The 72,089-nt window shown below is 32.3% G+C and overlaps 4 protein-coding genes across 5 annotated transcripts; 2 read left to right on the top strand and 2 right to left on the bottom strand.

Annotated features, from left to right (window-relative positions):
• Positions 1-14,353: 14,353 nt before the first annotated feature.
• LOC139896262 (lysine histidine transporter 1-like) lies at positions 14,354-33,300 on the top strand. The gene is made up of 10 exons (XM_071878859.1): positions 14,354-14,440; positions 24,517-24,674; positions 25,340-25,726; positions 26,204-26,277; positions 27,661-27,672; positions 31,853-32,160; positions 32,558-32,663; positions 32,737-32,828; positions 33,042-33,110; positions 33,202-33,300. Exons 1-10 carry the CDS (start codon positions 14,381-14,383, stop codon positions 33,298-33,300), a joined length of 1,365 nt encoding a protein of 454 aa, XP_071734960.1. The 5' UTR covers positions 14,354-14,380.
• A 1,348-nt stretch (positions 33,301-34,648) lies between these two features.
• On the top strand, positions 34,649-37,748 carry LOC139896261 (thymidylate kinase-like). 2 transcript variants are annotated; one of them, XM_071878856.1, is made up of 7 exons: positions 34,649-34,758; positions 35,080-35,128; positions 35,709-36,038; positions 36,513-36,624; positions 36,718-36,777; positions 36,876-36,980; positions 37,581-37,748. In XM_071878856.1, exons 2-7 carry the CDS (start codon positions 35,094-35,096, stop codon positions 37,695-37,697), a joined length of 759 nt encoding a protein of 252 aa, XP_071734957.1. In that variant the 5' UTR covers positions 34,649-34,758; positions 35,080-35,093; the 3' UTR covers positions 37,698-37,748. The 2 variants fall into 2 exon arrangements, with proteins under 2 accessions (XP_071734957.1, XP_071734959.1); XM_071878858.1 differs by having other exon boundaries at positions 34,708-34,758; positions 35,077-35,128.
• A 352-nt stretch (positions 37,749-38,100) lies between these two features.
• On the bottom strand, positions 38,101-43,329 carry LOC139896259 (cytochrome c1-2, heme protein, mitochondrial-like). Its single transcript, XM_071878854.1, has 8 exons — positions 43,198-43,329; positions 42,695-42,775; positions 40,835-41,055; positions 39,786-40,065; positions 39,626-39,697; positions 38,700-38,816; positions 38,549-38,614; positions 38,101-38,412 (listed from the first exon to the last, which is right to left on the bottom strand). The coding sequence occupies exons 2-8, from the start codon at positions 42,752-42,754 to the stop codon at positions 38,296-38,298; spliced, it is 933 nt and encodes a 310-aa protein (XP_071734955.1). The 5' UTR covers positions 42,755-42,775; positions 43,198-43,329; the 3' UTR covers positions 38,101-38,295.
• Positions 43,330-45,503: 2,174 nt separating this feature from the next.
• Positions 45,504-49,968, bottom strand: LOC139896260 (COP9 signalosome complex subunit 3-like). The gene is made up of 11 exons (XM_071878855.1): positions 49,638-49,968; positions 48,939-49,054; positions 48,600-48,846; positions 48,339-48,396; positions 48,116-48,205; positions 47,713-47,778; positions 47,479-47,568; positions 46,666-46,824; positions 46,450-46,571; positions 46,168-46,240; positions 45,504-45,843 (listed from the first exon to the last, which is right to left on the bottom strand). The coding sequence occupies exons 1-11, from the start codon at positions 49,832-49,834 to the stop codon at positions 45,775-45,777; spliced, it is 1,287 nt and encodes a 428-aa protein (XP_071734956.1). The 5' UTR covers positions 49,835-49,968; the 3' UTR covers positions 45,504-45,774.
• Positions 49,969-72,089: the final 22,121 nt, after the last annotated feature.

Raw genomic sequence — 72,089 nt, 5'->3', positions numbered from 1 at the left:
TATTAAAAATAATATTTATAATGATAATACTTATAATAATAAAAATGATAATTTTGATAAAAATACTTTTATTAATAATAAAAATTTAAATATGATAATTTTTATGATAATACTAATAATAATATTAATAACAATGATAATAATAGTAATAATAATAATAATAGTAATAATAATAATAATAATAATAATAATAATAATAATAATAATAATAATAATAATAACAATAATACTTTTAATAGTAATAATAATAATAATAATTCTATTTATTCGTGACCTAATCATATTTATATTCCTCTTACTGATAAACGTACTTTTAATTATACTTCTTAGTTGTAATTAACTTAGTCATTTTCATGAACATAATCATAATCATTTTTATCTTAATATATCTTAACATAATTTATATCTATTTTTCTTTTATCATAAATATAATGTTAGTTATTAGTAATAATAATAATAATAATAATAATAATAATAATAATAATAATAATAATAATAATAATAATAATAATAATACTAATAATAATAATAATAATAATAATAATAATAATAATAATAATAATAATAATAATAATAATAATAATAATAATAATGTTCCTAATACTTAGTAATAATAATACTACAATACTAATACTTAACAATAACAATAACAATAATAATAATATCAAACATAATAATAATTAATAAGTAACTACCTCAAAATAGGCCAAAAACCACGACGGGACTCGAACCCCCGACCTCCTGCTCAACCATCAACACTCTTAAGCATTAAACTATTTACGCTTTTCTGATATATGATACCAAATTAAACCATATAACCTATGTATCTATTTGTTTCCTTTTTCTCCCCTCAACATTTTGGCCTAACTACACAATCCATATCCGGCCCAACAGACAATATAAGCTGACTCACAACCCAACAACAAACCGAAGCCCAACAGACAATACTAGTCATGGCCCAAAATTTCTATTGTTAATTAAAAATAATTTCTCCATGGCAGGGGATTGAACCCGCGACCTTTCAATCACACGCAATACCAACAAACCACCGAACCATTTCTATTTTTCTGTAACATAAAAACCTCTAAAATATATAACCCATTTTTCTTCTTCTCATAATCTCATTCGACCAAACTCAACAAACTTCATAATAACCCACATAAATTATTACGGCCCAATGTAAGAAGTTTAATAAAGGATCACGGCCCACAATAGAAAAAAAAAACAGGTTATCTGCCTAAAGTGTAAACTAGTTTACAGTCCACTACATGTTTTAAATCTTGTGTTTTTCTCTTGTTGATAGAACCAGCGACGAAAGGGTAGAGAGTTGAATAATTTAGCCGCCATCTTTACAGCTCAACATCTTTTTATATATTATCATCACATAACACCATAATTATCATGATTCATTATTTTATATTCCCTTTACCTTTTTATAAAATATCAATATCATCATTTCCTTCTTTACTGACATTGTTCTCCTTCTCTAATATATGTTAATTGGGTTTGAAGAGAAAACGGAAACATAAAAATGGTAACAAAAACAATATGAGGATTTTGTTCCAGGGTTAACAGAAAAACACCGTAGTACATGGTTACAAGGGTGGTGGTCTGTAGTAGAAAATACAAAACATAGCAGCGAAAGATGATTTCTTTGTATGGGTTTTAATCGTTCGTATAGCAAACAGGAATATAGAACTAGCAGCGGCAGTAGATTAAGTGAAAACAGAAAGACTTACGCTGCAGATTGATGGTGATTGAAGTGATAGAAGGGGTGACGGTTTTAAGGTTTACAAAGATGGACTAGATAGTGAGGGAGAGAGATGGCGAATATGGTGACCATGGGTCACGGCTTCAGTAGTAGAAATAGTGTTTTGCAATCGGTCTTCGTTGGTGGGTTAAGGTGTTTGGGTTTCGAATAAACACAAGTGGGTTTATGGGTTCTTTGATGAATAGAATAGTGGTTGCATCTATCCAATGTTTCATTGATTTTTGTTAAACGGAAATAGTTGTAGTCGAACTTGTTATGTACATGTATATGTATATATCTATAGAATAGGTGGATGGTGTTTAACCGGTGGTGTTAGTAGTGGTCACGAAGGAGAATTAGTAAATGGTTTTTATGATCGATCGATATGGTGATATAAGGTTGTTGTAAGATGATGGAATGATGGCCGTGAGGTGATGTGAAGGTGGCCGGTGGTTCAATGATTTCAGAGAGTGATTCAGATGAAAGGGTTAGGTGAAGGTGATGGTTGTTCATTGATCCAAGAATAAGAAAAAGAGAAGTGAGTAGCAGTGGGTTTGTGTGTTAGTTCATAAATATGAGATAGAGATATTTGAAATGAAGTGAGGCACTAACAAACACACAGTGAGCACAGTGATCATTCTATCAGTATCTAAAATTAAATCACGGGTGCATGAATCAGGGAAAGTGGAAAAAGACTTGAAACAGAAATTGAAATCTGTCTGTTTGATTTTATGTATTTAATAATAAATAAATATAATCATAATAATAATAATAATACTTTTAATATTATTAATAATAATAAAAGTAATAATACAAATAACAATGATAATGATAATAAATTTAAATAAAAATACTAAGCTTAATAATAATTAATAATATTTAAATTACAATTAATTTATAATTTTACTCATTCTTATAATAGTATTCACAACTATATTAATAATAAGAATAATAATACTAATATCGATATTAGTATTAATAATAATGAAAGTAGTAAAATAATATTAGTGTTAATACAATAACTATACTTTAGCTTGTAAATAAATTTAATTTATAAATTTTATGTGTTATTAATATTTAATAATTTTATAATATATATTTTATAATAGTATATATATTCATATTTATAGTTATATATATATATATACATATTTATTTACTCTTAATTGTTCGTGAATCATCGGTAATGGTCAAAGGGAAATTGAATACATGAACATCGTTTCAAAATTTTCTAGACTCAACATTACATACTTTGCTTATCGTATCGAAATCATATAAAGATTAAGTTTAAATTTGATCAGAAATTTCTGGGTCGTCACAGCAGGGCCGTGGAAGAGTTTTCAATATTAATGCGGCAGAAGCACAGGAAGACCCGGAGCTTGTTACGGGTACGTTTCTTATTGACGATAAATCTGCTTATGTTTTATTTGATTCGGGTGCGGATAGAAGCTATATGAGTAGAGAATTTTGTGCTAAATTAAGTTATCCATTGACGCCTTTGGATAATAAATTTTTACTCGAATTAGCAAATGGTAAATTAATTTCAGCAGATAATATATGTCGGGATAGAGAAATTAAACTGGGTGATGAAACGTTTAAGATTGATTTAATACCAGTCGAGTTAAGGAGTTTTGATGTAATAATTGGCATGGACTGGTTGAAAAAGGTAATAGTAGAGGTCGTTTGTTACAAAAATGCGATTCGCATTATGCGTGAAAAAGGAAAACCTTTAATGGTGTACGGAGAAAAGAACAACGCGAAGTTAAATCTTATTAGTAGTTTGAAGGCGCAAAAACTAATAAGAAAAGGTTGTTACGTCCTTGTAGCACATATCGAGGAAGTTAAACCTGAAGAAAAGAACATCAATGATGTTCCCGTCGCAAAAGAATTTTATGATGTATTTTCGAAAGAATTACCAGGATTACCCCCACATCGATCCGTTGAATTTCAAATAGACCTTGTACCAGGAGCTGCACCAATAGCTCGTGCTCTATACAGACTCGCACCCAGCGAAATGAAAGAATTACAAAGTCAGTTACAGGAACTTTTAGAGCGTGGTTTCATTTGGCCAAGTACATCACCATGGGGAGCTCCTATTCTGTTTGTCAAGAAGAAAGATGGTACATTCAGGTTGTGTATCGACTACCGAGAGTTGAACAAACTTACCATCAAGAACCGTTACCCATTACCGAGAATTGACGACTTATTTGATCAACTACAAGGCTCGTCGGTTTATTCGAAGATCGATTTACGTTCTGGATATCACCAAATGCGGGTGAAAGAGGATGACATTCCGAAGACTGCTTTTAGGATGCGTTACGGTCATTACGAGTTTATGGTTATGCCGTTTGGATTGACTAACGCACCAGCTGTGTTCATGGACCTCATGAACCGAGTGTGTGGGCCATATCTTGACAAGTTTGTCATTGTTTTCATCGATGACATACTTATTTACTCGAAGAATGATCAAGAGCACGAAGAACATTTGAGAAAAGTGCTAGAGTTGCTGAGAAAAGAAAAACTGTACGCTAAGTTTTCAAAGTGTACATTTTGGTTGGAAAAAATTCAATTCCTCGGTCATATAGTGAACAAAGAAGGTATTCAGGTAGATCCAGCAAAGATTGAAACCGTTGAAAAGTGGGAAACCCCGAAAACTTAAAAACACATACGCCAATTTTTAGGGCTAGCTGGTTATTACAGGAGATTCATCCAAGATTTTTCCAAAATAGCAAAACCCTTGACTGCATTAACGCATAAAGGGAGGAAATTTGAATGGAAGGATGAACAAGAAAAAGCGTTTCAATTGTTGAAGAAAAAGTTAACTACGGCACCTATATTGTCATTACCTGAAGGGAATGATGATTTTGTGATATATTGTGACGCCTCAAAGCAAGGTCTCGGTTGTGTATTAATGCAACGAACGAAAGTAATTGCTTATGCGTCTAGACAATTGAAGATTCACGAGCAAAATTATACGACGCATGATTTGGAATTAGGCGCGATTGTTTTTGCTTTAAAGACTTGGAGGCACTACTTATATGGGGTCAAAATTATTATATATACCGACCACAAAAGTCTTCAACACATATTTAATCAGAAACAACTGAACATGAGGCAACGCATATGGATTGAATTGTTGAATGATTATGACTTTGAGATTCGTTATCACCCGGGGAAGGCAAATGTGGTAGCCGACGCCTTGAGCAGAAAGGACAGAGAACCCATTCGAGTAAAAGCTATGAATATAATGATTCACACTAACCTTACTAATCAAATAAAGGAGGCGCAACAAGGAGTTTTAAAAGAGGGAAATTTAAAGGATGAAATACCCAAAGGATCGGAGAAGCATATTAATATTCGGGAAGACGGAACCCGGTATAGGGCTGAAAGGATTTGGGTACCAAAATTTGGAGATATGAGAGAAATGGTACTTAGAGAAGCTCATAAAACCAGATACTCAATACATCCTGGAACGGGGAAGATGTACAAGGATCTCAAGAAATATTTTTGGTGGCCGGGTATGAAAGGCGATGTTGCTAAATACGTAGGAGAATGTTTGACGTGTTCTAAGGTCAAAGCTGAGCATCAGAAACCATCAGGTCTACTTCAACAACCCGAAATCCCAGAATGGAAATGGGAAAACATTACCATGGATTTCATCACTAAATTGCCAAGGACTGCAAGTGGTTTTGATACTATTTGGGTAATAGTTGATCATCTCACCAAATCAGCACACTTCCTGCCAATAAGAGAAGATGACAAGATGGAGAAGTTAGCACGACTGTATTTGAAGGAAGTCGTCTCCAGACATGGAATACCAATCTCTATTATCTCTGATAGGGATGGCAGATTTATTTCAAGATTCTGGCAGACATTACAGCAAGTATTAGGAACTCGTCTAGATATGAGTACTGCCTATCATCCACAAACTGATGGGCAGAGCAAAAGGACGATACAAACGCTTGAAGACATGCTACGAGCATGTGTTATTGATTTCGGAAACAGCTGGGATCGACATCTACCGTTAGCAGAATTTTCCTACAACAACATCTACCATTCAAGCATTGAGATGGCGCCGTTTGAAGCACTTTATGGTAGAAAGTGCAGGTCTCCGATTTTTTGGAGTGAAGTGGGGGATAGACAGATTACGGGTCCGGAGATAATACAAGAAACTACCGAGAAGATCATCCAAATTCAACAACGGTTGAAAACTGCCCAAAGTCGACAAAAGAGCTACGCCAACATTAAAAGAAAAGATATAAAATTTGAAATTGGAGAGATGGTCATGCTTAAGGTTGCACCTTGGAAAGGCGTTGTTTGATTTGGTAAATGAGGGAAATTAAATCCAAGGTATATAGGACCATTCAAGATTATTGATCGTGTCGGACCAGCAGCTTACCGACTTGAATTACCACAACAACTCGCGGCTGTACATAACACTTTTCAAGTCTCAAATTTGAAGAAATGTTTTGCTAAAGAAGATCTCACTATTCCATTAGACGAAATCCAAATCAACGAAAAACTTCAATTCGTCGAAGAACCCGTCGAAATAATGGATTGTGAGGTTAAAAGACTTAAGCAAAACAAGATACCAATTGTTAAAGTTTGATGGAATGCTCGTAGAGGACCCGAGTTCACCTGGGAACGAGATGATCAGATGAAAAAGAAATACCCGCCCTTATTTCCCGAAGATACGTCAACACCTCCAAGTGCTTAAAATTTCGGGACGAAATTTATTTAACGGGTAGGTACTGTAGTGACCCGAACTTTTCCATGTTTATATATATTAAATGAAATTTTTATTTGCATGATTTAGTGTTTTCAACATGTTAAGCAATTAAACTTGTTAAGACTTGATTAATTGAAATAGGTTTCATATAGACAATTGACCACCCAAGTTGACCGGTGATTCACGAACGTTAAAACTTGTAAAAACTATATGATGACATATATATGATTATATATATAGTTAACATAATATTATGATAAGTAAGTATCTCATTAGGTATTTTAACAATGAGTTATATACATAAAATTGAGTTTATTGAATTAAGAAACTCGAAACGATATATATAACGATTATCGTTATAACAACGTCTTACTAAATACATATGAATCATATTAAGATATTGTTACACTATGTTTAATCATGATAAATGATAAGTAAACATGTCATTAAGTGTATTAACAATGAACTACATATGTAAAAACAAGACTACTAACTTAATGATTTCGAAGCGTGACATATATGTAACGATTATCGTTGTAACAACATTTAACTGTATATATATCATACTAAGATATATTAATATATCATAATATCATGATAATGTAATAATTTAACATCTCTTTAGATATAATAAATAATGGGTTAACAACATTTAACAAGATCGTTAACCTAAAGGTTTCAAAACAACATTTACATGTAACGACTAACGATGACTTATCGACTCAGTTAAAATGTATATACATATAGTGTTTTAATATGTATACATACACTTTTGAAAGACTTCAAGACACTTATCAAAATACTTCTACTTAACAAAAATGCTTACAATTACATCCTCATTCAGTTTCATCAACAATTCTACTCGTATGCACCCGTATTCGTACTCGTACAATACACAGCTTTTAGATGTATGTACTATTGGTATATACACTCCAATGATCAGCTCTTAGCAGCCCATGTGAGTCACCTAACACATGTGGGAATCATCATTTGGCAACTAGCATGAAATATCTTATAAAATTACAAAAATATTAGTAATCATTCATGACTTATTTACATGTAAACAAAATTACACATCCTTTATATCTAATCCATATACCAACGACCAAAAACACCTACAAACATTTTCATTCTTCAATTTTCTTCATCTAATTGATCTCTCTTAAGTTCTATCTTCAAGTTCTAAGTGTTCTTCATAAATTCTATAAGTTCTAGTTTCATAAAATCAAGAATACTTCCAAGTTTGCAAGCTTACTTCCAATCTTGTAAAGTGATCATCCAACCTCAAGAAATCTTTCTTATTTACAGTAAGATATCTTTCTAATACAAGGTAATACTCATATTCAAACTTTTATTCAATTTCTATAACTATAACAATCTTATTTTGAGTGGAAATCTTAGTTGAACTTGTTTTCGTGTCATGATTCTGCTTCAAGAACTTTCAAGCCATCCAAGGATCCTTTGAAGCTAGATCTATTTTTCTCATTTCCAGTAGGTTTATTCACAAAACCTGAGGTAGTAATGATGTTCATAACATCATTCGATTCATATATATAAAACTACCTTATTCGAAGGTTTAAACTTGAAATCACTAGAACATAGTTTAGTTAATTCTAAACTTGTTCGCAAACAAAAGTTAATCCTTCTAACTTGACTTTTAAAATCAAATGAACACATGTTCTATATCTATATGATATGCTAACTTAATGATTTAAAACCTGAAAACACGAAAAACACCGTAAAACCGGACATACGCCGTCGTAGTAACACCGCGGGCTGTTTTGGGTTTGATAATTAAAAACTATGATAAACTTTGATTTAAAAGTTGTTCTTATGGGAAAATGATTTTTCTTATGAACATGAAACTATATCCAAAAATCATGGTTAAACTCAAACTGGAAGTATGTTTTTTCAAAATGGTCATCAAGACGTCGTTCTTTTGACTGAAATGACTACCTCTTACAAAAATGACTTGTAACTTATATTTCTGACTATAAACCTATATTTTTTCTGTTTAGATTCATAAAATAGAGTTCAATATGAAACCATAGCAATTTGATTCACTCAAAACGGATTTAAAAAGAAGAAGTTATGGGTAAAACAAGATTGGATATTTTTTTTTATTGTTGTAGCTACGGGAAATATTGTAACAATTCTATACAAATCATATCATATCTAACTTATATTGTATTATACATGTATTCTAATATATTATGTAATCTTGGGATACCATAGACACGTATGCAAATGTTTTGACATATCATATCGACCCATTAATATATATTATTTGGAACAACCATAGACACTCTATATGCAGTAATGTTTGAGTTAGCTATACAGGGTTGAGGTTGATTCTAAAAATATATATACTTTGAGTTGTGATCTAGCCTGAGACGTGTATACACTGGGTCGTGAATTGATTCAAGATAATATATATCAATTTATTTCTGTACATCTAACTATGGACAACTAGTTGTAGGTTACTAATGAGGACAGCTGACTTAGTAAACTTAAAACATCAAAATGTATTAAAAATGTTGTAAATATATTTTGAACATACTTTGATATATATATATATATATATATATATATATATATATATATATATGTATATATATATATATATATATATGTATATATATATATATATATGTATATATATATATATATATATGTATATATATATATATATATATATATGTATATATATATATATATATATGTATATATATATATATATATATATATGTATATATGTATATATTTGTTATAGGTTCGTGAATCGACCAGTGGCCAAGTCTTACTCCCGACGAAGTAAAAATATGTGAAAGTGAGTTATAGTCCCACTTTTAAAATCTAATATTTTGGGATGAGAAACATGCAGTTTTATAAATGTTTTACGAAATAGACACAAGTAAATGAAACTACATTATATAGGTGAATGATCGAAGCCAAATATGCCCCTTTTGCTTGGTAGCCTAAGAATTAGTAAACCGATCTACTAATTGATGCGAATCCTAAAGATAGATCTATTGGGCCTAACGAACCCCATCCAAAGTACCGGATGCTTTAGTACTTCAAATTCTTTTTTATCATGTCCGAAGGATTTCCCAGAATGATAGGGGATATTCTTATATGTATCTTGTTAATGTCGGTTACCAGGTGTTCACCATATGAATGATTTTTATCTCTATATATGGGATGTATATTGAAATATGAAATCTTGTGGTCTATTATTATGATTTGATAATATATAGGTTAAACCTATAACTCACCAACATTTTTGTTGACGTTTTAAGCATGTTTATTCTCAGGTGATTATTAAGAGCTTCCGCTGTTGCATAAAATAAGGACAAGATTTGGAGTCCATGCTTGTATGATATTATGTAAAAACTGCATTCAAGAAACTTATTTTTGATGTAATATATTCTTATTGTAAACCATTATGTAATGGTCGTATGTAAATGGTATATTTTAGATTATCATTATTTGATAATCTACGTAATGCTTTTTAAACCTTTATAGATAAAATAAAGGTTATGGTTGTTTTAAAAATGAATGCAGTCTTTGAAAAACGTCTCATATAGAGGTCAAAACCTCGCGACGAAATCAATTAATATGGAACGTTTATAATCAATATGAACGGGACATTTCATATTGAGCATTAACAGAGATAGTAAATATGGTTTGAACATATATGATGATGGGTTGATAATGGTTTCTTGGTTTGGCTCGATTGAATAGAAAAACAGAAAGTAAATATGGTGTTAGTAGTTAAATGAGTTCCGGTGGTTGCAGGGGTGGTGATTGACATGGTGAGGGTGTTGGAGACAACAGGTGGGGTTTTGGTTTGAATCGAGAAAATCAAAAACATAGCAGCGTGGCAGTGATGTACGGTGGTGGCGGTTATAGGTTGAAGAGAAACAAAAATAAATCGGTAGTAGCAACAGTGCACCGGTCATATGGGTTGGGTTTGGTTTTGGTATTATTTGAGCAAGAAGTATAGCAGTACATTGATGGGGTTACGGTATTGAACAGAACAGTTGTTGATATATAGATGATGATGTATTTAAGATTGATGGTATTCGAATAAGGAGTAACAAGGTTGTAGATAACATTAGATTTGTAGCATAATAATATGCTCAAGTGGTGATGTTTGGCCAAATATGGTGATGGTTTCAAACAAGAAAGGTATTCGGTTGTGGCTGATTAGAGAGGTAGCAGATAATAGAAACCTGATGACGACAGTTCTTCTTATTCAATGGGTTACTCTCGGCTGCATTAATAATAACAAGGAATATGTAGCAGCCCACAAAGTGTTTCAATTGTAATTGAACAACAATTGAACAGGTGGTTTTGTGTTTGTGTTGGTGAACAATAAAACATGATGGTGGTGGTTATGGTGAACTGAAAACTACTAAATTACATGGTTTCCTTTCAAAGTAGAAACAGAATAATCGGCAGCAGTGAACATAATATGGGTCTAAATGATGAAGATTGAAACTGAATAGCAACAATAGTCGTTGCAGGGTGGTAGTCGAGTATACTAAAATAATCAAGGGAGTTTGGTACCCATAAACAAAACTAGTTGGATTATATAGAACTTTATCCATGTGTAAATGTATGGGGAGGTGTGCATGTCTTCAAGTATTCGGGTGTTTGTGCAAAGAAAGAATCAAACACCATTTACTCACTTGCATAAAGTAAAGTAACAATATTAGTTGCATAGTAGTTTTTATCATTATGTAATTATTACTCCGTATAATTCATGATAATTGTATTAAATAATGAAGTTTGGCTTGTTGTTTTTGTAAGTCACAACGTGTGATTGAATAATGAATTTGGTGTTTGTTATTTGTCTGCCACCTCCATCAATCAAGGGAATCCGATGATCTTTGTTTTAAGTGTAACTCAAATATATAAATATGCATATAGTTGAGGTATGATAGCAATAAAGTAATTAATATAATACTAATAACGAATACAGTAATATTTAAGAATCAAAAATTAATTAGTTTAGCAGTCACACATGTGGATTATTCTACCGATAGTTTTACCACGAAGTGCTATATCATGCTCCGTTGAATAATTAATAATGGATAAAAGCTTTAGGAAAAATCCCAAATTTTGCAGTAATTATCTTTATTTCTTTTAGTCATTATGGTATAAAATTTGGTCATTAATTATTAAATAAAATTTAAATCACTGTCCATGCTCGATCTCAGGTAAAATTTAAAAAGTTACAAAATCTAACAAGTAGCTCCTAAATATATTTTTAATAAACCTATAATTTATATAATTCATTTTCGAATCAACGTTTATTTTAAAATCATATAAGTTTGAATTAAACTTCTCTAAATGATAAACAAAACGTCCAACGAGTATTACAATCATTTAATATTTATTTTTAATATACTATATTTATATATGGATATGTTTTAAATAATAATTATTACAATATCCTATTTTTATTTTATTTTACATATTTAGTTTTAATAACAACCACATATAATACTTCAGATTATGTTTCAAATTAATATATATATATATATATATATATATATATATATATATATATATATATATATATATATATACACACACACACAAATATCTATCTACAATTAAAGGTTCGTGAATCGTCGGGAATAATAAAAGTTAAATGAATGTATGTAACTAGTTCAAAAAATTTGAGTCTCAACATTACAAATTTCTCTTATTGTGTCAAAGATATTAGATCGTAATCGAGAGTTTGGTTTAAAATTAGTCGAAATTTTCTGGGTCACTATATTATGTATATATGACCGTTGTAACGTCGTTAGTTGACGTTAATGACTGTTATGTACTCGTTATATTAATAATAATTTCAATAAAAGAATTTTATTAGTATAAATATGATTACTATAAAATATATTTAGTATAAATATGTTTAGTATAAATACGAAGATTAATAGAATAAACATATTATGCATAAATAATAAATTTAAGAATAAACATTAGTATGCATGAAATAAATAATGATTAATTGCATAAATAATCATAAATGTTAGATAACATAAATATAAATGTTAGTGAAGTTAATAAAAGTTAGATTACAGAAATATAATTCAGGCGGTATAACCGACCATATATAACATTAATATAAATGTTAGTTAAGTTAATAAAAGTTAGATTACAGAAATATAATTCAGGCGATATAACCGACCATCTATAACATAAATATAAATGTTAGTGAAGTTAATAATAGTTAGATTACAGAAATATAATTTAGGCGGTATAACCGACCATATATAACATAAATATAAATGTTAGTTAAGTTAATAAAAGTTAGATTACAAAAATATAATTCAGGCGGTATAACCGACCATATATAACATAAATATAGATGTTAGTGAAGTTAATAATAGTTAGATTACAGAAATATAATTTAGGCGGTATAACCGACCATATATAACATAAATATAAATGTTAGTTAAGTTAATAAAAGTTAGATTACAGAAATATAATTCATGCGGTATAACCGACCATATATAACATAAATATAAATGTTAGTGAAGTTAATAATAGTTAGATTACAGAAATATAATTTAGGCGGTATAACCGACCATATATAACATAAATATAAATGTTAGTTATGATGATAATAATATTTACCTTACTAATAAATAATAGAAGATATCATTAAAGAATTTTTTTTTATTATTATTACCTTGATTAGTGACTTGTGCTTGCTTAGATAAACCTTGATTATACGGAGCACTTCGTGTTGATAACGTGTTATAATTCAGTAGGCTTATAACTACCTTTAGTGGTCTGGTTTTTGGCTATAGAATACTAATTAAAGAAAAGAGAGAATATGAAAGAAGTATATGTGAGAATTATATTAAGAATTGTATCTCTGCACCACACACACATATATATACTACATAATTATCACTGTACAATATTTGAATATTAATATATATGTCATCCATATTTGACTATACTGTTCAACAAAATTGTCTATACATTGCATGTAATTTTCATAACAAAAATTAAATATCTTAATATATCAAAATTACTAATAAATTTAAATTAAATATTAAAATCGTAAATTTAGATTCCTAATGACAAACCTAAGATACTGAAATAGTAAAATTTCTATATTTCTTTCTTTTTATTAAGATTTGAAAGGTACAAACATTCAGTTGTAGCTCATGTGGTAGTGGTATACCTCTCAATACGAAAGGTTAGGAGTTCGACTCCCGTGAATGGAACATTGCACACAAGATTGCATCTTTACCCTTGAATTTCACCAAATAGTGCATTTCACACATCCTTTTTGCGGGGTTTTTTTTTTTGTGGGGGGGGTGGGGTGTGGGGTGGGGTGGGTTACCGTCCATGCCCTCATATTGGGCTTTCCTCCTCGACATTAGTTGAGGGTGGATTATACAAATGCGGGAGATGAACGCGTGGGTCGTTAAGTCCTCTGAATGATCTCGTACCGTTGTTAAAAAAAAAAAAATCGATAGGTACAAACGATTTTGCTAAGCACGTGTTTATCTTCAAACAAACTTTTTGTAAACTAACAAAAACGTCTTTTTGTTCTTTGTACTAAATCCATGTTTATAGTAACTAACTAATTATATCCTATTAATCCTAGTAGTTTAATATTCTTAAAATCTACCCTTACAAAACTTCCTATACCATCTACGGAATATATGGGAATGACTCTCATAACCACTCTTCACTTTGATTCTTTATAAATACCCCACATTTACATCTCACGTACGTACTTCCTCTTCCTAACCAAAAAAAAAAAAAAAAAACACTCTCTCATTTTCATTTTAGTTTCAGTATTAATTAGATTAGATTAGATTCATTCAACGTCATATCGCTATCGCGTTTTTGTGTTTGTAGCCATGGCAACACGAGCTCGTACCGACCAAGACTATGGTGATACTAGTAGTAACGACGGCAAGGTTTGTTTCTAAATTCATATACTAGTTTACCTTTCATTCGATTCTTTTAATCTATCGATTGATTGATATATTGATATATTGATTGATTTAAATGATTGAAAAAAATGTGATTTAAGATGGGTTATAAATCGTGTTCAAGATTTAATACGAGATGTATTTTAAGGTTTGATTAGCAACATAACTACAGAACATGTTTTTAGTGTAAAGATAAATACGTTTGTTTCATGATCCTTTAGGTTAGGTGTTAAACTGTTAAATTAGATCTGTATATTCTCCACAAGTTTAGGAGACTTATTAAAACCTACTCCGTAGTATATTTGTTAGTAGTACTACTCGTATATGGACACATGGTGAGGGGTAAAATGTAACATTATTTGTAAGTATTGGTGCCATAATTGCACAAATCCAATCTGCGTGATCTTCTACCTAAAGAGAAAAAAGATTTCGATTATCACGAAATAATTAAATAATTAATGCTATTAGTTTATTTTTGGTTATATTAGCGGTAAAATAACGAAATGTTATTAATGGATAACTAGTTTTTTTTTCATGATTTCTTTCTAAATTTATCTTTTCCTTTTTTTTTTCAAAATTATAAGGATATGGATGGATGGATGGTCCATTTAATTTGTAAAAGAATATTAGTACGTACTATCCATGTGCTTTTTATGATGTGGATATTTCACGTAATTTACACAATTACACTAGTAGCGCAAATGATCCATGTTGACCTTTAAACTAGTCCGTTAATTATTACTCACGTTCAACACATATTGGTAACTGTCATTCATTTTTACCGACCTTTTCTACAACTAATTTTTCACATGAACATACCGTAACTCTAAATTCAATCTAATCTTCATTTTGTCAAAACACCAAGATTAATTCGTTAAAAAAGTTGATGCCCACTTACTTTTAGCATGATCAATGACATTTTTTAAGTCCCCTCAATTCAGTCTGTCTTCACACCCAAATTATCAATTCCAACTTTGTCTGTAGCATAAATGTTCCCAAGATTCGAACAAAATTGTAACTCTTTGACGTTGTTAAATTGACAGTAAGTTTAGGTTGAGGTGAAAATTATAGATGCACCATACAAGATAGAGGTTGCTACCTTAACCAAATAATAGATACAAGAGGCTGACATTTACCTCATCTTGGATGGCGGAATCGAAATTTTTTTCGACGGATGCAAAACGTAAAAGTTTGTAGAAAATAAAAAGGTGTGGGATAATATATCGAAATTTAACAAAAAATACACTAAATGTCAGCCTTTAACATATACGAGTAATTACATGTGTGATGACCCAGAAATTTCTGACCAAATTTAAATTTAATCATGTATGATTAACGTTTCCGACACGATAAGCAAAGTCTATGAAGTTGAATCCTAAAATTCTTGAACTATTCAAATACCCTTCGATTGTTCTCAACGATTCGTTAACAATTATATGTAAATAGATATAGATACTATAACTTGAAAACGTAACAAAGTGTTATGAAAATGATATTGTGCATTAACCCTATTGGTTTGATTATCTGATTGATATATTTAACTACGGAGTTAAATGATTATGCCAAACGATTCAAGTAAAAGATATTTACTGAGTCTCTTAAGGATTATAATATTATACGGGTCTCTGTTGAGAGTTCCACGTTGATTTGAGAAATCATTCATGTTTAACGATATTCGGAATTTATAGTAAAGTGTTTGTTTAAATAACGTAATTTGGACATATACAATAATAAGGAATATTAACTAGTTATATGAATAATGTGCGAGGTGCATTTTATAACAAATTTATTAATATTGAAATTATATATTTAATAATACGATAAAATATCATATTAACTTGATCATAAAACGAATTGTTATTATATATATATTAACAAATAGCGAGACGATGATTTATAGAAGTAAATGACCAAAACACTCAAATATATAAGTTGTACTTTGAGTGGTATAGTTTTTGGATAATTTAAGACTATATTTTGACAAAGGTACCTGTCCCAAAATGTAAATTACAAGTTTTCTCAGCGTACGAAGGGACACTCGAAAAACCGGAACCGGGACATAAGTCGAGTGATGACGTACGACTTATCGGAACAAAAATTACAAGTCAAATATGCATGTGAATTTAATATTATATATAATTAATTATATAAATTAAATATATTATATATATAATATAAAATTATGTCGACAAACAAGAAGTTAAAAAAATTATGAGCTGTCCCAGGGTGCCATGCGATCGCATGGCCATGAAGCACAAATCCCATGCGATCGCATGGGGTCAGATTTCAGGAAAAGTCTATAAATTGAATTCGTTTCTGCTCGTTACACACACATATATTACTCTGTAATATTATTATTATTATTATTATTATTATTATTATTATTAATCTTATTATTATTAATATTATTAATTAGTATTATACATAAAATACTACGACGAGATTATGAGCATGTCACTTTCAAAATGGGTTTTCGAGCGGGATAGAGTTAAGAAAATTATGGGTTATTGCCAAGGAGGTTATGGGTAATGTTCGGGGGTATATTTGTGAATCAAACCTAGTATTTATCATCTCCGTTACGTCTACGTACTTTTCTAAAATATTGAATCACAATATTGATATGTTGAGATCCACGATTATTTGATATTCCGAGTTTCGGTCACAATACGATGAACAACTATATGTGCTGCTAAGGTGAGTTTCATTTGCTCCTTTTTTAAATGCTTTTGCAATCTATATTTTTGGGCTGAGAATACATGCACTTTATTTTAAACGCAATGGATACAAGTATAAACTTAATTCTACACTGAGTTTAAACCGAAAATCCCTTAGCTTTGGTAACTAGTAACTGCCAGTACATAGGATGTGAACTGGTGGGCGCGAATAACAGTATATGGATCCATAGGGCTTGACATCCCCGTCCGAGCTAGAGCGCTAGCCTTTTAACGGACGTGTGTTATTTGAGTTTAGGACACGTTGGTTGCGTGTATTAAAACGAATGGGGTATTTATCATTATAACGTTAAAGTTTAGTTACCAGGGTGCTCTGTTATGTAGAATCTATTGATAAACATTTCTGGATGAAACAACTGAAATCTTGTGATCCACCTTTATATACAGATTATGCGCAACATTAAAACTATGAACTCACCAACCTTTGTGTTGACACTTTTAAGCATGTTTATTCTCAGGTTTCTAGAAGTCTTCCGCTGTTTGCTTATATGTGATACAAGCTATGTGCATGGAGTCATACATGCTTTATTCAAGAAAATTTTTCATTCACAAAATCATCACCGTGTATCTTATTTTGACTTCATTGTCAACGGATGTATTATGGTAAACTATTATTTATGATGATTGTCTATATGTAGAAATCATCAAACATTGAAAACCTTATAAATTGTTATTCATTTATTGTGTACCTTTTGAAAAGAATGCAATGTTTACAAAACGTATCATATAGAGGTCAAATACCTCGCAATGAAATCGATGAATGACGTGTTCGTCCAGATGGATTTGGACGGGTCGTCACAGTTGGTATCAGAGCGTTGGTCGTAGTGAATCAGGTCTTGCATTAATGTGTCTAACTGATAGATGTTAGGATGCATTCGTAAGTCTGGACTTCGACTGTGTTTGCATGTCATAAGTTTTACTTATCATTTCTTGTGAAAATTACCTGCTTATCATTTCTAGTCAAAGACATGTTTTACTGCATTGATTGCATGAATAGTATATAGACAAAATTCGTATCTTAGCGTATCTGCTAATTTATAACACAGCGTATATGTTACTATAAACTTTTCCTGACAGCTTTCGAAAAGTTCATCCGTAATTTACGAACCCCTTGTATTATATATATGTATTCTATGTAATTAGAATATCATCCAATATCCAAAAAAATCATTTCATATCAAAAATCCTTTATCCAAACCGTGTAAGATGAATTCCGCATCTAGTTAGAATTCCTCAGATGCCGACAGCTATTCCGATATGGATTTTCACTCAAGCTCCGAAGGTAGTGTAATCGGAATGGATCAACCAATTAGCCATCATCTATTCTGGATGGATTGGGGATGGGTTCGTAGCCTCCTCAATCATTGGAGACAGGAAGAAGGTGATCCCTTCCACCCACCACATTGCCCTCTTGGCGATGAACCTGAAGTACTTACCGGCGAACCCGTTCGAGACACCATTTTCTCTCTCATTTCCAGAGTTTCTCGTCACGATTATATACTACATCGAATTTTAGATCTTATTTATCCACTCGTCCGAACCAATCATCCCGGTATAATAGAAGAAGTCAACGAGCTTCGCGCTCAGGTAGTGGCTTTGGAGAATATAGTGCGAAGGTTACAAACACCAGCAGCAGCACCAGCAGCATAACCAGTATCACCATCATCAACACCAACAGGATCATTACCACCACCAATAACCACATCCACATCACACACCTCAACATCACAATCTATACCTCGGATATCAACATCATACGCACCATAGATACCAAGGAGTATCAGCAACAACAAACGATGAAGTATTGATTCATAACTTCATCGGAGAAACATTCTACGGCGATTATGTAATTTCTAAAGTCTAGAGATTATTTATCCCAGTTCTAACCATAAATCAGATAAATTATAAACCCTGATCAGAATGGTGTATGATGTATAAGCTAGACTTGTTCTATCAACAGCATCATCAGTACCCTTAACTTCACCAACACAATCAGTGCTGTCAACATCGTTAGAATCGTCAGCATCTCTAACATCACAAACTCCGTCAGTTCAAGAAAGCACCGAGGAAATCATTACGAGTCAATAACGCGTACATTGTATCAACGAGTTATAAAATATTAATTCATTCTCTCTGAAGAATTTATATGTATATCTTATATATATAAATTTTTAAAATAAATCTTTCTGTACTAAGCTATTATGTATGGAACCTAACTACTCGATTAATTCATAATACGCTATGATGTACATCCTTCGTTAAAAACTTAATCATCATTAACTACAATCTCTGTTTCAATTCAATGAATTTCATTTCCTAATAAACCAAGTGTATTATTCAATTACCTAATTGATTTTACATTTTTATTTTCGATGTACTCGAAACTTTCTAGAAAATATAATCTGTGCCTTGTAAGGTTCACAAAAATTCCACCAGCACTAATATCCTTCACTGAGGAATATCAATAAGAATAAATAATGAAGTATTGACTTTCATTAGTGAAATACTCCGCGAAGATTATGCAATCTCTAATGTTTTAGAGATTATTCAATTCTAATTCAAGCCAAAAACCAAATGAGCTTAATATGATATTAACTCATTAAATCTGTATTACATCTAAAGAAATATACATATATATATTTTCATAAAGACTGTAATGAAAATTCTTTTGTACAAAATATTAATTGTGAAATCTTTAACGGGTAGGTAATACTCGGGAAATACATAAGTTCACAATTAATATGTTACCCTGTACATTCTTCAACTTTGATTCAAAAATTATTAACAATGCTCATATACAATCGTTTCATACAAATTCAATTACATATTCTGATATTGACGGATCAGAATTCAAGTCATAACTCTGAATCGGTGACATCATCCATAGATCTCTACATCTTTTAAAGCTATACTTTGACTTCAAAACTGTGCAAGATCCTTTAGCGTTGTTAATATCGAAAATAATCTTGCAATTCCTTTTCAAAGTATCCAGTTTTACCACACTTCCAACCAGTCAACTTCGACTTTTCAGATTAGCCTTATTGTAATCTTGACATATACGTTCTTGTTACTGGGGAACCTTTCATGTTTCACCATATTAGCAGTAAATTTGCCAACAACTTCATTGATATTTGACCTTCCGAAAAATCCTTATACTCATTGAAACCCTATCATTTACTCATCTGCATCTTGTAACGAGAATTGCCATACGAATTATCAGGAGTTAGCAATCAGTATTTTGAAATCTTGCAGCACGTCTACGCCAACAGTTATATGTGTACATATAACGTCTATCTTCTAGACTTACATACTTCGAATGTGAAGTATCTGAAAAACATCCCAAACTATGAACTAGTTCTCTGAAATTGGAATAAAGCTGATGAAGCAGCAAAAACTGTAAACGACCTTAACAGTCAAAAGTTTGATAATAAAAGAATAGTATGGTGGTAAAGCTGAGAAAAAGAGAAGGTTTGGAACTGGAAAACGGATTGAGCAAAGTATGAAGGAGGCTGTGGATAAATCACAAAGACTGAACCTGCCTTCAAGGAATCCAAATGATTCAGTATCTGCTGAAATCCTTAGCAATACCTTGCTCCTTACTCTAAAACCTTTACAGACAATATTCTTCATCATCATCATTATCTTAAATATTCTAAGATATCATCATATCTTTCATTATAAATATCCTCAATATTCTGAGGATAATTTCGTAACTATCTGAAATTATTCATTCATTCACGCTATCTGTGTTACATCATAAAAGAAACCGTGTTAGTTTCTAAATTTTGAAAAATTCGAATTTAAAATATAAATGTTTTGGAGTAGTATTGGGAACTGAAGCATGAATTAGTATAATATAATGACACTTGATCAACGTGATTATATTACAGTAAGTCATGCTGAGTTTCTAATGGAACGTGATAAAGGTTCACAGATCACACCCTCATCATGAACCATGTTACATAACTCTTTCATTCTATTTAACCTCTAAACATATCAAGACAATATTTTTCTTGATGATTCAGTCTTTTCCGGATATTCTGGTAATTTGAAAAATCAAGATCGTGCCATTACGATTACCCTCTCAGAACATTAACTATGTTCATTCAAAACTCCATACCTATGAATTCTGGACCATTATTCGCTTGATTTGAAGTCGGGAAGGAAAAACGAAAGAATGGAGCTCCTAAATATAAGGGAAAAATATAAAGCCTGACAACAACACATATATTACAAACCGTGTATATCAATGCGTATAGCAATATAAAGACATGGGAGAATGAAAAATACTATAACCCCAAGGTAGTGGTAGAAGAAAATAACTTCCTCTGGTGGTAGATGAAAAAGAAGAATGACAGATATGAAAGTTAGGAGTATATCAAGAATCAGAACTGGATGAAGCATTTTCACAATCTTTTGAAAGTATGAAATAAGGAAGAAGTTTATAGGAGTGGTAAAAACAAATGAAACGGAAGAGATCAATTAATAGCGAAATAACAGACAAAGCAATCGAGGCAGATGACCGCATATAATTAAAGAAGATCTTAATCTCCTTAATTCCCAAAGAATCGAATCTTATTTAGATTACGAAGATGTTCTATTCCTTAAATTCCGGAAATCAATCGTTACTACGTCAAAAGTTAAGACGAATCTTTATTCTTCATTTCACTCTATTACGATAACTTCTCTCATAAGCTTTGAATAATCGGATTGTTTTATTCATATTATCCAACGGTGATAAAACTCTATTTATCAACTCATATACGTCAAGAAAACATTTTTATTTTTAGTCATGACGACCTCACTCAAATTTCGAGACGAAATTTCTTTAACGGGTAAGTACTGTGATGACCCAGAAATTTCTGACCAAATTTAAATTTAATCATGTATGATTAACGTTTCCGACACGATAAGCAAAGTCTATGAAGTTGAATCCTAAAATTCTTGAACTATTCAAATACCCTTCGATTGTTCTCAACGATTCATTAACAATTATATGTAAATAGATATAGATACTATAACTTGAAAACGTAACAAAGTGTTATGAAAATGATATTGTGCATTAACCCTATTGGTTTGATTATCTGATTGATATATTTAACTACGGAGTTAAATGATTATGCCAAATGATTCAAGTAAAAGATATTTACTGAGTCTCTTAAGGATTATAATATTATACGGGTCTCTGTTGAGAGTTCCACGTTGATTTGAGAAATCATTCATGTTTAACGATATTCGGAATTTATAGTAAAGTGTTTGTTTAAATAACGTAATTTGGACATATACAATAATAAGGAATATTAACTAGTTATATGAATAATGTGCGAGGTGCATTTTATAACATGTTTATTAATATTGAAATTATATATTTAATAATACGATAAAATATCATATTAACTTGATCATAAAATGAATTGTTATTATATATATATTAACAAATAGCGAGACGATGATTTATAGAAGTAAATGACCAAAACACTCAAATATATAAGTTGTACTTTGAGTGGTATAGTTTTTGGATAATTTAAGACTATATTTTGACAAAGGTACCTGTCCCAAAATGTAAATTACAAGTTTTCTCAGCGTACGAAGGGAAACTCGAAAAACCGGAACCGGGACATAAGTCGAGTGATGACGTACGACTTATCGGAACAAAAATTACAAGTCAAATATGCATGTGAATTTAATATTATATATAATTAATTATATAAATTAAATATATTATATATATAATATAAAATTATGTCGACAAACAAGAAGTTAAAAAAATTATGAGCTGTCCCAGGGTGCCATGCGATCGCATGGCCATGAAGCACAAATCCCATGCAATCGCATGGGGTCAGATTTCAGGAAAAGTCTATAAATTGAATTCGTTTCTGCTCGTTACACACACATATATTACTCTGTAATATTATTATTATTATTATTATTATTATTATTATTATTATTATTATTATTATTATTATTATTATTATTATTATTAAGATTAATATTATTATTAATCTTATTATTATTAATATTATTAATTAGTATTATACATAAAATACTACGACGAGGTTATGAGCGTGTCACTTTCAAAATGGGTTTTCGAGCGGGATAGAGTTAAGAAAATTATGGGTTATTGCCAAGGAGGTTATGGGTAATGTTCGGGGGTATATTTGTGAATCAAACCTAGTATTTATCATCTCCGTTACGTCTACGTACTTTTCTAAAATATTGAATCACAATATTGATATGTTGAGATCCACGATTATTTGATATTCCGAGTTTCGGTCACAATACGATGAACAACTATATGTGCTGCTAAGGTGAGTTTCATTTGCTCCCTTTTTAAATGCTTTTGCAATCTATATTTTTGGGCTGAGAATACATGCACTTTATTTTAAACGCAATGGATACAAGTATAAACTTAATTCTACACTGAGTTTAAACCGAAAATCCCTTAGCTTTGGTAACTAGTAACTGCCAGTACATAGGATGTGAACTGGTGGGCGCGAATAACAGTATATGGATCCATAGGGCTTGACATCCCCGTCCGAGCTAGAGCGCTAGCCTTTTAACGGACGTGTGTTATTTGAGTTTAGGACACGTTGGTTGCGCGTATTAAAACGAATGGGGTATTTATCATTATAACGTTAAAGTTTAGTTACCAGGGTGCTCTGTTATGTAGAATCTATTGATAAACATTTCTGGATGAAACAACTGAAATCTTGTGATCCACCTTTATATACAGATTATGCGCAACATTAAAACTATGAACTCACCAACCTTTGTGTTGACACTTTTAAGCATGTTTATTCTCAGGTTTCTAGAAGTCTTCCGCTGTTTGCTTATATGTGATACAAGCTATGTGCATAGAGTCATATATGCTTTATTCAAGAAAATTTTGCATTCACAAAATCATCACCGTGTATCTTATTTTGACTTCATTGTCAACGGATGTATTATGGTAAACTATTATTTATGATGATTGTCTATATGTAGAAATCATCAAACATTGAAAACCTTATAAATTGTTATTCATTTATTGTGTACCTTTTGAAAAGAATGCAATGTTTACAAAACGTATCATATAGAGGTCAAATACCTCGCAATGAAATCGATGAATGACGTGTTCGTCCAGATGGATTTGGACGGGTCGTCACAACATGTAAAAAAGTTTAGTCATCGGGGGCGACTGACCCCGTTGCCCCTTAATAGATCCTCCCCTGGTAGGGTGGTCAGAGAAAAGGGTCAGAGATGATTACGGGATAAACTGGTAAAACATTATCCTATCCCTATAGCCGTTTATGAATGAAATATGATGTGCTAATGCAGTGTATTTAACAGGTTGACACCAGAACTGAAAGGGAGAAACAAATCGATGATTGGCTTCCGATCACATCCTCAAGAAACGCGAAATGGTGGTACTCTGCGTTTCACAATGTTACTGCTATGGTTGGAGCCGGTGTTCTCGGTCTCCCTCAGGCTATGGCTCAACTTGGATGGTTCGTTCTATCCGTATTATATTTTAAACGTTAATTACAGAATTGTTACATGATCGTGGAGTTGTTTACATGCACAAATATGTACAAGTGCCAAAAGATAAATATAATGAGTACATAAGGTGTATTCATATAACCTCTTTCCACTGTATATAGATCACAAATTCAAGATTAAGTCTTAGGGTGCGGTTGATATATCATAATGATTATATGCTGAATATTTCAAAATCTGAATGACTCAAAGATTCTAAACGACAATAACCTGTTTGATATAACGAACCTTATGAATGTTGTAAAATTAATGCATTAACTTGTTAGACAAATGAATAAAAGTATATAATTGTTTGATTAGTGTTCTGGATATAATTTAAAGAGGATATTAGAGAAAAAGGAGACGGTGAATGGTTTTGAAAGTATTTTAACTCTGGACGGTTCAACATCATTTGTCATTCAGATGTCACTAACAAACGCACTGAATGCTGATTCATTCAACATTCAACTTTGAACCATTCAATCAAGAGACAATCAAACGCACCCTTATACGCATTTACTGCTATAAGCTCAATTTGTTGTGATGTCTCTTTAATTATGACCCAATGAAAATGAAATTTATATCATTTGTTATGATTTTGGTCTTTGTGATTACTAAATGGAGTCATGAATTACAGGGGTCCTGGAATGGCAGTACTTTTTATATCATGGGTTGTAACTCTATACACTTTATGGCAAATGGTTGAGATGCATGAAATGGTACCTGGGAAACGATTTGACCGATACCACGAGTTAGGCCAACATGCATTTGGCGAAAAACTCGGTCTTTACATTGTGGTTCCGCAGCAACTGATTGTTGAAGTTGGTGTTAACATTGTGTATATGGTCACTGGAGGACAATCCTTAAAGAAGTTTCACGATTTGATTTGCGGAGATCATTGCAATGATATTAAGCTCACTTACTTCATCATGATATTTGCTTCTATCCATTTTGTTCTCTCACATCTTCCCAATTTCAACTCCATTTCTGGCGTGTCTTTGGCTGCAGCTGTCATGTCCCTCAGGTACACTACTTTTACCCCCTGGAAAAAATGACCCATTTTGTCAAGATGGTCGAAATGGGTCCGTTGTATTTGTGTTTAATGCACTTAATTATGACTATAGTTACCAAAACTATATACTGTAACAATATATATTACATATATTATATACTCCGTATCTTCTAATAAAATGTATTGAAAATAAGACTTTGCAAGACATCTTAGGTTCATACCTTGTGGTGGCCAGAGAAGGGGTTGAAAACGGTCACAGATTAATCTGGTTAGGCCACGTACATCAAAATAAAATAACCCGAACAGGAAAAACCTCATCACAAGAAAATAAGACTTTGGGAGGCTTTCAACCTATTTGCCATTCAACATGTTAACCTTTTTTAGCTATATTTTGGCCAATTCTTTGGCCAATTTAGTACCTCTAACCTCAAATGAACTAGGCATTAAATACAAAAGGTGTTAATTTGACAAAATATATTTGTGATGCAGTTACTCGACAGTCGCCTGGACTGCTTCCGTGAAAAAGGGTGTGCAACCGAACATAGAATACGGATACAAAGAGCATACTACTGTTTAAACTAAAATTGATCGTTTGTATTGATAGATAATTTTTGATACAAGCTAAATTGTTCTATGTTTACAATGAGAAGCTAAGCTATTTATAAGATAGAAAAAGTAACAGCTAATTCCTTTATTGGAATGGAGTTTTGTTACTTTTGAGGGAATCTACTTTTGACTAAAAAAGAAATAGCCGTTAGCCTAAGCTGAAAACCTGTTCTGATCCTTTTATCTCAACACTCCCCCTCAAGTTGAATAGTGGGGTTTCCAATATTCAACTTGCTAAGAACTTCGCTGAAGAGTCTTCCGTTGACTGATTTGGTGAGGATGTCAGCTAGCTGATCTTCGGATCTGATTGATGGAAGAGAAATGATTTCATCATCTAATTTTTGTCTAATAAAATGTCGATCAACTTCCATATGTTTGGTTCGGTCATGTTGAACTGGATTTTCTGATATGGCAATGGCTGCTTCGTTATCACATAATATCTGAATGCTATCTTCTGGTGGAAATCCGATCTCTGTTAGTAGTTTTCGGGTCCACAATGCTTCTACAACTCCTTTGGCTATCCCTCTAAACTCTGATTCTGCACTTGATAGAGAAACAACCTTTTGTTTCTTGCTTTTCCATGCAACTAAATTACCTCCGACTATTGTAAAGAATCCGGATGTAGATCTTCTATCCCCTTTTTCTCCAGCCCAACTTGCATCTGTATATATTTGAGTTCTTAGATGCCCATTTTTCTTGAAAACAACTCCATGATCCGCTGTTTTCTTCAAATATCTGATGATTCTCATTACGGCTTCCATATGGTGAACCTGTGGTTGATGCATGAATTGACTCACAACTCCAACTGCATGTGCTATGTCAGGTCGAGTATGAGCAAGATAGATGAGTTTTCCCACCATCCTTTGGTATTGCCCTTTATCAAAAAGATCAGCTTCATCTTCCATATATAGCTTCTGGTTTGGAATCATCGGAGTATCAGCTGGTTTGCAATCAATCATACCTGTTTCTGCAAGAAAATCAAGAACATACTTCTTTTGACAGATAAATATTCCCTGTTGGGATCGTAACACCTCAATCCCCAAAAAAATATTTAAGTCTGCCCAAGTCTTTCATTTCAAATTCTTTAAATAAGTTTACTTTTAAGTTAGAAATTTCCTGTTTATCATTTCCTGTTATTATCATATCATCAACATAGATGATTAAACATGTAATCAAATTTCCTTTTCGTTTAAAGAAGAGAGTATGATCCGAGTTACTTTGTTTGAAATCGTATTTTTTCATAAATAAAGTAAATCTCCCAAACCAAGCCCGTGGGGATTGTTTTAACCCATATAAAGCCTTTTTAAGTCGACAAACTTCTCTGTTTTTGAAGTTGTCACTGAATCCCGGTGGTGCTTCCATATAGACTTCTTCCTTTAATTCGCCATGTAGAAAAGCATTCTTCACATCAAATTGGTGAAGTGGCCAATCTTCATTTGCAGTAACTGAGAAAAGAACCCTGATGGTATCAATCTTCGCAACTGGTGAGAAAGTCTCAGAATAATCTATTCCATATGTTTGAGTATATCCCTTGGCAACTAGCCGGGCTTTGTATCTTTCAATGGTACCATCTGGTTTGTATTTTATTGTAAACACCCATCGATTCCCTACTGGTTTTTTTCCTTGGGGGATGACACATTTTTCCCATGTGTCACTTTTCTTGAGTGCTTCCATTTCTTCTTCCATGGCCTTCTTCCATTTTTCAGACTTCATGGCTTGATCAACACTTGTTGGGATTTCTTCAGAATATAAAGCAGAGTTGAACTTTTGTGCTTCACTGGATAGGTTTCCTTGTGCTATATTAGCCATAGGATATCTTGATCTCTGAGCTTCCTTTTCCGGGGAATATCTCTTTGGTGGTACACCTCTATTGGCTCTTGGTGGTAAGACATATCCTCCTGTGGTTTCATTAGGGTTTGGGTCATTGTCGGTTGAGGAAAGTGTGGTATCGGCAGTTGGGTTGTGTAGATCCTCATGAATATGATGTTCATCGTTTGTGGAGGTTTCAGTGGTTTCCGAGGCTAGTGGCATAGTGTTTGGTAAGTTATGAGGTGGTGAATCGAGGTTTGGTGGGTTTGGTGAATCGGGGTTTGACGTTGATGTTTGGATATTATCGAGATTTGGTGGTTGTATATCATCATGTCTAGGTACCCATTGTACCCAACTTAGAGTGTCGATTTCTTCTTTCTCCCTCTCACTCGTGAGTTGGGTATTATAAAAGTATTCGGTTTCAATAAAATCACAGTTTATTGTAGTAAAGACATGACGTCTCTTAGGGCTATAACATCTATATCCTTTTTGATTTATTCCATAGCCAACCATGACACATTTCTCCGCACACGGGTCTAGTTTGGAACGCTCATGTTTTGGGATGTGGACAAAGACTGAGCACCCAAATATACGAGGTTCAAGGCTAAAAGAGGTCGAAAGGGTATGAAATTGGGAAAGCACATCCTTAGGGGTTTTTGTACCCAAAACTTTTGTAGGTAGACGGTTGATAAGATAGGTAGCGGAAGCAAGAGCTTCGGGCCAAAAACTTTTCGGAACTTTAGATTCAATTAATAAGGCTCTTGTCATTTCTAAGAGTAGCCGATTCTTTCGTTCGGCTACTCCATTTTGTTCAGGGGTATGCGCACAAGATGTTTGGTGAATAATCCCTTTATCTTCGCAAAAACGTTTCATTGAATTATTGACAAACTCACCTCCATTATCGGATCTCAAAATCTGGATGTTTTTGTTAAATTGTGTTTGCACCATTTTATAAAAGTGGGAAAATTTGTCAAACACTTCAGATTTGTGGGTTAAGAAATAAATCCATGTCATTCTTGTATGGTCATCAATAAAGAGAACAAAGTAACGAAAATTTTTTCCCCCGTTAACAGGAGCTGGACCCCATACATCAGAATGAATTAAGGCAAAAGGTACATCTTTTCTAGTATTACTAGATTTAAAGGTACTTCGGTGACTTTTAGCCAAAATACAAGTTTCACAATTTAAGATAACATTCGACGAAAATAAACTAGGAAATAAAGCATGTAAATATCCGGCTGACGGGTGACCCAACCTCCTATGCCATAACCAAGCTTCTCTCGTAGGCGTTCCGTGAGCAAGTGACACGGTACCTTGTTGAGAAACTTCGTCAACATAGTATAACCCCCCTTTTTCAGTGCCACGCCCAATCAACAGTCCCGTCCGGATGTCCTGCAAGATGCAGAAAGTCGGATACATTAGGACTTTACAGTTTAATTCCTTTGTAACATGACTTACCGATAACAGCTTATGAGATAAAGCTGGAATATATAGACAATTAGGTAGTTTAATCGTTGGTGATATTTCAATAGTACCACCACTTTTGACTTGAACAATTTCACCGTTAGCCGTTTGAATCTTATTTTTCCTAGGTTTTGTTTTAAAAATAATATCTTTTTCGTCAAAGGTCATAGTATCCGTTGCTCCACAGTCAAATATCCAAGACTCAGATTTGAAATTATTTGAAACAATATTCGCTTCGGAAGGGTCCTTTTCTATTTTAGACAAGACAGAGTATGTATTTTGACACGAAATAATAGGCTCGGGTTTGTTTGGCATATTAAATTTATTTACATTTTGAGGGTCAATTTTTGATTGTAAACAGGCTGGCCCACTTGTAGTATTTATAGAGTCATGTTTATTTTGGGCTGTTAATATTTTCCCACCATGTTTAAATTTTGGCCTGTTAACATTTTTCCATATACCCATAGTGGGCTTCCCCACTTGTTTCGGCCCATAATCATTTGTATTATGTTGATCGAATTGTTTAGTGTCCTCATGCATATCTGCCACATGTTCTCCTTTTTTATTAATTAAATCACACCTACTTTTGTGGTTGATTGGTTTATGTTTCCTCTTTTTTCCATTATGTTGACCGAATTTTTTATTGTTCCCATGCATATCTACCACATGTTCTCCTTTTTTATTAATTAAACCACAACTAGTACTTTTGTGGTTGATTGGTTTATGTACATCTGTAGCTAGTTTGTTATACCTATGTGTATATGTAACTCGTTTATCATCCCCACAAGTTTCCCTCCCTAGTTCATCATCCCCATATGACTTTTTCAATTCACAAACCCTAGATTGTATCTTCCCTATATCTGGAAAAAAAGAAATAAAGGGTTTGAGTTTTATACCCGTGGATTTTGAGGAGGAAGCAATACCACTGAAGCCTTGATCGGCGGCGGTGGTGGTGGTTTCATCGGCGGCTGCGGCTGTTGATGCTTTACCTTTGCTTGGCTTTGTCCACCATTCTGGATACCCCTTAATCTCAAAGCACTGCTCAATCGTATGCTTGGATTTTCCACACCTTGTACACTTTAACTTTGATTTATCGAATTTGGGTGGATGACCGGTACGGTGAGGTTGAGCCGGTGGTTTTTTTGCCGTCAATTGCAGCTAACCCAACTGCAATTCCATGACTGGTCGAAGAATCATTCGTGGCTAACCCTAAAATCTGCTGGTGTGCTGCTTCCTTTCTCACGGCAGCATATGCCTCTTCAACAGTTGGTAATGGGTTTAATCTCAGCATTTCTCGTTTAATGGTATCATGTTTTCGATCTAAAGCATTTAAAAATTGGAACAATTTTTGTTCTGCTCGTATTTTGTTGTATTTTGAGATGTCGGATGGATGCTCCATGGGGTTTGGATCTCTTCTTTCGAGTTCCCCCCATACTCCTTGCATCTTTATCCACAACTCTTCTAAAGACATGTTAGATTGTTCCATTTTAATTGCTTTTACATATAAATCATAAGTTTGAAGTTTATCTTGACCACTACTGTAAGTGGTAATTAGGGCATCCCAAAGGGCCTTGGCTGTTGGAAAAGATGTCAAATCACTTGCGAGATTTGGCTCAATGTTTTGTATTAACCAGGAGAAAACAACGAGATCATCCTGTTCCCATTGACTATTGCTTGAGTCATCACTTTCAGGTGCGTTTGAACTCAGGTGGTTTAGGAGGTTTTTCAATTCACCTCCTATGGCCACTTTCATCATTCGTGACCAAAGTGCATAGTTTTGACTGTTAAGATTAATATTAATCTTCAAGCTACTAGTCAATTTGGGTCTAGGTTGAAAACTCATACCATTTTTGAAAAAGTTTTCCAATTGAATTTGAAAATCAGTTTTGTTGCCCGATGACTCACTTTGAGACTCAGAATGGAGATGACTACCGTCCTCGGACATGGCAGTAATCTCTTAGGTAGATGAGACTAAAAAACGTGTATAATGATCAGGGATCTATACCGTTAGCTCTGATACCATGTTTAAACTAAAATTGATCGTTTGTATTGATAGATAATTTTTGATACAAGCTAAATTGTTCTATGTTTACAATGAGAAGCTAAGCTATTTATAAGATAGAAAAAGTAACAGCTAATTCCTTTATTGGAATGGAGTTTTGTTACTTTTGAGGGAATCTACTTTTGACTAAAAAAGAAATAGCCGTTAGCCTAAGCTGAAAACCTGTTCTGATCCTTTTATCTCAACAACTACACTAGGGACTGTATTCAGTTTCTTTAATGCATTGGGTACAGTTGCTTTTGCGTACGCTGGACACAATGTAGCGTTGGAGATTCAAGCCACCATTCCTTCAACGCCCGAAGCGCCTTCAAAGGGTCCCATGTGGAAGGGAGTTGTGGTTGCGTATATAGTCGTCGCCATATGCTACTTCCCAGTTGCTCTTATTGGGTATTGGATGTATGGAAACTCTGTTTCAGACAATATCTTGATTAGTTTAGAGAAACCTACATGGCTAATTGCTTCGGCTAACTTGTTTGTGGTGGTTCATGTTATTGGAAGTTATCAGGTATAGATTATATATCTCTGCTCCAGTAGCAAAATGGGCGGGTCAGACAAATCAGCTAACTTGCTAAAATGGGTTTGGGTCAAAATGAGTAATTTGTATGTGGGTTGTAATGTACACGTTGATATGAAACACTTTCTGTTAAAGTTTTGAGATTTTTTATTGGTAAATATATGGTGTTTCGGATTTAGTATCTTTTAGCTTATTGGCTCAAAAGCAATAAACTTTGAGTTGTATTACATGTGATTACCAAATTTATTATTTTTGTAATCCCATAAAGGGTGTTCTTGCTTATACTTTGGGTCAGTATTCAATCTTTTAAAGTTATTTGACATGTTTCTACGCGTTTGGGATAAAACATAACCCTCTTTATCCGACTAACGTTGTTATTTCCATGTAGATTTATGCAATGCCCGTGTTTGATATGATCGAAACTGTGCTGGTCAAGAAATTAAACTTCGCTCCTAGTTTTATGCTTCGCTTCATCACGAGGAACGTATACGTTGGTTAGTGACCATTTTTTATTTTTTGCTAACAATTATTTGATGTTTTCAAATTATTAAATTCATATGGTTGCAGGTTTAACAATGTTTGTTGCCATTTGTGTTCCTTTCTTTGGTGGACTATTGGGTTTCTTTGGAGGATTTGCATTCGCTCCTACAACTTATTTCGTAAGCAACATTTTATTTGTTCATAGCAATTTCTGCCCAATTACTTATAAACGGGTCGGTTTTTGTTAATCTTGCTGTTAACATATCAAACGAGCCAATTAGTTCATAGTTTAAAAATAGGTTAAAATTGTATCTTTAAGACAAAACAAATATAGTCACATTTATGTACTACTTGCTTACAAGATTCTGACTTTATATTTGATTGTGGTTCAGTTACCTTGCATCATGTGGCTTACAATCTATAAACCTAAGAAAATGAGCTTATCTTGGATTACTAATTGGGTACATAGCCACATAATCCCAAAAACACTTTGAATTTATATCTTAAACAAATTATTGTATCTTTAATGATTGAATCTGCTATGTTCTACAGGTCTGCATTATACTTGGAGTGGCATTGATGGTGGTCTCGCCTATCGGAGGATTAAGGCAGATCATTAAAGATGCCAAAACATATAAGTTTTTCAATTAAGTTAAAGTTTGAAGTAGATCAAATCAAACAAGCTAACGTTTCGTACAGATTTTAGTGAATTCGAAGAAGCTTGTGGCGACATGATCTATTTGTTTTTTAAGTCTAGTGTTTAGAAAGATAATTATGGGATTTCAATATCTTCCTTTCAATTGGTTTTTTATTTTTTATTATTACTAAGTTAAGGTATTTGTGGGTGCCTACCTCATCAGGAGTATTAGCTACATCAAATTGGTAATTTCATTGATAATCATTGCATGCGTTAGCTTATTGCACAGATAATTCAGCTTCTTTTTATTGTTTTTTGTACAAAGTCCTGCAGCATTCTGCTGTTCATCAAACATATCCGCAGCTATATGTCATACGCCAATTGGCGTAAGGCGGATGTAACCGGTAGCATAGTAAGTTACTTTAAAAAAATATATAGTGCTTGGGAATTTATTCCCCGGAGTACTGAGAGATACCTTGCGTGATTCAGAGAAATAACTGGCAACGCATACGAAAACGTCTCCGAAAAACATTCGGCGTATACATAGGCGTCTCCCTTAAAAATAATCCTCCCATAATCGATGAGGCCAACTTCACGCTACCACAAAATGTAGAGTCGTGTACGTAAGGCTTGTGGTTGCGAAAGTTGACCCACATAATTTTGAACGAAATCCATTACAAATTTGTCTCCAGGTTCCGAATCAAAAATTAGATCGTAGGATTCCATTGTATAAAATCTTGAAAATTTATAGTGTGTAAAGAATAGTAGAGCTAAGAGATGAAAGTGTATATAAAATTAGAGAAAGATGTGGTATATATAATGGAAGGTGATCCTGACACACTTCTTTTTGATTCATGTACACTTTTGCCTCATAAAATCACAATTATACCCTTGGGGAGTTAAAACTCATATTGTTATTCTAAGTATAATTAAGGGTATAATCAATAATTACCTGTACATAATCAAAAAGTGATTTGTGAGAATCACCTCTCATACATGATTGTAAAAAGATTTTTTTTTTCAATAATAAAAAGAAAAGAGCTATTTCCAAACGGTTATGATGCCACATTCCACAACCAATCAAAACACGGCACCTGCATTCCAACGCCACCTTCTGCTTGTTGGAAATGAAACTAACGGCCTTAAGGCGTTGAATTTGACGCTGCGTAACAACAGTTACCGCCGTTAAATTTCGTCAACTTAGATTCCAACGCCCTTTAACTCCCTTTTTTGCAAAAAAATAAAATAAAATAAAAAAAATAAAAAATAAAATTACTCCGTATTCAAATACTCCTCGAAAAGGTTTTAAACCTTTGCCGATGTGCATACGTCATCCGTTTATCGCGGGCTTTATATATAATTCGCGCCAATAGTTGGTCTGGTATGCTACTTTCCCTCTTTTTAACTTAAACTAGGGTTCACGCTCTCGTTCTTTGATTTCGCTTGCTATTTCTCAATTTCACTCACTCCAGGTAACCTTATTTAATTAACTTATGTAATCGTAGTTCATTCAATCAATGTATGTCTTACCTGAATAGCGTCCACCAGGTGTTTGATCAATTGTCTCAAAGGAACATACACTTTTATTTAATTGATGCAAATTGAGTATGATAAATTAGTAAATTTGAACAGTAACTGTAAGGCAGGACTGTTGGGGATTATGACTGTGTGAGATATCATTAGTTTATTCAGTATGTTTTGAACTGTATATGCTCAATTTATATTCACTAAGGGTGATTCAGATAAGTTTGTTTGTTGTCTGAATATGAAATATCTTATGTAAAATTCAGTTGTTGGGTTGGAGAACATGCATGCTTGCCGTTTCACTCTGTCTAAGTTTTTGTAAGTTACAGTCATATTTCTTTTATATAGCTTATAATTTTTGCTTCATTGTGATTATGCTACCTGGTAGTTAACTGATATATATTCCCTACAATTTTGAACCGTTAAAATTAACTTTAACCTTACAACAGTCAATTTGAAGAAAAAGCCAAATCCTTGTATCAAACTCCCAATTTGTATATATTCAATGGGCTAATCTCATAAAATAGCAACGAAAATGATGACAAAGGTGGAACAAATCTACTAAGTTGGTCTGTGTGAAAGAATAATGACAAGTAATATGATTTATGTTCAATCATTAATAAAAAATTTCTTTATACCATTCAAGTTTAGTGTAAGGATCTATGTAATTGTACAGATGGTTTTGGACCTTTTTCTTGATTGAATAAAAAGATGCAATTTTGGTTTTAACATGTGAAGTAAAACTTAGAGTGTGTTCTAATTTTCTTAGTTTTACTGATTATTTATAGTCAACTTCACCCTAAAACAAATTGTGAGGTGTAGAGGATAAATCCTCATACAGTCTTCTTAAAACAACATTTTTATTTATTTATTTATTTATTTATTTATTTTGCTGTAGAAACTTTGGAGCTGCGGCTGCTAAAGGATCAGTAAACCGCCAGTTGTCATTCAAGTGTTTTTCCAGAAAAGTTCACATGGAAAATATTCACAATGGTGATGGAAGAGGTGCTCTTATTGTTCTAGAAGGTTTGGATCGAAGTGGGAAGACGTCACAATCTGGTAGGCTCGTTTCGTACTTGGACGGTCTCGGGTACCCAGTTGAATCATGGCGGTTTCCTGATAGAGATACTGCTGTCGGGAAAATGATATCTTCTTATCTTTTAAATCAATCTCAGTTGGATGATCACACAATTCATCTTCTCTTTAGTGCAAATCGTTGGGAGAAAAGGTTAGTTTAGACATTGATATAACTCTATTGATGTTTTTGATCATGCTGTATATCAAATTATTCTATCTAATCCACTTGTTTATGTGAGTCATGTGTATAAAAACTTCTATTTTGAGCACGTGTGCATATAAACCTGTGAGATTTTGCATAGCTAAGAAGCATCAAACTTGCTTAAGACTTTTGCAGGTTTCATTCATATAACATCATGCTATGGTTGGATAGTTTTGCAGTTCTTATTTAGAATTTGACGATTTCAGTTTCTGTATACTTTAAACCATGGAATTGAAATTTTGCAGTTCTTAATAGTTAGTCTAACTTTATCTTGGTTTCTAGATTACTACATGTTACTTGGGAAAAGTTGAACCACACTCTAACTTGAGTTTTGTTAGATCCCTTTGAAAAAAAAAATAAAAAATTCTTTATATTTCTCATGTTCGAACATATATGGTTGTATGCATTATTCTTTATTCTCAGATCGTTGATGGAGGCTAAGCTTAAAAGTGGTACTTCTCTGATTGTCGATCGGTATTCTTATTCAGGGGTCGCTTTCTCATCTGCCAAAGGTCTAGATATTGAATGGTGTAAGGTGAGAATCATGCCTTAATTGTGTTACTTTCGTACTTGATATTGTAGTTCCTAAAAGGCATTTTTATAACTATTATTTGATATTATTGTTCAGGCTCCAGAAGTGGGTCTGCTGGCACCTGATCTGGTGGTGTACCTCGACATACCTCCAGAGGTAGTTCTTAGCTTCTGACAATAAATTTTTATATATTTGTTTTTTCTTTTTTTGTTTCATTCTCTTATTACTGCCTGGTAAAAAAAATAATATTGTAGAAAGCGGCTGAAAGAGGTGGATATGGAGGTGAAAGATATGAGCAACTGGAGTTTCAGAAAAATGTTGCTCGATACTATAAGATGCTTAGCGATTCATCATGGAAGGTAATGAAGAATACTGCCACACCCTAAACTTGTCTGAATAGATATTAAGTCGCGTGGTTTCATCATTCGTGGCACCTTGCTAACGAGTCAAAATGGGTTTGTGATATATAACTATATAATGGACAATCTTTTAACTTCAAAAATAGTTTTTATGTAAAATGTGATCGCAAAACTATATTACATTATTAATCCCTTTTAATAAGATAAAGTTTCAGACTTGGTGGATTTGAAACATTACATTTGAGGACTTTGAACCAACTCACACTGTTCAACTTCCGCTGGATTGTAGTGGATAAAACATAACCAAATTGTTTTAGTTAACATAAAAATGTTGAATTTGCCAACTCTATTGACACCTATTTCATGCATATATGGATATTTGTGCATATGGCATATTTGAGGGTTTTTGTGGGGTGTTGGGGGCTAGCTTACTCAAGAAGCTTAACAGTTTATTGCACTGATAAAGTTATTATGCTCTTTGAAGTGTGTATATGGACATCCTGTAGAGAACTTATCATCGTTTCTCGATAAGCATAAGCTTAATATACATACTTTGATCCCATTGATAGTAATTGAAATATGATTGTGATCCTGTAACAGATTATAGATGCATGCCTCCCTATGGAAGATGTTGAGAAACAGCTCAAGGAGGTTGTCTTGGACTGTGTCACGTCTTGCCGAAAAGGGAAACCAGTTTCTCAGCTCTGGTTGTCTTAACTCGAGGCTGTTATTGGAAGTCTGAAGGTGTAGTTTGGTGATGGCCTGGACTATTATGTCACTACAAATCTTATTAACGTATTATCTTGCATTTGTAGCAAGGTTAGGGTTGTAACATTACCATTATTCGCTGTGAGGTTGAATTGTGCCGTTTGTTATAATGTTTAAACAGGTCAAAAGAAACATAATATCCAAGAAATACTACAGAGTGTTCTATACCCTAAAAAGTATAGTGCATGTTTTTTTTCTATTTAATTTAGTTTCCTATACAGGTAAAAATTCGATTGATAATGCTTTTAAAAACTGCTAGTATGCTAAATTAGGATGACGCAGATGCCTATCTTGAAACAAATCGAATAAATCATGTCTACCAATAAGTTATCAATAAACCACAAATAAGAAAAACACACCATACAGTTCCCTTATTATTGCTTTGCTTCAAAATTCCAAAATGGAAAAAACAGTGCTGGAAGAACAAAAAGACATCTGGTGTACCAAATTTAGTACAATAAATTTGCATCCAAATCTTTTACAGAAATAATTATTCGTCAATATATCTCCTTTACTTGGAAACACTTGTTGAAGAACCAAAGCACGTCTAGTTGACAACGTCAAGAACGAGCTTACGTGACTTTAGAACCGACCATCTCAAACGCCTGTAATAAGCAGCTTGGAGCAAGGCCAATGACAGTACAAATATCCACTTAAATCCCATCTGCATCACCAACACTATATCATTAGTCGTGACTATTTCAACTCATTAACTTGTAGATGGGTATATTGGTAAGTAACTAAGTATACTGTTTTACTAATCAACAATAACACTATTTTGGGTTTGTAAGTATCCGTACCAGTTTTCTTTCTTCCATTTCTGGTTCTGCAGCCCAACTCAAAAATGAGACGACATCTTTTCCCATCTGCAGAAAATAACAGACAAATACTGAAAAGGAGAACATAAAACAGAGATTAAAAACCATTAACATAGTTTGAGGAGTAACCAACCTGGGCCTCAGTTGCAGGAGTACCATCTTCATATTCAACAGCGCCATCCATAAGCATTTTGGGCATTGCAATAGCTCCCCCAGGAAAGTACGGATTATAGTGCAAACCTTCCCTGATCTGCAATAAATTCATCAATTCAATCTTTATGTATTGTGATAATACTGTTTTGGGCCACATTCAAGTGAGATGCATATTGCAAATTTACTATATAGATTGCAGAGCATTAGCCACTGAAACGAAAGACATTAAACATTCACCTGAAATACTATCCGTTTCGGTTGGAACGTATGTACTCTATGAGTTAATTATGGTCTGGGTCAGAGCAGGGCTGGCAAGGTTGAACTAAAACAATATTTGCCCAGAACTTTTTCGAAGCTTGAAGGAATATCATGAAATCTTAATACAAAATTTATAAATAACTTATTTCTTATATAATCTTTCTGATGATTGATGATGTTTTACACGCTAAAAATACATATTTGGAGACTTTCCACCCATTTTTAAGCTAGTGTTCTAGTTAGACCTCTTACATATACGGACTTACGAAGTAAATATTAATCGACCCATTCCAAGTATATGAGTCAAAACAACCGGTCCAGATTTCTAAGCATTATGGTCATCATAATTTATATTTATAATAACAATTATATTAAAGAAGAATGCAACCATTATACCTCACGATACTCATCAAAAAATCTTTATTGACTAACAAACCATAACAGAACTCAGATTAAACTACCCCACTCCCTCATTGTTAACTCCTCACACACATCAAGAAGAAATTCACATCGCTCATGAGAGTGTCTACAAGCATACGCAATGTATTTTCTCACATGATTAAAAAACACAAATCTAAGATGTTATAGTGCTTAACAATAAGTTATTTGAAACGAAAAATGAACATGCAAAAAAGATTAAACACTCACTGAAACACCAGCAGGAGGATCGCGATAGCCAGTCAGGAGCGCAAACACATAGTTCTGGCCATTATGACGAGCCTGAAGTAATAAAATGTAAGAATCTAGTGACATCATAACAAAAACAAAATCAAAATCTTTAAAAAAATGAAACACGATGTAAGGTTACTTTGGTAATCAGACTCAGATCTGGAGGATACGCCCCTCCGTTGGCAAACCTAGCAGCTTGCTCATTTGCATAAGGTTGCGGAAATCGATCGCTAAGCTTTCCAGGGCGAGTGAACATCTCACCCTCATCGTTAGGACCATCGACCACCTCGATTTCAGCAGCCATTGCCTTTGTTTCCTCTTCTGTGTATGCCACACCCACCAAGTCACGATATGAAATCAAACCCATTGAATGACAAGATGCACATACTTGTGTGTACACCTGGTGACCACGTCGAATCCTGCTCAAGGTGATATGCCAAAAAAATGAGAATATAGTCAACTGCTGAGAATAATATTAGTCCATATGGTCATTGAGGAGCAAATACTGACAATAGTTCTTGAGAGATAAAATTAGTACACAAAAGGTCGTAGTGGTTGTCAGTTAAGCAAGTATGAAGCACAGTGATTTGTCAAGATAATAATATATTTATGTCAGATGATCTCACACAAAGACAGACAAAAGAAAAACAAAAGAATCAGTACATGTGAGGAGGTGCTCGAGTGTGAGCGTTTATAGTTATTGATATCGTAAATAACTACATCTATATATTCAACAGCAAAAATAGTGTTTGGAAGTGCTTCTGCTTCTTAAAAGATGACCCGTTGAATGACCAAAAAGAACATCTTAAGAAGAAAAAAGCAGACATTGAAATTAGGTTATAATAAGTAAATTAAATTTACCCATACATAATAAAATTTGTTGCTGGCTTGCAGATGCTATGAAGATAATCTAGTACTTATTATTTGATCCCAAAACAATCACATAGTAAGAGCCAGAATTTGTTAATCCAAACATTTAAAAAACTAATTACTGCAACTTCTAGTCACAATAATAAGTTTCAAAAACAAATCCAAACACATCCATACAATAAGATAGAAGTTTCTTGGTATGTGACCAAGTTAAGCTTCGTTTAAGTTTTAGCTTGGCCAAATAGTTTGAACAATGCCATGTACCACTGAGCAGATAAAAAACAATTCACCACAAGAGAAGTACCAAAAGAAACTTACGAAGCATGATCATATGAGCTAAGAATGCCTTGGTGAGGCCAGGGATAGCTTGGAGATTCCAAACCATGCTCAGCTTCATCAGCAGAAGCTATAGTTGTAAAGCTTAAAAGCCCTGATAGACCGGCCCCAACGAGTGCAATCGCCCTCAGTGATTTTGAACCATTAGATCCAGATCCATCCTGATCTTTCTTAGAAATCAGAGATGACAAAGCTGGAGAGGCCTGAATTAATAAAAAAATAAAAAAAAAAGCCAAAAATTAGCAGTTAAAACATCAGCATACAAATTAGAAACTGGTTGTAGATAATAATATATTCTATGGTGGACGCACAACTGCAAAGAAACTAAGCTACCCTTTATCAACATATAAATGTTAGTTACTGACATGAATATTAAGAGCAGTAATAGAATGCATCATTGAAAGATTTTTTTTACAGAAAATCATTCCGTGAATGGAAGATTAAGTAACAAAATACCAGGGCTAGTGGTGGCATAGATTAAAGGCTAGTGGAAGGAGAGTTTTAAAATCATGCCAGCAGTACACACAAATGCCATGTTCATATAGAAGAATAAAAGCACTTGTGGCTTCTATTTAGATAGAGAGGGTGGTGCAGGTCAACTTGCTAGCTGCCTTACATGTAAAAAATACCTTTTTCAAGCTCAACCATTTGCTGAGAAAAAAATAATCTAATACTTTTAATATTCAGAAGGCCAAACAATTTGGCACTGATATCCACTCCAGTCGACTAGTATACTAACCTCTTTATTTTGCAAATTAAAATCTTGAAATTTTTTGTATTGATCAGTGGGAATAGCTTTATATCATATTTACTTTACGCCAAAATGCCCCAAAAAAAGCTACCAAAGCTTAGTATGGCTCTTTTATATATTGGAAAAAAGAGAACCTCAGACCCTTAAACAAAATGGCGATATTTCAATTACCTAATCACTGAACCTGATCCTATTGAGTATCACATTTGCCTTGTTTTGAGTTAGCATGACCGAAGTGCATCAACAGAAATGTAAAATGGCCTATTTTGTGATATTATAACCCTATCAGCGAGAGATCAAAAAAATAACTAACAGCTCGAATGTTACACAGTTATACTCTGAAACAGATAGCTCAAACAACATTGTTTTCAGATAGGAAGATAATTGACTAGTGCTCAGAGGTCAGCTTGGAGTTTGGATACATGAAATCCTCAGTAGTAATTTAGGATACTGTTGTGAGTTGTGAGGTCATACATATTAGTAAATTGTTCTATAACATTTTCTTTCCAAAATGTAAATATTCGGCCAGAGTAGTTACCACGTCTGCTTCCAGATACACTCCTAAAGTATATACACAACAATAACAACACAACAATAACAACAGCAAAACCCAATACCACATAAGTGGTGTATGGGGGAGGTGAGATGTAGACAATCCTTCCCCTATTCGAGAATAAAGACAAGACATTTCTCCACCCAGAGTGAAAACACACTCAAAAGTAGAGAAAGTCATCCCTCTTCCTATTCGGCGGATAGAGAGATTGCTTCCGAGTGGACCTCCGGCCAATAAGTAGGAAAAAAGTTTAAAAAAAATAAAAAAAAAAAATTTAAAATTGAGACGCCATGAAAATGGTAAAATCAAATTTTCATGGGTTATAAATCCTAAAGCATATACACTTATATAGAAATGCATGCCCGAATATTCAAAAGGTAAGATTATTCCAGTTCCCCCTTTCGACATGCATAAACTAATTACTAAACCAACAATATACTAAGTCCTAAAGCACAGTATGCCCTACCCCCCAGCAAATTGAGTTTGTAATAGAAATGTAAACAAAGGCAGATGATAATACACCAGTAATAATGCTTACAGCTGAATGAGAATGGAGCCTTCCCCTCAGCAAGTGGTAAATTCCCCTACCACCAGCCATTGAAAGCAAATTTCCTGTAATCTGTTAATCAAATTTGATATTAACTCATAATCAGCCCTTCAGTAACTACATTTACCATGGTTATATCCAGTCGTATAATAGCGTAAAACGTCAAACAATATATAACCACAATTATTTTCAATTCCAGATCTCATCACTATAAAAACTAATAAGCTATAACATAAAACAAAATGAATACCGATTTCTAATTTATTCAACAATAGGTTGATATTAAAATATATAAATCGCAAATTTGATAGCGTATAACAACAACACAGCAGTAATCGATAGTATCAGATTTCAGTTAGTAATCGTGGTTCTCTAATTACGGTTTACGATAGAGTCAATTAGACAACGATTATTAATCATTTCACATAGACGATGAAAACCTAGAAAATCAATTCAGCATTGATAAATGAAAAAAATATCTGGCAGAAACTTACAGAATGTCGTAAGTAGATATTGGTCTTAAACGGCGGCGTTTAGCCGGTGCCGATGGATCCAACGATGAATGAGAGATTGAAATGTGAATCGAAGAGGAAAGAGTTTTGAGGATTAAGATCTGCAGTCTCGTGTAACCCGTTCTACCGTAACAAATTTTGAGTGGGCTTGTATTAACTTGATAGTTGGGCCAAAGTCCACTCCAAAATCAAATGTTGGGCTGAATGTTGAAATTTAAGTAAATTGCATATGAAGTAGTTTCTAAAAAGAAAAATTAATTTAGTACACTTTACAAAAATAAATAAATAAATTATTACACTTCAATGCTAAGTTGTAACAGCATATATGGGTGTAAACAAGCTGAGCTAACACACGATTTATTCAGCTCAAGTAGTTAATAGCTCGATCCGAATCGAGTAAATGAGCTTGAGCCCGGACCGAATAAATTTTGAAGAAAAACAAACTCGAGTTTCTTTTATCTAGCATGAACAATATCGTGAGTTTAAACATGTCTCCCAAAATTTCGGGTTGTGCAACCTTGACCTCTAGTCAAAAGGGTTTTTAAGGGGTTTAACAGGTTACGACAACATACAACAACAACAACAACAAAACTCAATACCACATAAAGGTGAGATGTAGACAATTCTTCCCCTATCCGAGAATAAAAACAAGTCATTTCTCCACTCAGATTGAAACACTCTCAAAAGTAGAGAAAGTCATCCCTCTCTCTATTCGACGGATAAAGAGATTGCTTTGGAGTTGACATCCGACCAGTAAATATGAAACTTTTTTAAACAAATAGTAAAATAAAAATAAAAAATAAAATTGAGACGCCATGAAAATGGTAGAATCAAATTTTCATGGATTTTAGATCATGTTTGGAATTCAATCTAGGCTCTAAACGGCAGTCAAGACACCAATAAATCGACGCTTGTTGGCCAATTTTTTAGAATGTGATTTAGTGTTTTTTGTAGTTTTCAACTGGTGATTTCGTTGATATATAAATCTCAGTTTGATGTGTTTGAAATGTAATTGTGTTGTATGTGATGTTGTTACTGAGAATGAAGTTCATGGTGGTATAAATATATGTAGAAAAGCATCGATTACGACCATCAAAAGCAAGATTCGGGGTTAAAGTTAAAAAATGGCAGAGGGCAAAACCGAAGTTTCAAACTTCGGTTTTGCTGAAAAGCCTGCAAAACCAAAGTTTGAAACTTCGGTTTAGGGCACGGGTGGCAATTCTTGAACACATGTCAGCCTAGTTACACTGTATCTGCGTAAAGGACCAAAACCGAAGTTCCAAACTTCGGTTTCACCAAATCCGAAGTTTGGAACTTCGGATATACCATTTTTGTAACAAAAATTGCTTATTTTCTATTTTTGCAACTTATACCCCAAAAATTACTATTTAAAAAAAAAAAATCACATAAACATCTATGGATTTTATGTTCGATGCATATATGTTTAATTTCTAGCGAACTAAAGTGATACATATATTATTGATCGAATGTTTTTAATTTTCATGTAGTAATAAATAGTGTATGACCCTAATGTTAGATTTGTGCTGTAGCTAGAAAGCTGAAGCTACAACTTACTTTTAAAGCTGGTAATTGGAGCTTAATATTTTCAATAATTGTTTGGTAAATTAGTTGGAGTTTATTTTTTGATTCATAGGCTATTTTTTTCATAAGCTACTATGAAGAGTTTATTTTTTAAGAATTTATTATTTTCATAAGTTATACTTTTATGTCTACCAAACGAAGCTTATGCCTTAAAGCTTATTAAAATTATAGGTTCAAGCTCCTATAAGTTCTCATAAGTTCTAAGAATCTGGTGCGCCAAACACATCCCAACTAAGGAATATAAGTTGTGAAGTAGCAAATGTAAATCATTAGGTTTTAGAAATAGCAATGTTTTTAATAACAAGAAAACGTGAAGTATGAAGAAATGCATTTTGGGGGAGAAAAAAGAGCGGGTGTGTTTTTGAGATCCTATAACTAAAAGCTGTGAATCAAACATGATATGATTTTAAATCCCCAAACCAACCTCCTCCTAAAAGATTTTTGACTCCAATTACCAAATGTCTTGGCCTCGACATTCAACATGAAACTGAGTCATGTAAAGTAATCTTGGTTGTTTTAAGTTTTATTCTAAGCATCGTTCAAGATTTTTCCCTTTTGCATTAGCTGGTGAACAGAACAACTAAGTCGTGATGTAAACATATGATAAGCTGTGTATATGTGTCTAAGCATCAGTGTGTTTTAGATTTAGTCAAAAACATAAGGTATAAGAAATAATAAAGTGATGATTTAATATTTAAAGCAAAAAGGGTTTAAAATTGCTAAAGGCAACAAAGGCAAAAGACCATATTACCCTCAAAATACTATTCACTAGCAAGATAGTTTGATAACTGAGATGATAGGCACTAACATTTAGCATGTACTGTAAACTCATGGATTTTGACGATTTTAAACTTTTGGTACCCTACAGATAGGTGCCTCCACATGAGAAACAAAATGTCATGAAAGCCACTATGATTACAAGTATCCTTTCTTACGATCTGCGTTTTAGCCCATCTTTCACAAGTTGAACTTCTGAGGAACACCATCAAAATCATCAAAGTCAAATCTTGGTCGCTCTCTCCCAACCTGAAGAAATCAAAGTCAAACACGCGGGTAACAGGTCAAAAATGGGTTAGAGACCTAAACAGTTTTTACTTTACCACTTTCCTTTTAGAAAAATAAGGTGGAGTCAAACATAAAGATATAACAATTTAGAAGATTTTATGCAACACAAAAAATTTGCCTTCTAAATTTTTTTATAGGGTTTGCATGTTCGACCCGCTTAAATATAAACCTACCCCCAAATCAACCAATTTAACCCATATCGGTCGACATTGTCACCTCTAGCCTTTTTGTTCAACATATGATGACATAACGCGTTTGCTTCTAATAGGGATCAATAAGCTATACCTTGGACAGATAAAGGGGGTCACACGACATAGATTCATCATTCGCTGTCAGTTTCTTCGAAAGCTTCATGCGTCTGAAGCAAATAATCAAAACGATTCAAACATTAGTAATCATTTAAATGCATGCAACACCAGACATAAACAAGAAACAAAAACAGATAACTTTTTATTCTTATTTCCTACAAAAAAGAGATCAATTTGTGTGATGATTATATATATTGAAGAGAAATGCGTCTAATCAGTTGTTCCAAACTGATAACCTCCACATGCCGAGTAATCATACCTTTGAATTGATGAATCAATGTGCTCAATAATCTCACACGTTTTATATTCTTCAGGATCCTCAAGGAATCTAACCATTCCATCCTTCTGATTAATCGCTGCAAAGATCTCCCCATCCTCAATCTTTCAATAACACGTGAACAAAAGCAAGGTCAAAACCGTTAAATAATAAGAGTAGGCAAAGTTTTAACAAAACAGAAGTTCAAATTCAGGTTACCATTTCAAGAACATGCATTTCAGCCTCCTTAGGGGTATTGATTTGCGCAGTGTTGGCTATGTCTTGCAAGGATAGAGTCAAATAAGTTTGAGTCAACCTCTGAATGTTCCTTTTGTGCATAGACTTCACAACTTGCTTTACCAATCCAAGATTGTTTCCCTGCAAAGAAAAAATGGTGAACGATTTCCAATTTGAAGTGAAAAAAGTGGCATCCTCAAACTACAATCTGATGTTGGTATATGTTTCGGTCCAGACCAGTAAATTTGAAGAGCCAAACAAGGACAAAACTGGACAGAACTGGTATTGGGGATACTAGGTCCGCTTCTCAATTCTAAAGTTTTTTTTTAAAGTCAACTAACCCACACACCCAAACATGAAGAAATACATATTTCAATAGATATATACATAGGCCACCAAATTTGAACCCGCAACCACATGTTCGGAGGGTTATCTCGATACTGTTAGACAAATAGCCCATTGGTCAATTCTGGAAATATCAAAAACAAGTTTTTGGTTCAATATAAATCAAAAATAAAAATAAAAATCTTAGATACAAACATAGCTTTATAGAAATCTTCGAATTTTAAACAATGATCTATATTTTTATTTTGTAAATGGTATAAGTCATGCTTTTTTTTTTAACTTTTAACCAAGTTTAGGGCAACGCCGATTATAAACTGGAATCAAACCGGTTTATATCAAATCTGGTGCTTGACTTATCTCTTTCGTCATTCTTTCCGGTTCAATTTCAGTTCATTCTGGTCCTATCTTATCCCAATGAACACCCCTACAGAAGTAGACTGAGCAACTCACATTCTCAAATTTATCCTGGTTTGCATTAACAAATGCTTCAAGTTCTGCAACATTTCCAGTGCTATAAGTATTCGCAAGATCAATGTAGGCCTACATGGAACAAAATGAAAATTTGTTAGTAGCTGATAAGGTTGTTTGTATTTATCAAAGCATACAAGAAGTACGGACATATGTTGGTATAAGCATATTAATAGTATATTATTTGCTAATTGGCATTTCTTATATAAAGATTACCTGGGAGAAGTTCTTTAGACTCCTTTGAGCAACTGAAGACGTATACTTGGGTAAACTGGCAGAAAACTGCACTCAGCAATAAAAGTATTATTAATTAAAAAGGAGATGATTTGATTGTCAAAGTTAAGACACCATTCGGGTAGATGAAATCAAATTAAAAATAGACATTGACATCGCGGATTATAATTTATAACAAACATGATGCGAAAGCAAATACAACAATAAGCATAGGACTCATACAACTAAAGTTAGATGCTTATATTTTACATGATACAAAAGGCACAATATACAAATTATTAACTCCCGATTAACAAAAACAATTGCAGTTTCTTTTTCGTTGATGCCCTAAGCAATAATTCATATAAATTTATGGTTTATACTCCTAAGTTTGAGAAACAGACACCTGGCGAAGATGTATGAGTGAAACCAGAATGTATTTTTTGTAAGCTTCCACAGCTATAGCATTCATGGTAGACATAGGAGCAGTTACTACCTGAAGAGACAATAAAGCAAGCTCCATGAACAAGTCAAACAATTATATTTACTTATCTTATGCATGTCTAATGATTAATGAAACAAAATGTGACAAGTTAATTGAGCAGGTAAATAAAAACGGAGTGACACACATTGTGGAAAAGCTCCAATGCTTTGGCATAACGTTTTTGCCCTATGCAAATCATCCCCCTAGCAGATAACAAGATAGAACAAAATAATTAGCAAATTCATTAACTGGGAATGCATTACCAGAAATGGGAAAATCATTATATAAGATAGATCAACCATCACATGAAAAAAGAAACATAATTCACAATATAGATTGATAAAATGTGTAGTAAATATTGTCCTAATATTTCACAAATAATAACATTATAGTCAAACTAACTCACCCATAATAGCAGTATAGGAAGAAGTCCTTTGGTTGATCAACTTCCCATATATCATCCTCCAAAATGCTATAACCAGTTTTATAACACTTAGCCAACAAACAGACTTGTAAAAAGCGTGGATGTAAGGGAGTTAAACGCTCTGTGGATGGTTCGATCTTGCGAATAGCGGTCAGCAAAGGAGCTACAGCTCTTATTGGAGCACCAAGATTCATAACTTGCTCGTGTAATCTTTTACAAACAGATATAACTGTACCAACATAGTTAATTAATTAATATAATATGATATATGTTAATTTTATACTATGAAAAGTAAATACATTAAAAAAAATAGAACCATACACTTGTGAGGCACCAAACGAATCTGCTGTACACTACACACATCTATAAATCTGACAACTGAGAGAACAAACTCGTTGACTTGTGCTTCTGGAATAGGACCTGTCGTACATGCTTCCCTGTCATCAAACAAAAATCATGTCATTAGAAAACGTTCCTTGATAAACATTTTCATAAAATGTACCCAAAAGAAACTGTTTAATTCATTTAGCTTCTTTTCAACTCATTATACAACTTTCAATTGCTAGCAACATTCAGGAGTTAAGTTGACACGGTGTTCAAACGCATGTGGTTACAGGACTTACATTTATGCCTACTAACAAGCAAAACCAGTACATTATATCTAAAAAATATAACATTCAGAACCCTAAAATACACAGCACACTGACAAGTTAACCATTAACAACCGGTAAAACATATTAACAGCCACAGTAAACATAATTAAACAATGTATTATAAAACAGAAAGTAAAGTATCACATAAAGTAAACAGTTAAATTCAACACTTAGTATAAACAACAATAATAACATCATCTACATACATATATATGAGAGTCAGTGTGAGTGTGTGTGTGTGTGTAATGTATATATAAACATAAACCTAAATCAGCACAGGTAAGCAAAATTGAAACAACATACATTCAAAACCCTAAATCTCGCGATCTCATTAAAGTCATCACTGATTATGAAACAAATTACTTACAAAATATAGAGATAACCAAGAGAATGAATCGCAGGATCAAGTCTGGTGAGACATGAAGCATAAGTAGCGGCCTGAGAACGAATCACGTCTTCAGATTGTTTTAAACGATTGTTCAAGTCATTTACATCTCGTGTGTTTCCAGATAACCCTTGGATTTCAGTCACCAGCGAATCCACAGGGTTTACATTCAAGTTCATGATTTCGTGTCGTTTGCTGTTTTACAATTTATTGCTACTGATTGATTTGAATAATGCGTAGGGTTTTCGATCGAGGTTGTATGTGATTTAATTTTGATGGAGTATAATTTTGAAGGGAAATTGGTTTTGGGGGATTTTGTATTCGGAGGGTTTTTTAGAGTGTCGGGTCAGGGTGTTTGCTATGGTTGTTGGGTTATTACCCGGGTATACCTGACCCAATGGGCTTTTTTCATCTATACGTATTTACTTTTTATCCATTATTAATTATTAGCACCACAGCCCATGGCATAATATTCACCTCACTTTTGTTGTATTGTACAAGCGAGCAGCCCAATGTTCATCATAAGACCCTCTTTATGTTCTCTCTTTCTTATTGAGAAATTAAGTACGTTTTCAATACCGATAGCAGCTCCCGTTGAAGCAGTTGTATTAGATCCAACCCCTATTAGTTTTGCAGATTCTAACATCTTAAATTGATAATTCTCTTCACGTTTTTTAACCCGTCATTAAACCCTTCATATCATTCGTTAAACAATATCCTCAATATAAAATGTACAAACTTTGGTGAAACACAAATTAATGGGGTGCTGCATATCCAATTGAAATTCTTGTTGGTGGTTACATCTCTTTCACATGGAGACACCTGATATCATGTTTTCTGTAAAATTTGTTGAAATAATTAGTTAGTATTTATTAAAAATATTGAGAATTTATGTCATTTTCGACCAATTTCTAAAACTATTTTAAAACAGTTGTTTCTATGAAGTCTTTTTGAAAATGATCTCTTATGCTATAAGGTAAAATAATGCTTATATCCTCCTCATCCACATAACATAAAATCGAGTGATGTTGCATTTCTTTTTTAAAACAAAATTAAAGTTGATTTAAGAAATAAAGAGAGACGATAGAATTGTATGTGCCAAACACGTTTTTGAAAGAGGGAGAAATGAGCAAGAACTATATTATAAAGACACACTTTCAGAAGATTTTTCATCGGAAAATTACAACTAGAGGCCAATCGTAATTTCGAATTTCTTGTTCGGATTTGGGATTTAAGTGGAAGGTTCAAATTGTTGATCCTATATTTTTTCCTTATAAAAACACACAATAACATCAATAAGTGAATAGTGAATATTACAAGTAAACGAAAAAACATGTGTAAACATCAAATGAATTATACTCATGTTTAAATTAATTTAAATATTACTTTGCTTATACATTTCCTATTAAAAAGATACAATTCCACTATATCATTTCAGTTCCTAAAATATAAGTAACGAACGATTTGTATGTGATAGTTATACGAGGTTGTTAGTTATGTTAATGATTAACAAATGATGGCAGAGGTTGCTTATCGTGAAATTGAGTGTGGATGGTGGGGTTAGGTGCCAACTACTTTTGGTTTTATACTTTTGTTACTAAATTACAGTATCAATTAATAACCACACTAGCATAATTAAGTGATTAGGGTTCTCAAATAAAGTTTCAGATTCAAATTCCGTACCATTATATATTAAGTGGTTAGAGAATGATCAAAGCGATCACGGAGTAACCCCATTAGATTGCGTACATCTAAAAAAAATATGTTTGCTTCTCAAATATACCAAATAAGAGAAACTATCTATTTACTACGGAGTGTTGAATTGAAAACAATATCACTCTATTCTTAAACGAAATGCATGTAAGACCACTCTCAACGGTTCGCCGTTGAGAGTGTCATGGCCCTCCATCTTCAAAGACACCGTTACTAGCAACTATGTCATGGTATGTCTTCATCGACCCGCAATCCATTTCGTTGTTGTTACGCAAAATTGAAGACGGAATGGATATCATATATTTCTTGTACATTTGGCATTGTTACTTGTACTATGTAAATAATTAATTAATTTAGTGGGTGTTAGGAAGTGTGTGATGGGTATGTCATGAATATTTACAAAATGTCTTGGGTTAGTGATGGGAAGGAAGTGATAATGTAGCATTGATGTGGCAGTCACTCTTGGAAAGTAAGTGCGTCATGGTTGAGAGTGGTCTAAAATAAAATAATTTTACATTAATTTGAGTGCTCCCAACCATACGTCATTCATCCATGTCACGCCATTCATATGTCTTTTATAATATATATATATTTCATGACTCGTGTTTTATTTTGTGGTTTCAAAGCATTTATTTTGTACCTTTTGCTTTGTGACTTATATATTACGGAGTACTATAATGTAAGATCCTGAATTTTGTGCGTCAGAAAATATTCCTGAAAGTGTCAGTAAATGTGTGCAGCTGAAAGTGCCACTAAAAGTAAACCTAATACTTATGCATTTTCAGAACTTACATCAGAATCAGACTTAGACAATTTCAGTCCCTGAATGAAGCTGTTGTTTCTGTTTTACACTATGAGGCGCGTCGCGCCTCTATTGGGCCGCGCTGCGGCTCCTACCTGGTGGAGATCCCATGTTTTTATTTTAAATGAAGGGTATTTGTGTCATTTCACTTGGGGACGGATTTGTGGCCATAATATCAGAATTGGATCCAGTTTTGGATCATTTTCACATCCACACAACTCTCTCATCTCATCTTAGAGAGAGAGGGAGACTTCTAGAGAGAGATTTAGAGATTTGGAGAAGAAGAAGAAGAAGAAGAAGAAGAAGAAGAAGAAGAGTGAATCGGGTCAAGTCGCGAGTGTTAAAGTTGTTCATCTCATTCTTGGCTACGTTTTGGTAGCGTTGGTAAGTTTTAACTCCGAGTTTAATTGTTTAAGATTCTAGTTCATGTTTGGGGTTTGAGCTAGTTAGGGTTATAAACTCCATTTCTCATGAAATTGGAGGTTTTGTTGTATTGTTAGTGTAAGTGAACCCAATTATTGTGGGTTTAGGGTTTAATGATGAATTTAGAAGTATTTGTCATGGTTTGGGAGTTAAACCACTAGATTGAAAGGTTGTTAGTGATTTTGATGTTCTTAAGAACAAGTTTGCTAGTCAGAATGGGTGTTGACTTGGTTTGGTGTCAAAATGAGTTTTGAGTCAAATTTTGGTGAATTAAGTATGTAAATACTTGGTTTAGGTGTTAATTGGTGTTTTGGAAATATAATCACTAGCCGTTAGTGGTTTTGGTCGTTTTTGGGACTTATGTCAAAATGGGCAAGTTGATTGGGTCAAAATTGATGATGATACTAATTTCGATTAAATGATGTTAAACGCTTGTGTTAAGCGTTAAATGACGTTTTTGGAAGTAATCGCTCATGAGAAGTGATTTTGAGTCAAAGTGATGCTTTAACATAAGTCAAACGTGGTCAAAAGCAATATGGGTCAATATTGCACGTGTTGGGGTTTTGGTGTAAAAATTACGTTTAAAATGATTACTACCTAAGTAGTAACCTAGTGTCGGGACCTAGTTTGGTCTAATTGGTGTTGAGTATAATTTAGGTCAAATTGTACTTGTTGAGTGGGTTTGAATTACCACCCGAAGTGGTAATTGGTTTGTGTCCATTAGGTGTTAAATGGGAGGGTTTTGGCGAGCAAGGTGTGATCCCTCGGCTAAGGGATGTTTGTGTCGGGTTCTCTTTTAGAGAATGGCTATTTATACGCATATTGTACCTATGTGTGATATAGGTGGTTACTTGCTCGGATTTGAGGACGGAGATCATGTTGTACATGACTTGTGCAGGCAATTCCAAGGTGAGTGGAATAATTATACATGTATGTATATGATGTATTTATTTGTGTAGCGTGAGATGTGAAGTGTCAAAGTGTTATGTGACGACCCGGAAATTTCTGACCAAATTTAAACTTAATTATTAAATGATTAATGTTTCCGACACGATAAGCAAAGTCTGTAAAGATGAATCTCAAAATTTTTGAACTACTTTCATATATTCAATTACCCATCGACTGTTCTCGACGATTCACGAACTATTATGTGTAAATAGATATGTGTACTATAACTTGAAAGCGTAACAAAGTTTTAATTGTATGATACCGTACATTAAACTTATTGGTTTAAATATCTATTTGAATATATATGATAAGTTGGAATAACTTGCGACATGTATTTAAAACGTGTTTGTGAATATTGAATATATCTATACATATATATAAATCAAAAAGTTTTTGTTGATTGTGGTTGAAAGTTATTTAAGGATATATATATATATATATATATATATATATATATATATATATATATATATATATATATATATATATATATATATATATATATATATATATATATATATATATATATATATATATATATTACAATTATTATTATTATATAAATATAAAATAAATAAAAAATCTAAACGAATAAATTTTGCGGCTGTATATTTATCCTTTATACACATAGCCATACAAATTTTCATCTGCACGAAGTCATCACTATTCGTTTTGGTACTGAATATCTTTTTGACTTATATTTTAGGTTTTATTTATTAACAAAATTTCTTTCCATTGTATTTATACCTCGAAGAATAATCTAAGCTTATGATCCCTTCAACTCAAAATCTTTTTTCTTATTTTTTACTATTTCAAATCATAGGGTTTTATTAATAATATTATTAATCATTTAATTTAAATTTTATCATTATTATTATTTATTTAAATTAATAGATATTAAAAAAAAAATTCATGGTACGAATCAACGGAAGATTTCTTTTTAACAATAAATATGAAAGTGATTTTAAATTTACAGTTTAAGTCTTTAAAATATTTATGAACACGCAAATATAACTATATAATATTAATTATATATGACGACTCCGTCGAGTACCATTATTTTGCTGAAATGACTAACAACTTTTTCAAAATTAAACTCGCGGGTTCCACTAACACTAACCAACACCACTTTTAAAATTTATCAACACGACTCTTAAACTCAAAAGAACTTATAAAATTCGTCAACACCACGGGCTCTTAAACTCCAAATAAATTTTATAATTTGTCACCACGGGCTCTCAAACTCAAAATAAATTTTTAAAGTTGTCAACACTACGGGCTCTTAAATAATTCTTATACTATATCAATATAAACTATAAATTACATTTTTGCACGGTTTTTTATACACCAGTGCAACGCACGGGCTCAAAAACCTAGTGTGTGTGTATGTATATATATATATATATATATATATATATATATATATATATATGTCAACGAGCTAGAAACCAAAACGAGCATGATTTGAAAAATGAACCTCCGCTATCGCGGAGGTTATAGGGAGAAAGAGGCCGCAATCGCGCCATCGCGGAGCTTCTGGGTCCACATCAGGCCTATAAGTACCAAGCCTTTGCTGCTCGATTTTAAATCTCAATCTATCTATCTCCTTACTCCGTATTATTATTTATATTATTATTATTATTATAATTATATTATTATTATTATTATTATTATTATTATTATTATTATTATTATTATTATTATTATTATTATTATTATTATTATTATTATAATTATTATTATAATTATTAAGATTAATATTATTATTAATCTTATTATTATTAGTAGTATTAGTATTATTATTAGTATTATACATAAAATACTACGACGAGGTTCTGCCCAAGTGTTTACAAAACGGGTTTTTGGGCGCGATAGAGCTAAGGAAACTATGGGTTATAATTATGGAGGTTATGGGTAATATTCGTGGGTATTGTTCGCAAGTCAAACCTAGTGTTTATCATCTCTGTTGCGTCTACGTACTTTCCTACAATATTGAATCACAATATTGATATGTGAGCATTCATATCTTATCTTTTATATATTAATAATGTATCCATGTCTAGTGCTCGAGTATATATGTTTATACATGTTTGTATGCCAAATTTCGTCGCTAGATAATTTTACGATGAATTACGAATTTAATACATATACTACTAATATAAGGTATATGATATGCATGTTATTGGAAAGCTGGCGAAAAATTAATAACTTTTCATTTAGAAATCGTGTGATTTCGATGAACGGATTAAAATATATGGTCAACTGAATTATAATTAACATTAATTGAAATTGCTTTTGAGTCTGCAATTGATATTTAAACAAGTTGTTTATAAGATTGATAAATTGGATTTTCAAATATTACTAATCGAGTAAATGAATTTCTATATAAGGCACGTTTTGTTTTGTTGATCAATTGTCAAAGTTGACTGTCTTATCATGTTTTAAAGCTTTATAAACACTATAATCTGATTTTACAAGTATTGGAAAACTATGTGAAATAATAAAACATGTTCGATTGCCATGATAATTCAAATATAATATAGCTCCTGAAATAAATAATATTTTGAGTTTGATAAACTAAAAATTCGTTCAATTATCAAGACTTATACTATGTTAATAAACATGTATAGATTTAAAGATCATATTGGGTCAGGTTGACTTTTGAGATGACTTTTGTGTGACGACCCGGAAAATTTCGACTAATTTTAAACCAAACTCTCGATACGATTTAATATCTTTGACACGATAAGCAAAGTCTATTAAACAGAGTCTCAAAATTTTTGAACTATATTATTTGGATCATTTGACCTTTGACAACTCCTGACGATTCACGAACAATTATGTGTAAATGAATATGTAAATACATTTATATATATAAATATAAATATAAATATAAGTGTATATAACATTTTGAAATTAATAAGGTATACTTAAGCATTTAGAATTAAAAATGTAAAATAATAAAATAGATAAGTTACAATATATATATATATATATATATATATATATATATATATATATATATATATATATATATTATACATACCGTTATGAATCTATATATACGAATTCTATGTATAATTAAAATATTATTTATAAAATGTATAAATAATAAATATTTAGTAAAAGTTATTATATGTGATTATTAAAAATTACATAATTAACAATAAATTTGAATATAATTGTTATATTAATATTATCATTACTTTTATAGATATTAAAATTTTTATAATTAATATTATTATTTTCAAATACAAAAGATATATATAAAAATTGATATGTATAAATTATTATATATTTATCATTAATAATATTAATATTATTATAATTAATAAGATTGTATTATCATTATTATTAGTAATTAAATTATTATCATTATTTCTAAGTAATAATATTAATTATCAATCATTATTACTAATTACTTTATTAATATATTTATACTTGTTAAATATCAAAAATTACAAAATTTAATATATATATATATATATATATATATATATATATATATATATATATATATATATATACAAATATAAAACAGATATATAAATAAATATGGATATACATGTAGTATACAGTTAAATATTTATATAGATATACATATATGTATATATACGATTGTAATCCTTATACATATGCAAAACAAATACAGAAAAATCAGTATTCAGTTGCACATCGTTTTCCATCTAATTGTGAATTGATTTACTGACTTCAAATTCGTACCAATCAAGAATATAATCTCTGGATTAAACCAAAATCTGTTAGAGGTAGATTTCCTCTTTAATTATTTTCTTCTGACAGAAAGATATTTGTCGAGCAATTCAAGCTATCAAACAAAAGATAATCGGGTACATTAAGCTATAATTATATCTGTTAAAACCATTGAGCCATCAACGAAGCACAATTAACACCACCATCTCTCTATCTGCACTCTCTCTTCTTCATCTTTTTCACCTCTCTCTATTCTTTCAAACTTTCATCTTCTTGAACGGGAACCCAAAGCCAACACCATCATAAAACCTTCGAACCACCCATATTGTCACCACCAATTGAACCGTCATTGTCAACCATTAATGAACACCACCACCTCACCATATCCTACAATATGTTTCCATTTCAATTTTCTGTTTAACGATTGAACAACAATTACCATTAACACCATCACGAAATCGCCACCATCTTTATCTTTTTAAACTACGATATTTCTATTTTCTTTTCTTTCGAATTCCTGCTGTAACCGAGACTCCCATCACCATCAGGGCAACACCACTTTCATTCGATACTTCAGCTGCTGTACCATCTGTTGTCAACAAGAACCGCCACCCAAATAACCACCTGCTACCACCCTAACAATATACAACCACCATGAGACACCACTCCAACATCGGCCACCAACTTCAACTCGCCACCTTCTCTCTTTCCCTCTCTTCTTCACAAAATACCATCCACTACCCTTATTTTCTTTTTCTTTTATGAGCACAAGTTTATGGTTTTTGATCAAATTAATGAATTGAATATATATATATATATATATATCTCACGAGTGTATTAGGTGGGACAAGCTAAGGGTATATTGGCCGACATCTTTAGGTAAGGATAAGTCCAATTGAATTTTTTTTTTATCTTTGAGGCATATTAGATGGAGACATTATCGTTTCGAATTCTAAATACAACCGGCACATTTCCTTTATACAAATCAATTAGCATATTAAAAGCTATGTGGGAATCCACCATTAGTGGAATAATTGCTGGCATGTTTCGTTTCTAGCCAAGGAGTAAACATTACGGAATCCTTTTATTCATTTAGTGGGTTGCTAGGTAACTTGGGCTGTGAGTGGAATAATGAGCTGTATGATAATTTCCTGTTGGGCCGAGACTAAATGCTTGTTGGGCTGAGTGACATATAGATTAAAACATAAAGTTGTTTAGTGTACGGGACCATGAGGATACGTAAAGATTATTGATGAAGATATTAAGATGCGAAGAGGTGAACAATGATGATGATAGTAGCGGGCTGTGAAGATGACGAATAACGCAGAACTTTGGTGATGATAAGATGATGATGATAGGATGTGGTGATGTTGATGATAATGATACGTTTATGAAGATGACGGTGGGTATTATAATCATGAAGCATGATGAAAAGAAAATGTTATATGATATCGATTAATGATGATTAGATTAAGAAGAAGAAGAAACAAATTCGTGATAGTTAATAGGTTTTATGATACGATATAAAACAGAAAGAAAACATATGGAAGAGTGGTTAGTTGTGTTGGGTTTGAACGAGAGGTCACGGGTTCAAGCCTTGTCTGGGGCATTTTTTTTTTTTTTTAGAAAAAAGCTTTAAAGGTAGTAATCACTTCTATTATTATTATTATTATTATTATTATTATTATTATTATTATTATTATTATTATTATTATTATTATTATTATTATTATTATTATTATTATTATTATTATTATTATTATTATTATTATTATTATTATTATTATTATTATTAGTATTATTATTATTAGTATTAACATTAATATTATTTTTATCATTTCTAGTATTAACTTTAGTATTATTATAACTATTATTTTAAAACAAATGGTATTATGTAAAAATATACTTACTACATAATATAACTATATTAATATTTTAATGAAACATATAAGTTATAAAATGATATCACTAATAAATAAATATATAAATTTTTCGATTACAGATATATGTGTTTATATATATATATATATATATATATATATATATATATATATATATATATATATATATATATAAATGATATAGGTTCGTGAATCCGAGGCCAAACCCTGCACTGTTCAATATCGTCATATGTATTTTTACTACAAAATACAGTATTATGAGTTTCATTTGCTCCCTTTTTAAATGCTTTTGCAGTATATATTTTTGGGACTGAGAATACATGCGCTGTTTTTATAACTGTTTTACGAAATAGACACAAGTAATTAAAACTACATTCTATGGTTGAATGATCGAAATCGAATATGCCCCTTTTAGCTTGGTAGCCTAAAAATTAGGGAACTGGCCCCTAATTGACGCGAATCCTAAAGGTAGATCTACGGAAACTAACAACCCCCATTATGGAATTTGGAATTCTTTAGTACTTCGAGTTTATCATGTCCGATGGGTGTCCCGGAATGATGGGGATATTCTATATGCATCTTGTTAAGGTCGGTTACCGGATGTTCACCATATGAATGATTTTTATCTCTATGCAGTTTGCGAAATGCCTGATACGAGATGTGTATTTATGGAATTAAAATCTTGTGGTCTATTAAAATTATGAAAATGATTGATTACGATAAACTAATGAACTCACCAACCTTTTGGTTGACACTTTAAAGCATGTTTATTCTCTGGTATTAAAGAAATCTTCCGCTGTGCATTAGCTCATTTTAGAGATCTTAATTAGAGTCATTCATGGCATATTTCGAAAGATGTTGCATTCGAGTCATTGAGTTCATCAAGATTATTATTAAGTCAATTATAGTTGGATAGTGGATATTATGAAATGGTATGCATGCCTGTCAATTTTCGATGTAAAGAAAGTTTGTCTTTTAAAAACGAATGCAATGTTTATAAAATGTAACATATAGAGGTCAAATACCTCGCAATGAAATCAACTATTGTGAATCATTTGTAATCGATATGGACTTCGTTCAGATGGATTAGGACGGGTTATGAAAGTTGATATCAGAGCGGTGGTCTTAGCGAACCAGGTCTTGCATTAGTGTGTGTAACTGATAGTTGTTTAGATACATTAGTGAGTCTGGACTTCGACCGTGTCTGCATGTCAAAAGTTTTGCTTATCATTTAGTGTCGAAAAATTATTTGCTTATCATCCTTAAAGTCTAGACACGTCTTACTGCCTCTATTGCATAAACAGTGTATAGATAAATTCATATCTTAGCGTATCTGCAAATTCATATCTTAGCGTATCTGTTACTGTAAACTTTGCCTAGTATATTCCGTGAATTCCTCCGTAATCTATGAAATCTTTTGTTCTATATATATATAGATATTCTATATAATTAGAATACCACCCGATAGCCGAAAATCATTTTATATCGAAAAATCCTTTACTCATTCGTACGAAATGGAACTCGTCACTAGTTCAAGATTCTTCAGAACCCGACAGCTATTCCGACATGGATGTTCACCTAAGCTCCGAAAGCAGTATAATCGGAATGGATTAACCATTTTGCCATCATCTATTCTGGATGAATTGAGGATGGGTTCATAGTCAACTTAATCAATGGAGACGCGAAGAAGGCGATCCTTTCCATCAACCGAATTCACCTCTTGGCGAAGAACCTGAAGTACTTACCGGCGAACCTATTTGTAATACCATTTTCTCTCTCATGTTCAGAGTATCTCGCCACGACTATATCACAAGTCAGATCCTAAACCTTACTTCATTCGCTCGTTCCAATCACCAAACATCCCGGAGTAATCGAAGAAGTCAACGAGCTTCGCGCCCGAGTTGTAGCCTTGGAAAATATGGTGCAAAACGTACCGGCTTCAGCAACATCAACGACATCAACAGTACCACCAGCAACAACACAAACCACAACAACACACGCCTCAACATCACAATCTGTACCTCTAGCATAATCATCCTTCTACATGACGTTCTACATCATTTATCTTCGTACGACATGACGATTATGTAATCTCTAATGTTCTAGAGATTATATATTCTTGTTCTAATGGTAAATCAAATAAGTTTTATATCATATTGACTCATTAAATTCATGATTACATCTGAAGAGAATATATATGTAAGTATATTTTCATAAAGATTGAAATTAAAAATTCTTTTGTACAAACGATTAATGGTGAAAATATTTTAACGGGTAGGTAATACTCGAGAAATATTTAGATTTCACATTAATAAGTTACACTGTACATTCTTCGAATATGATTCAACAGTCAATTACTATCCTACTTACATCCATAGATATACGAATTCGTTCACCACAGAATAACCATTTTCATTCAATTTCATATTTGGATTTGACTGATCAGAATCCAACAAGTGGCATAATGAAGAAAACACTGGACAAAATAAAATTTGTTAGAAACAAACAAATTAACTACGAGAAATTTTTTGTTAAGAATCCACGCTAACTGTTCCTAGCTAATTGTTCCTAGCTAACTGATTACATTTTATTTATCGCAATTTAATTATCGCAATTTATATTCTTGCAATTTTATTTATCGTCATTTAATTTCTGTTATTTATTTTACGCATTTTAAATATCGGGACACGTATACAAGGTTTTGACATATCATATCGAAGCATCTATATATATTATTTAGAATAACCATAGACACTATATGCAGTAATGATCGAGTTAGCTATACAGGGTTGAGGTTGATTCTAAATAATATATGTACTTTGAGTTGTGATCGAGTCTGAGACATGTATATAACGGGTCACGATACGTATTAATTAATTCGAATATTATATATTAAACTATATATGAACTATTGGACTGTTAACTGTGGATTATCGACTGTGGACTAATAACTAGGGATGGCAATGGATACTCGATCCAGTGGATATCCATCCGATCCACCCGATTATTCGTGGATATGGACGATCTAAATGGATATAGATGTGGATGTGGATGAAAAATTTTCATCCATGGATGAACCCGCTTTCACCTGAAATAACTAAATATATAAATTTATCACTCAAATTAGTATCATTCATGTAGTGATATTTCATTAATTATATTCATATTCATCTTTCTTTATATTTTCTCTAAAAATATAACTTTCTTTTTATATTTTGTTTTGTTTAAATAATCAAATGTATTTATCATACTTTGGTGGTTCAAATGTGATTCAATGTAACTAAAAGTAAGCAACTTACATGTCGATATCTTTACACGTTTAATAGGTTATCTATTGAATATTTGTTATATAGATTAGTAAAATGTGACTTTCGATCGCATAAACTATTAAAAATATTACTTTTGATCGTATATAGTGAACCACCGCTTATAATTGTTAAAAATAAAATAAATTTAAACGGATATGGATAATTATCCATTAACCCGCTTCACCCGACGGATATGGATATGGATGGATGAAAAGTAAAAAAAATAAATGGATATGGATATGGATACGGCCTCACCCGATCCATATCCAATCCATTGCCATCCCTACTAATAACATTGGACAATTAAAATGAATTAAAATATTGATTATAACATATGAAACTAAACAATTCTTCAAGTTTGCCACTTGATTTCATCTTAAACCTCATTTGTATCTTGACGATTACAATCTGCGTTCAAACCTTTCATGATTCTTGAAAACACCTCAATCGAGAGGATGAACCAACCGCACTTCATCTACGGAAGAAATTATTGATGCATATAATTATGCACCTGTAAACACTCGGAACCTGAGTAAACGTTTAACACATATCTGTGCTAGCTCCTTTGGCGTTGTTATTACCGAAAATAATATTGCAATCCCTTTCCAAATTAGCCAATTTTGTCACAGATCCAACAAATCAACTTCGACTTTCATTTGGATTAGCCTTATTATAACCTTGATATATAAGTTTGCCTTTCGTCATCGTTACCGGGGAACCGTTTATATCCCACCACATTAGCAGAAAACTTATCAGCAACTTCATTACTCATTGGTTTAAGTCTCTCTGAAAAATCATTATATATGTTCATTTAAAATCCTATCATATACTCATCCACATCTTGTAACGAGAACTGCCATACCAATTACAGGGAATCAGCAATCAGTACTTTGAAACTTACAACATATCTACATCAGCAGTTATATGTATAACATTTATCTCTTAGAATTATGATCTTTCATTCTGAAATTCTGAAAAGCACTCAGTCTACAAATCAATACTCTGAATGTTGAAAAAGTTGAATGAAGCAGCAGAAACCGTAGACAACCGTAAACGACCTTAATCATCAGAAGTTTGATGATAAATAATAGTATGTTGGAAAAGCTCAGAAAAGTTGGAACTGGAAAACGAATTGAGCTAACCACGAAGGAGACCAAGGACAAATACAAGGACTATACCCTATATTCAAAGAACCAGGTAATTCTGGATTCGTTGAAATCTTTAGAGAATATCTTGCTTCCAAAGTCATGTTAAAATCTAGCGAAAAATTTTTCTTCATCAACCTTCGAACTTGGAAATACCAAAATATCATTATAAATATCTTCGATATTTCTGAGGATATTTTCATAAATATTCTATATTCTCATCCGAAATTATATACCTCTTCGTGCTTCATGTGTTTCATTATATTGGAAACTTCTGTAAAATCTAAGTTTAATTTATGAATGAATTCTGGAGAAATGTAAAGAAATTGATGCATGAATTAGTATAATATAATGACACTTGATCAACGTGATTATATTACAGTAAGTCATGCAAAGTTTCTAATAGAACGTGATGATTCACAGATCATAACATCATCATATGCCATGTTACATAACTCTTTCATTCTGCTTAACTTCTGAACATATCAAGAAAGTATATTCTTGATAGTTCTATTCTCAGTGATTCTGGTAATTTGACAAATCAAATCATGCTATTACGTTCTTTCTTGTTTAGAACATTAAGTTCATTCGAAACTCCATACTTACGAATTCTGGATCATTACTCGCTTTACTAGAGGTCGAGAAGAGAATAAAAAGGCAAAGAGCTCCAAAATATAAGAGAAAGTATAAAGCCCAATAACAACACGGAGGTTACAAACTGTGGATATTAATACGAATAACAATATAAAGACACGGTAGAATTAAGAATAGTATCACCCCAAGGTAATAGTAGAAGTAAACTGATTTTTTTCTGGTGGAAGATTGAAAAGAAGGATGACAGAAATGATAATTAGGAAAATATCAAGGATTAGAACGGGATTAAGCATTTTCACAATCATTAGGATGTATGAACTAAGAAAGAAAGTATATAAATGGTGAGGATAATGGAACGGAAAAAGTTTAATTTATAATGGAAATAATAGACAGAGTAATCGAGGCAGATCACCGTATTTAATTATAGAGATCTTAATTTCCTTATTCGCCGAAGGATCAAATCTTTTAGATTTCGAAGATTTTCTTTATATTCCTTGAATTCCGAAAATATATCGTGACTACGTCACCATTTAAGATGAACCTGCATTTAATCATTTCACTCTTTTGTGATAGCTTGACTCGTACTCTTCGAAAAATTAAATTGTTTTATCTATATTACTTGATGATGATAAAACTCTAATTTTCAGCTTGTATGTGTCATGAAAACATACTTATTGTCATCCATGACCATCCCACTCAAATTTCAGGACGAAATTTCTTTAACGGGTAGGTACTGTGACGACCCGGAAAATTTTGACTAATTTTAAACCAAAATCTCGATACGATTTAATATCTTTGACACGATAAGCAAAGTCTATTAAACAGAGTCTCAAAATTTTTGAACTATATTATTTGGATCATTTGACCTTTGACAACTCCTGACGATTCACGAACAATTATGTGTAAATGAATATGCAAATACATTTATAGATATAAATATAAATATAAGTGTATATAACATTTTGAAATTAATAAGGTATACTTAAGCATTTAGATTTAAAAATGTAAAATAATAAAATAGATAAGTTACATATATATATATATATATATATATATATATATATATATATATATATATATATATATATATATATATATATATATATATATATATATGTATATATATATATATATATTATACATACCGTTATGAATCTATATATACGAATTCTATGTATAATTAAAATATTATTTATAAAATGTATAAATAATAAATATTTAGTAAAAGTTATTATATGTGATTATTAAAAATTACATAATTAACAATAAATTTGAATATAATTGTTATATTAATATTATCATTACTTTTATAGATATTAAAATTTGTATAATTAATTAATATTATTATTTTCAAATACAAAAGATATATATAAAAATTGATATGTATAAATTATTATATATTTATCATTAATAATATTAATATTATTATCATTAATAAGATTGTATTATCATTATTATTAGTAATTAAATTATTATCATTATTTCTAAGTAATAATATTAATTATCAATCATTATTACTAATTACTTTATTAATATATTTATACTTGTTAAATATCAAAAATTACAAAATTTAATATAATATATATACATATATATATATATATATATACATATATATATATATATATATACATATATATATACATATATATATATGTACATATATATATATGTATATATATATATATATATACAAATATAAAACAGATATATAAATAAATATGGATATACATGTAGTATACAGTTAAATATTTATATAGATATACATATATGTATATATACGATTATAATCCGTATACATATGCAAAACAAATACAGAAAAATCAGTATTCAGTTGCACATCGTTTTCCATCTAATTTTGAATTGATTTGCTGACTTCAAATTCGTACCAATCAAGAATATAATCTCTGGATAAAACCAAAATCTGTTAGAGGTAGATTTCCTCTTTAATTATTTTCTTCTGACAGAAAGATATTTGTCGAGCAATTCAAGCTATCAAACAAAAGATAATCGGGTACATTAAGCTATAATTATATCTGTTAAAACCATTGAGCCATCAACGAAGCACAATTAACACCACCATCTCTCTATCTACACTCTCTCTTCTTCATATTTTTCACCTCTCTCTATTCTCTCAAAATTTCATCTTCTTGAACGGGAACCCAAAGCCAACACCATCATAAAACCTTCGAAACACCCATATTGTCACCACAAATTGAACCACCATTGTCAACCATCAATGAGCACCACCACCTCACCATATCCTACAATCTGTTTTCATTTCAATTTTCTATCTAACGATTGAACAACAATTACCATTAACACCATCATGAAATCGCCACCATCTTTATCTTTTTAAACTACGATATTTCTATTTTCTTTTCTTTCGAATTCCTGCTGCAACCGAGACTCCCATCACCATCATGGCAACACCACTTTCATTCGATACTTCAGCTGCTGTACCATCTGTTGTCAACAAGAACCGCCACCCAAATAACCACCTTCTACCACCCTAACAATCTACAACCACCATGAGACACCACTCCAACATCGGCCACCAACTTCAACTCGCCACCTTCTCTATTTCCCTCTCTTCTTCACAAAATACCATCCACTACCATTCTTTTCTTTTTCTTTTTTGATCACAAGTTTACGGTTTTTGATCAAATTAATGAATTGAATATATATATATATATCTCGTGAGTGTATTAGGTGGGACAAGCTAACGGTATATTGGCCGACATCTTTAGGTAAGGATAAGTCCAATTGAATTTTTTTTATCTTTGAGGCATATTAGATGGAGACGTTTATTGTTTCGAATTCTAAATACAATCGACACGTTTCCTTTATACAAATCAATTAGCATATTAAAAGCTATGTGGGAATCCACCATTAGTGGAATAATTGCTGGCATGTTTCGTTTCTAGCCAAGGAGTAAACATTACGGAATCCTTTTATTCATTTAGTGGGTTGCTGTAACATCCCGCCTTTTTCCGTTTACTTTTCTGTTTATTTATTTAAAGTCCGTTATATGTTTATAACATCTCCCGTTGATACGCGTTTTAAAAATATCTCGTTTAGGTAATTCACGCAACCGCAACCGAACTCGAGGGACTAGTTTCGCCAAGGGAGCAAAGATGTGACTAGCTTTTGACTAGTCAACACCCACCTCCCTTTCTTTTTCATTTTCATTTCTCTTTTTCTTTACTACTTCCATATTTTTCTCTCAAACTTCTTCACAAAGATTCATCATCCAAATCAAATCTAGCAAGCTTCAATCCAAACAAATTACATATTTGGAATCCTTGCAACTTCCTCTTCGATTCCATACCGATTACATCTCATTTGGGTAACTTTTTAAAATCACTAGATTTTATGTTCTTGATGTTTTTAACTTATAAAGTTGTTAATTAGTGTCTATGGCTCAAGTCTTACATGAATATATGATTTATATGTTCGATCTTGTTATTTTTAGTAACTAGCATGAACTTGAAAGTTTGGTATGTTTGATTGATGATTTGGTTGCTTAAATGTTGTTGTTATGATAAAGTGCAAGTATTAAATGTGTTCCTAGTATCACTAGCTTCAATTTGATGTGTAGGTTGCTTTAGAAAACTTCATGAACTTGATTAGTGATTTTGGTGAAATTGGGTTAGGGTTTGATGAACTTGAAATAGACTTTTGATGCTTTGAATGACATGAAATATTATTTGTAAGTGTTAGGTTGTATTGTATGCTTGATTACCTTCGAAACGGCATATCATTCATGTAAATTGGTTGCCGAATCATCGAATTGCATTTGTGAACTTGGATGCATTGAATGAGGAGTTTTGAATGTGATTTTGGTTGTTGAAAAGGTAAATGTGATTGATGAAATATGTTTAGTTGTTTTCCTTGTCAAAATACCTTTCCGATGATATAAGATACATGTTTTTCTTGTTTGCGGGTCATAAATGGTGATTGTTTGAAGTTAGGTTCGTGCATTAAACTTGAAAACTGCCAGAATTTCTGTGTACAGGTACTGGCGCGGCGCGCCATAACGCCGCGCGGTGCGCCAAAGTGGGCTGACCAACTTTTCATTTAATGGAAAAATGTTTGCTATGCTAGGGACCTCTGATTCACATGAAACTTGTTCTAATATGCTTATATATGAATAACTAGCACAGAAAAATAGTTCGGGACCCGACCCGAATGTGTTGACTTTTTCGTTGACTTTGACCGACCAAAGTTTGACTTTTTGTCAAACTTAACCAAATGATTATGCAATCTTTCTAACTTGTTTCTATACTTGTATCTTGCATGAAACTTTACAATTTGATTCACATGCTACATAATCGAGTCGTAACGAGCCATAGGACTAATTGAACATCTTTGACCTATCGTGTTTACCGTTATTGATACGACCTATTTGTTTAGGTCAAGACTAGCATTGTTGATGTGTGCAGCGGGGTGTACGAAATACTATTAAATTTTACAAGAAAATACTATTAAATACGATACAATTTTACACAAGATATTTATTTATTTATAGAATGGATATACTTAAACCTTGCTACAACACTTATAGGCAGTGTACCTAATCGTACAGTAGTGTAGTTTTTAGTAAGTCCGGTTCGTTCCACAGGGAAAATCTTTAAACAAAGCTTAACGCTATATTAGTTTACTTTTATAAAAATACAAATATATATAAGTAATATTATTATTATTATAAAGGGGGGTTTTTACTGTTTAATGACCGGTTTGTCGATTTTAAAACTTTAGTCGCAGTTAAAACCAAATGTAAAATAATAAATAAAAACAAGACTTAATTTAAAGCGTAAAGTAAATAACGATAATTAAATTGCGAATAATAAAAGTGCGATAAAATAAACTTGCGATAATTAAAAAGTACGATAATTAAAAGTGCAATTAAATATAATAACAATAAATAAAAGTGCAATTAAATATAAAATAAAGGAAATTAAATATGAAATAAAAGAATTATGCTTATTTAAACTTCCGTAATCATGATGTTTGACGTGTTGATTTTTAGTTTATTCCCATGGGTTAATTGTCCTTTGTCCTGGATTATTTAATATGTCCGTCTGGTTTTTGTCCATAACAGTCCATCAGTCATAAATATAAAGTGCGAGTGTCCTCGTCAAATTATCCTTATACCCGAAGTTAAATATTTCAACTAATTGGGGACTTAAACTGTAACAAGATTTTAATACTTTGTTTAATAATTACACCAGGATGTCGACTGAGTGTAACCCAAGATTTTAATATTTTGTTATCAATTATACCAAGTGTCCTTGTACATAATTTCACCCCTGTTTTAATTATTCTAGTGGCTATTAATCCATTCCCGTGTCCAGTTAAATGAACGATTATTCGTACATATAAATACCCCACCCATCGTGTCCGGTCGAGTGTATATGGTAATTTATAGGGACGCCCAATTGTAAATCTTTATATTAACATTAACAAACTATCATTTAGTTAAACAAATATAAAGCCCATTAATAACCCATAGTCTAATTTCCACAAGTGTCGTTCTTTTGTCCAAACCCCAATTATGGTACAAAGCTCAATTACCCAATTTTAGTAATTAGCCCAACATCATGATTACTTCGTTTTAAATAAGCATAATAATAACTTAGCTACGAGACATTAATATAAAAAGGTTGAACATAACTTACAATGATTAAAAATAGCGTAGCGTTACACGGACAAAATTTCGACTTACACCCTTACAACATTTGCTAACATACCCTTATTATTAGGATTTAAAATTAAAATTAAAATTAAAATATAAATTATATATATATATTTACGTATATATTGAGAGAGAGATAGATTATGTTGGTTTTTGCGATCAGAATTCGTTTGCTTTTATAGGGAGTTTCAGAATTTGGGGCTCCGCGACTCGCGGCCCTTTTTGCCTTCAAGCTCCGCGAGTCACAGAGTTTGAAAATACAGCTCACTCCAAATTGGATCTTAGTCTGCCGACGGTTTTAAATATTAATATAATATATATATAATTTTTAAGAATTATTTATATATTATATTATATTTATGTGCATAATTGACTTGTAATTTTTAGTCCGTTGCGTCAAGTGTTGAGAGTTGACTCTGGTCCAGGTTCCGGATTTTCGAACATCCTTGCGTACAATTTAATATCTTGTACTTTGCGTTTTGAATCTTGTACTCTTGTAATTTCGAGACATTTCTTATCAATAATTGGAACCTCTTTGATTGTCTTTTGTACTTTTGAGCTTTTTGGTCGTTTGCGTCTTCAATTCGTCGAATCTGTCTTTTGTCTTCACCTTTTATTATTTAAACGAATATCACTTGTAAATAGAACAATTGCAACTAAAAGCTTGTCTTTCTTGAGGAATAATGCTATGAAATATATGTTCGTTTTTAGCATTATCAAATATTCCCACACTTAAGCGTTGCTTGTCCTCAAGCAATATCGTCTTGAAATACTAGAATCACTTCTTTATTCTTCACACTTTGTACATCAGTGATTTCTATACGGCGGTATAAACAATGGTAGTAACGATATGGTTTACAGTCCCACATGACTATAAAAATTTAGATCCATTAAGGAAATTGGATCTTTATGAAAACATTTGATCTTTTGAAAATTAAATCTAGTTTTTACCCTAGATAAATTTTCCGGAATAACCCTTTACCGGTGTTTGCAAATTCTTTTTGTGGGTTTGGTGGGTTTCAGATTTGAAAATTTTAGCTCAAAACTTGCGGTTTTGTGTCACCCACTTGCTAACCTTGTATTTGGAAAGCAACACGTCCAGTTTACTTGTCCCGTATATTACCTTTCGGTAAACTACCGTCCGGTTGTAAAGGAAAGCGTTGAACAAGCAACTGTTAAGGCAATGTCCCCTGACATGCTTTTAATTATGGTCTATAACGTGTCAGACGCAATTACTATCCTTGGTAGGAGCAATAGTAAAGCTCACCCTTATGATTTTTCGGTCTGGCACAAGGTCCTGTCTTTGACCACTATGCAACCACCGTTCTTACGGTTGACACCCGATTTAGTTCAGGTGACCTAATGAATTCCAGGTGAATTTCTAGGATTTTACGTTCAATGGTAATGAACGCATTGAAAAAAGGGTTTTCAGAAAACAAATCGGTTTGTAATTTTGATCAAAATATTTTCTCGTTCAAGCTCGAGTTTAGATATCATTGAATTCCATGAGTTTGTAATTCTCAATCTTTAAGGTCAATCTCAAGGATTGAGTAATATCAGGCTTAAAAGCTGATTTTTGATCTTTTAAGGAGATTATCCTCTCTGGGGGTCTGATTCATTAGTCTTATCAAGCTAATTTGCGTGCCCCCCATTGTACGAGATAAATCCTTCTCATGGTTAGGATAAATCTGACCACTTGGCGACCCTGTTTAATGCTGAGGTCCGTGGATTTCCTGCTGATTTTAGTGATGACTTTTCTAGATTTTTCGTCAACCTACAGCTGGTCTGGACGACAACTTCTTGACCTAAATCAAGAAGCGCGTGTCTTTTTCGGAAGACTTTACTTCCTTTTAATGATGGAATTGATTCATCGTGTAGATCCATCTTTCTTACAGTAAATCAGGTAAAACTTTTTAGTTTAGTCCAAAGCAAAAGTATTTTCAGTTATTTGTACAAAAATATGTGATATATGTTTTGAATAACTTGGAGAATTTTCCCACACTTGGTTTTTATTTTCCTTTTTATTGTCCTCTATTCCATTTTAAATGAATTTTAACATTTTGGTTTGTTTCTCAATTTATGTCCTTTCTGAGGTAACAATAATTTCGGTGTTAAAACCTAGTTTTATCGTTTATAAATATGTATAAACATGATTTTGAGTTCATTTAATTGAAAATTTTGAAAAATTTTA

This window comes from Rutidosis leptorrhynchoides, chromosome 3 (assembly GCF_046630445.1).
Source record: "Rutidosis leptorrhynchoides isolate AG116_Rl617_1_P2 chromosome 3, CSIRO_AGI_Rlap_v1, whole genome shotgun sequence".
NCBI lineage: Eukaryota > Viridiplantae > Streptophyta > Magnoliopsida > Asterales > Asteraceae > Rutidosis > Rutidosis leptorrhynchoides.
This window is presented reverse-complemented; position numbering and strand designations above follow the sequence as displayed.

Bases quoted from the DNA above. Each gene is read 5' to 3' on its own strand.
- LOC139896259 (XM_071878854.1), bottom strand. From the start codon at position 42,754: ATGGCTGGTGGTAGGGGAATTTACCACTTGCTGAGGGGAAGGCTCCAT. The intron at 40,066-40,834 runs GTAAGTTTCTTT...CACCTTGAGCAG, and splicing joins AGCTCATATGATCATGCTTC to GATTCGACGTGGTCACCAGG. The intron at 39,698-39,785 runs GTAACCTTACAT...TTATTACTTCAG, and splicing joins ATCTGAGTCTGATTACCAAA to GCTCGTCATAATGGCCAGAA.
- LOC139896260 (XM_071878855.1), bottom strand. From the start codon at position 49,834: ATGAACTTGAATGTAAACCCTGTGGATTCGCTGGTGACTGAAATCCAA. The intron at 46,825-47,478 runs GTGAGTTGCTCA...TTTTCTTTGCAG, and splicing joins ACCAGGATAAATTTGAGAAT to GGAAACAATCTTGGATTGGT. The intron at 45,844-46,167 runs GTATAGCTTATT...TGATTTCTTCAG, and splicing joins ACCCCCTTTATCTGTCCAAG to GTTGGGAGAGAGCGACCAAG.
- LOC139896262 (XM_071878859.1), top strand. From the start codon at position 14,381: ATGGCAACACGAGCTCGTACCGACCAAGACTATGGTGATACTAGTAGT. The intron at 25,727-26,203 runs GTACACTACTTT...TTTGTGATGCAG, and splicing joins GCAGCTGTCATGTCCCTCAG to TTACTCGACAGTCGCCTGGA. The intron at 32,161-32,557 runs GTATAGATTATA...ATTTCCATGTAG, and splicing joins ATGTTATTGGAAGTTATCAG to ATTTATGCAATGCCCGTGTT.
- LOC139896261 (XM_071878856.1), top strand. From the start codon at position 35,094: ATGCATGCTTGCCGTTTCACTCTGTCTAAGTTTTT. The intron at 35,129-35,708 runs GTAAGTTACAGT...ATTTTGCTGTAG, and splicing joins TTCACTCTGTCTAAGTTTTT to AAACTTTGGAGCTGCGGCTG. The intron at 36,039-36,512 runs GTTAGTTTAGAC...CTTTATTCTCAG, and splicing joins GCAAATCGTTGGGAGAAAAG to ATCGTTGATGGAGGCTAAGC.